This window comes from Triturus cristatus, chromosome 5_2 (genome assembly GCF_964204655.1).
Source record: "Triturus cristatus chromosome 5_2, aTriCri1.1, whole genome shotgun sequence".
NCBI classification, from domain to species: Eukaryota; Metazoa; Chordata; class Amphibia; order Caudata; family Salamandridae; genus Triturus; species Triturus cristatus.
In genome coordinates, this window is record NC_140588.1 from 320135758 (window position 1) to 320207846 (window position 72089).

Here is a 72089-nt window from a genome sequence, read left to right on the forward strand (position 1 = left end):
GTGAGTGGGTTTGTCAGTACCTGTATCAGTGTTAGGCTGGTTGTGTGAGTGGCTGTATTGGTGTGTGAGTATGTGTGTGATTAGCTGTATGGGTCTGTGAGTGGCTGTTTGAGTGGTTGTATGAGTGTGTTAGAGGGTATGTCAGTGGCTGTATCAGTGTGTGAGTGGATGTGTCAGTGGCTGTATCAATGTGTGCCAGCTGTGCTATTGGCTGTATCGGTGTGTGAGTGGCTTTCTGAGTGCCTGTATCAGTATGTGGCTGGGTGTGTGAATGGCTTCAACAATGTGTGAGTGGGTGTGTTAGTAGCTGTATGGGTGTGTGAGTGCATATGTGAGTGTGTGTATGGGTTGGCAAGTGGCTGTTTGAGTGGCTCTATCAGTGTACGAGTGGCTGAATAGGTGCTTGATTGGATGTCTGAGTGGATGTATTTGTGTGTGCCTGGGTGGGGTCAGTGAGTGGCTGTATGGGTGTTAGGGGGTATGTCAGCAGCTGTAGCAGTATTTGAGTAGATGTATGAGTGGCTGTATGGGTATGTGAGTGACTGTGTGGGTGTATGAGTGGCTTTATCTGTGTGTGAGTGGGTTTGTAAGTGGCTTTATGGGTTCATGAGTGGGACTCTGAGTTGAAGTATTAGTGTGTCTCTGGACGTGTGAGTAGCTGTATCTGTGTGTGGCTGAGAGTGTGCATGGGTTAAATTGATGTATGAGTGGTTATGTCAGTGCCTGTATCGGTGTGTGGCTGGGTGTGTGAGTGGCTATATCGGTATGTGAGCCGTGTATGAGTGGCTGCATAGGTCTGGGAGTGGCTGTTTGAATGGCTTTATGGGTGTGTTAGTGAGTGTGTCAGTGGTCATATCAGTGTATGAGTAGATGAGTGAGTGACTGTATCAGTGTGTGCCTGGGTGTGTGAGTGCTGGGTGTGTGAGTGGGTATATGGATGTATGAGTGCATGTGAGTAGATATGTCAGTATGTGCGTGACTGTATGAGTGGCTATATTAGTGTTTGGTTGGATGTGACAGGGGCTGTATAGGTGTTTGATTGTTGTCTTAGTGGATGTATTTGTTTGTACCTGGGTGAGTGAGTAGCTATATCTGTGTGTGGCTGAGAGTGGGTATATTGATGCGTGAGTGGGTGTGTCAGTGCCTGTATCAGTGTGTGGCTGGGTGTGTGAGTGGTTATATCGGTGTGTGAGTCAGTGTGTGAGTGGTTTTACTAGTGTGTGGATGGGTGAGTGAGTGGCAGTATTAGTACTTGGTTGGGTGTGACAGTGCCTGTATGGGTGCATTAGTGGACGTGTGAGTAGATGTAGCAGTATGTGAGTGGGAATAGAAGTGGCTGTATCAGTGTATGGCTGGGTGTGTGAGTGGCTCTATTGCTATATGAGTAGGTGTGTGAGTAACCGGTTTGGTGTGCGGCTGGGTGTGTGAGTGGCTGTGCTCATGTGTGACTGGGTGAGTGAATGGTGGTATGGGTGTATGAGTGGGTACATGAGTGGCTGTATTGGTGTGTGGCTAGGTATGCTAGTGGCCATATTTGTAAACAAGTGGATGTGTGAGTGGCTATAGCAGTATGTGGTTGGATGTCTTAGTAGATGTATTACTGTTTGGTTGGGTGTGACAAAATTGGTATTTGAGTGGATGTGTGAGGGGCTGTACCAGTGTGTGAGTGGGAGTAGCTGCATAAGAATGTGAGAAGGTGTGTAAGTGACTGTATGGGTGCATGAGTGGGTGTGCAACTACTTATTAAACCACATTACTCCAAAAGATGGTACAATTCATCTGCCTAAAAATAAAAAATAAAATTATAAATTAATATAACAATTCATAAAATTATAAATACAACTTATACATTTGAACAATACATAACTTTATAATTGTAATACATCACTGCACATTTTTCATGCTGTACTGCTATGGTATAATAAAAATAAGCATTTCATTTTCCTCTTTTTCATGTACTCACCTATTATACTTATACACCATAAAAGATGAACTGTATAAAGAATCATCCTGGAATGTTGGCGAAAAACAACATATAGATTGTAGAAAAAACTGAATATCACACTATGTCACTCTAAATAAGCAACAGTTTCAATTGTCCTCGCTACAGTTTTTTAAAGTCTCACTTTAACTATACTAGCTCTACTAGTCTAAGGAAACATATCCTGAAAATGACAACTTCATCATTAGAACGAATACTAGATATATAAGGCACACTAGCATATGGAAAGCCTTATAAAGACATTATCCCTGGTAGGTCGCACAATGTCATACATTCTGATAATGCATCTCCTACAACTAGACTGTTCTAATTTTTATAACTGTAATCCTCCTTAGACCTTTGGTTCCAGGAATAACAGATAGGAATTATGTAACTTCCAAGGCAATCTTTGCTGGAATTTTAGGTTGCTATCATTACCTTCTGTCCATACAGTTTTCATTTTAAAGTACATAGTGTAATGACCAGATGTAATGCTAAGTACTTCATGAAAGATGATAATAATAGTAGTATATGTTTTTTCAGAAATTGATATTCGTCCTGCTTTAAAGTTTATATTCTCAAGGCCCGATTCACAAAAGTAATCTGAGACAAAATGCTAACTTTACGACTTTCGGTATTCACAAAGGGCATTCAGGAGTAGTAAAGTTAAGATTCCTAAATGCCCTCAGTTTCTAATTTACTTCCATTGGCTCTGCATCATTGTAGCTTTAAAATAACATATTTGGCTTTGCGGGACTCCCTTCTTCCTGAAACGGGCATTGGACTACAGCTCCCAGGCAGCCCAGGGGAAACGGCCGCAGCCGCGTGATCAATTCCGTGCAAGGAGGCGCTTATAGTCAGCACAGGAGCCCCACTGCGTGGGACGCGTGCAAGCCACCCTCAGGCTAGGCCTGGGCCAAGGGCGGGCCCGTCCTTGCCCATCACTGACCAGATAGGGCCGGGATGGGCCACCCCTCTGATATTTGGCACCATTTGTTGAAAGGTACTCTTTTCCTGTCCGCTCCCAAAGTACTGCATGTAGGTTTTATCTTTTTCACAGGTCTGTGGTAATATGGTGATTATGCCAATCTATCTGTGTTTCACTACTAGTATATGTGGGACATATTTACCTCTCTGCAATTAATTGCTGGTCATTCTATATGGACATTCTTGTCTATTATTTTCCAAAATCCGGACCGCTTTTTTTCTTTACAGATTAAAATAGGTGCTTGATATTTAGGTAGCCATGGGCAAACGCAAGGCAGTTAATGCCCTGATAGTAGCCAACAGTGGCCGGTCACCTTTTGATTCCTTTCTCGTGAGGGCAGTCAATGTGGTCTCCCAGGAGATAGATATCATTGAACGACACCTCTCTATAGGGGGGTGGGCCTCGGAGTGAGATTACTGAACCCTCCTACCCGAGACTTCCTGACACCTGCAACCACACCAGTGACGCACGGATAAGAGCAGTAAGTGGGGACAGTGGCAGGGGCAGCAAGAGGTGTGCACCGCAGGCCTCCCACCAGCAGTGGCAACCACTGCTGCATATCGGTCTACCCTCCACATGTTCACAGGTGACAGAGACGGCGTGCAAGGTAATTAATGTGCAGTAGGGAAGGAGCAACCACAAGTCTGGGGCCCTGAAGGGACAATAAGGGCAGATAAATCCTCCACCCAACGGGTAAACAGACGAAAGTTGTCCTCCTCTAGACTCTTAGGGTACTTGGGGGTAGTTCGGTCTGAGTCAGGAGTGAGATGCACTCCTTGCCCCATTTCTTCACAGCTGTGCAGCACTTAGTGCCAGCTGCAACATTTAGATTTGCGCAAGTACGCACCCTGGTTTTTCGCTGCATTGGCAGCAGCCCCGACATTCTGGACACAGGGCATTTGAGCCCCTATGAGATGGCCAGTTGACCAGGGGGACCGGGAGGTTTGTAGGGCGCCAGGCCCTAATGTGTTTTTGTGGTGCTAGGAAATGTTTTTCTTGTAGTTTGATTCTCGGACCCGGTTCTGGCTACCTCTAAATGTGTTTGTATGATTTTGTGGTTGTCTTGCATACTTTGGTTTATGCTAGTGAGATTATGTTCCACCCTGTGCTTTATGCTCCTAATGTTGGAGATACTTAGGAGGTAAGTGTCTAATATTAGACTGTTTAGATTTTGGGCGTACAATGCGTTTGGGGCCTATTGTGATTCTGTGTATTATGTGGTTTATGTCACAGGATGATGTTAAGTACAGTGACTTTCCTCTTACACCACTCCATCTTCTGTCTTACCTTGTTGAATCAGACCTGTTCTGAAGTAACAACCTGTTCCTAATCGCCTCACTTTCCTGACTCCACAATAGCTCAGATCCCTTCACCCGACGTCTGGATTATGTGCCCCCTTCTTGTCCTCATACTTCTCCTCACCACCGCTTTCCTAGTAACACCCTTCCCATATCCCCACCACCCTCCTCCTCCACAATTTCCCAACATGGCCGCCACTCGAATTAAGTCTGGAATTAATTGCTACAAAATCATTTACCCTTCTAACCTGACTAAAGCTGCAGCAAAACGTTTCAAGCATAACACCATTGAATATTTCCCTGATTCCCTTTTTGTTGATCAGTTTTACAATGGTCTTTATGGGAGGCTCAAAAACGATCTCATTTTTTTCACGCACGACATACCCTCTTGGTCTACCAGCTTTTACAACTCCCTTAACGTCACCTCCTCCTCCTCTATCGCTCATGGGAAACAGCAAAAAATGTCCCCCTCTGCGGGTTTTAACGGCTCCCTCACAATCTCACTCTATAACAACGGTACTGTCATGATCCAAGCCAAAGACACCTGTCTCTCTCTCCTTGACCACCTCTTCCCTTCCCTACTCCCCTCCCCTGCGACCGGGCTATCCCTTGACTCTTCATCTAGCTCCACCAATTACTCCCTTTCTCCTCCCCTGACCCCCCCACTCTCCAATAGGCTACACCCTTGGGAGGCACAGGTCGACCCTCTTCTCTCCCCCCTGCCCTCCCCTCCCATTCTTCCCCCCTCACAGTATGCTCCCCCTCTTCACTTCAGCCTTACCTCTAGCTAACACGCTCCTCATCCATTCTGCACCGTCCCGGCACTCCATTCTCATCTCCTCCTCCTATCCTTACTGGCCACCCCCCTCCTTAGACCACCTCTCCTCCAGCCCTCTCCCCTAGCTAACTTTCCTTACGTTCCCCTTATTCCCTCCTCCTCTCTGCTTTTCCTCCCACTCCTCCCCTCACTATGTACCCCAATTTCCCCACAAATACATTCCATCTCTCTCCTTCCCCACACGCCTCCAGCAATGCTGTGCTACCCCCTTGCCCCCCCTGGTAACCCTTTCCCTCCCTCGGACCGAGCAGAACCACTTCCTTTCTTCAACTTCCATATCTCCCAATCCCCCCCATTTTGCCTGATCCCCGCTCCCTCACAGCCACCTCACCTAGCTGCCAGGACCTCTCCAACCCCCTCCCCTCTCTTCCTCCCAAACCTCCTTCATCCCTATGACTCCACACATTCCTCCTCTCTCCTTCCACCCCACCACCCCACTCCTCTCCTTGCGCCCCCTAATTTTGTCCTTAATTCCTATCCTTCTTGCAATGCCAACAACGACAACTCTCCTCTCACCCCTGGTACACCAACTCCTGCTCTCATCCAAAACCTTTCCCCACCTCTGAACCCTATACCCCTACTCCCCCCCCGTTCCCCCACCTCTCCGTGCCTTTCATCGCCAAGTGCACCCCCTCCTGTTTCCATTGAGCCACTCAACATGCCGTGGAAAATAAGTTAGGCAATCTAATCACCTCCATCTCCCAACTTGAAGCTACCATTTTAGTCTTAAGCTCCAAGATCTCGACTTTTCCATACACCTCAATTCCTTTGGAAAACACTCACCCTCCCACGAGATGTACCTTGCCCCCACACCCCATAATAGCTAAGCATAGCCTGTCGTCTGCAAATTCACACAAGCACTCGAACGCCACCCTTCTTCCACTTTCACTTCCCAGTAACCCTGTTATCTACACTATTCCGACCATCTCATCTGTCAGAACCACTCATCCACCTAAACCCTCCCGAGCGCCCTCATATAAGTACAATATCCCCATCCTCCCTCATAGCCCAAGTGCCCCTGTTACCAAAACAGTTGCGACAGAGCTGCGCTGTATGCTCCACAACTGCAGATCTGCAATAAAACACAAACTTGAAATCTCCGATACCATCAACTTGCACAATATTGACATGCTCTTCCTCACAGGGACCTGGTTCAATGATACCTCTCACTCTATGTTTGATCTCCTTGTACCCACAGGCTATTCTATACTTAGAAATGACAGAATTGACAAAGTTGGGGGAGGTGTTGCAGTTATCTTTAGAAACTCCCTTCAACTTAAGGCTCTTCCTAACAGCTCCTTCCACACTTTTGAATGCCTATCTCTTGAGCTTCAATTGCACCACCGCTCACCTCTCAGATTCCATGTTATCTACCACCCGCCTGGTAGCAGCCCTTCGTTTATGGAGGAACTCACGGACTGCATCAGCGACCAATACTCGCAAAGTGACAATCAGATCTTCGTGGGTGACTTCAATGTCCACTGGGGCTCGCCTCAAGACACCTATGCAAATTTGTTGGCCACCTTCCTCTCTGCAAACGATCTTATCCAACACTGCACTGAAACAACACACTCTAAGGGCTCAACCCTGGACCTTGTTATTTCTAAAGCAGGCTTGCTGACCATCGCTACCCCTATTCATGTAGACTGGTCTGACCACCTCCTCATCCCATTCTCACTTCACTTATCACACTCTATAACTCTTGGCCAGCCTAAGAGGGCTACCTCCTGGTTCCGTGACACTAAAAATATTGACCTCAGTACTCTCTGTGATTCTGCTTTGCTATCACTTCCAAGGCTAGACCCGGACCTATATGTTAACAAACTCACCTCCCAATGCCTCACAGGCCTTGCAGTCGAAATCAATAATGTCGCTCCTCTCCAAAGCAAAAAGAAAAGGCCCACTCCCTCAGCACCTTGGTTCAACAAATCCCTCTATGAAGAAAGGAAGTACCTAAGAGTCCTTGAGAAACAATGGAGACAAGCGCCCTCCACCGAAAATTTGGCCACGCTTCGTTCAGCAAGATCCAAGTACCACAAGCACATCTTCCTTGGAAAAGCGTTGCACTTCAAATCCCTCCTTGACTCAGCCAAAAATAGACCAAAAAAACTATTCCACCTCATCAAGAACCCAAACAGCTCTCCCCCAACCTCCAAATTGGAGGATTCCACAAAGAAAGCAGCGGAATTCGCTATTTTCTTTGACGAAAAGGTGAAATCACTTGTAGATCAGGTCATCCATCCTACCCCCACAGAGGAGCGCAAATCCTTAACCATTTGGCAAAACATTGACCCCATCTCTGATGATGCCCTCCTTAAATGCATCCTCGATACAAAGCCCTCTAACCATTCTCTTGACCCCATACCTAGTGCCATTGCCATTGACTTCTATACATATTCTCTTTCCTATTGGACCACTCTGGTCAACCTCTCCCTCAGTCAAGGCTCCCTTCCTGTTTCCTTCAAAACTGGGCAGGTCACCCTTCTGCTTAAAAAACCCACCACTGATGCGAACGACCCCAACTACCGTCCCATCACTAACCTACCCTTTCTTTCGAAAATCACAGAAAAATGTGTAGCGAAACAACTCTCTCGCCATATCAAGGACAATGATCTTCTGGACAATTTCCAGTCCAACTTCATTCAAAACTGCAGCACTGATACAGCCCTGCTGCTAGTGATTGATGGCGCGCTGCAGATACTCGATTCAGGGGAGTCTTGTCTTCTAATTCTTCTTGACTTTTCCGCAGCCTTTGACACTGTCTGTCACAACACTCTCCTTAACACTCTTCAACAGAGAATGGGCATGGAGGGCACTGTGCTCAAATGGTTTGCCTCCTTCCTCTCTGATAGATCCCAAATGATCAAAATAGCGAACAGTCTTTCATCTCCTTTAGCGGTCGGTCAAGGTGTTCCTCAAGGCTCTATACTTGCACCCACACTGTTCAATCTCTATTTAGAACCGCTGGGAAATCTCCTGAGTAAATCCGGGATCTACTATCATTTATATGCGGACGACACTCAAATCTACCTTAAGGTGGCCTCCACTCACGATCTCTCCTTCCTAAGCTCTACTCTCGACTCCATTCAAAACTGGATGTTAACTCATCAACTGATCCTGAATCCCTCCAAACCCGAATTCCTCCTCCTCTCCTCCTCACTTTCTCCTCCCCTAGTGCAATCATGGATGGGTCAGATTAATCTACTGAACAATAAACCCATCATTGTCGAGAGCGCAAAATCCCTTGGTGTCATACTCGACAAAAAACTCAATCTACTCTCCCACATCGATTCCATTGCAAAGTCTGCTCGATACCAACTGCGCCTTCTTTGGGGGATTTGTCGCTTCTTCCCAGAGCACGACCTTAAAACCCTGGTCCAACCGTTTGATTTTGTAACATGCTCAGTTGTAATGTTTCTCCTTATGTATCATTACTGTTCCTATTGTGAAGCGCTCTGACACCTTCGGGTAAAGTCCGCACTACATAAAAACACATTAAATAAATAAATAAATAAAAATACTGTGTCATCTAGGGATGCCACAGCTATTCCCCCGTTAATAAGAGCCCAACCGCAGAGGTTTTTGACCCTAGAGTCACAGATAGTTTGGCTGCCTCCCTAACTAATGAGTCTACACAACCTCTTAGTACCAGCATTACTCTTTGTAATCCCCCTACCCCGAAAAGAAAAAGTAAATGCAAAAAAAAACTGCTATGTCTGGAGACCCTAGAAGACCAAACACCCCCAAGATTATGGCCCCTACTAGCACAGAGGCTGGAAGCATATCATGCGATTTGGGAAATTCACAATGGGCCTCATTACTGGCAGAGACTTCCACTAGATTAGAAGTCCTGATTACACCAATACTCGAAAAGTTAGAGACATTGTCTAACGTAGTTAAACAGATTACGACACGCTCGTCTACCATGCCCCTGGGACAAAATGAGGATGGACCCGATAGGGCCTAAAGGACATTAGCTCCATCGACAACACTAATAACTAACTCATTAAGGGATTATGTAATGACTATAAGTTCTAATACAATTAAGTCAGGGAATACAGGCACCTTACCTGAAGCTACTCCCAGGGATCACACAGGATTACCGGCACCTATATCTCAAACACAGACCCTATCCCGGTTAACTAATGCTGCTACCGTGCAACCAGTACATGGTGGAAGTGAACGAGCCATGCTATTAGCAGAGAATAGTACTGGTAATACAACAGAAATCAATGTTGTAGATGCTAAGATCACTATTAATTTACCCCCAAAATGTGTGCCCTATGTTGCAGTTATAGTTAACGCCCCCTCACTACGCCTGGGCCAAACAGAATCCTATGATTCTTTAAAGAACAAGGTCATCTATTGGCTTAACAGGAACTGCAACTTCCCGGCAAGGTATGCCCAACAAATTCTGTTCGTAAGAAGAGTACACTGGATTGGCTCCTTAAGGAAAATGTGATGATGGCCACCACGTTTTCATTCCATTAGATAGTCCTTTTTCTACCCAAATGATCGGTCGCGTTTAGTATGACGTGCCTGTAAGGGGAGGCCTTTATACATTGGGCGCCGATCAAGACATCTCAGTGTATGGCCGCACTCGGACACTCTTGGATATCGCCGGGGTCCTTTACTCGGGTTTCTCGTGCTTAAGCTAAGGCAGACTTCCTGGGTAGTAGATCATTTAAGCACCCTGTCTTGATATGCTATTGGTGACTATTTGATAATGAGGTCTTAGATTTTGACACTCGAAAGAGACAGATTCACGTGTTTTTTGTCTTAGCTTTCATGGTATTACAGAGTTTTTACGCAGCTCTTACGTTACTTTACTATTAATCCTTCACGTTGTTAGTTTATTTTATTGGATTCTTGCAGTACACTGCCTCCTGTCTCAATGTTTGGTGCCCTCCTTTGATATTGCCATGAATGATCGCAATTTGGTGTACCTCCGTTTCTAGTTACAATGTACGTTCTCCCCATTTGAGTAATGCTACATATTTCTTTGGGTTTGTGACCTTTGAGATGTTTGACTACCCTGTGCAATATGCCACATCTATCACCAGCTTAGTGTTGTCTGCATACGAGCCCCATACAGTAAGGGTGGGTTCCTTTTGCGTATGTCTCATTAGGGGCTCACTTATATCTGTCTCACGTTTGAAATAAAAGTTTGGTTTGACTTGGAATGATTATTTAGAATCTTGTATCCTTTGTCCTAGATTTCACATATTACCGTGACTGACAATTTTGACCTTCTGATCTTTGATCATTAATCTTGGAACATATAGAATCCCTCGTGGGACGGAATTAAAACCACGAATTATGTAGGTACTATATTGCTTTTCACTTTGGTTCTGAGCGTTGATTTGAGGACTTGTCTTCCGTTAACATTCATGACTGACTCGGTTGTCATATTTTCTTTGCAGTAATTATTTGCTAAAAGGACAGAGGTATTTATCATACACCCTTCTTATCAATCCGTGTTACTCTGGGTCACATAGGGTGTTCCTTCGTAGTTAGTACGTTCGGAATCGTGCATGCCGACACCATAGCACGATTTAGCTTACAGCTTTCCTAATTACACTCTTCTATTCTGATATTCCCAGACACACCTTGATTCCTTTTCTCTCACTCTTGTCGTTCATCCCAGCTACACAGACTGAAGAATTCTTTTCAGTCTTGATATGTTTCACTTTTTGCTATTCTTAACTTGTTCTCACAATTCTCCCTATCTGTTTTCACATAGTCTCCTTCTCTACTCATGTTTTATCTGTTCCCTTTGGGACAATCCTATCTAACTTGTTTTCCGCTAGTTTGACATCTTTTACATGCTGGCTTCTTTTATAATTACGTATTAAGCAAAAAGCTTTTCTTGAGTGTTTCTCCTGTGTTTGTAAGGAGATACATTGGTTTGTTTTGTATATTACAGCCTTGAAAAAGTCGCGGGATACTGTCCCCTTGGTGACGAAACACGTGTTGGCTATGTTTGTCCGAAGAGGTCTTTCAGTCTGAAGGAACACAAGGAAATTAAAAAGCAAAAAAAGAAAATTCACATGTGTTTGAAGATATTTTTGCTGAATGTTATGCATTTAATATATCTGTAATTTACTGCTTGACGTGTGCTGGGGATCTTTCAAATGTTAATGTATCTGTGATTTCTTGTCACAGAATTTTTAGAGGAGATTGGTGGTTCGCCCCTCCCTGCTAGCACCGTCCTAGATATAGTATACTTTGGAAACAAATTAGTGTAACCCTCCCGAGGCGCCCTTTTTTCCTACAAAAACCACAGCTGCTAATTTTGAAATTAACTTAAACGTAATGGCTGGTTTGACCATGCCTGTACCACCGTTAATAGGGACCCGAAATTGGCTCTCGGTAAAAGACCTAGGGACAAGCTATTGATTGAATCCCTGAGATTTAAACACAAAGAGGTACTATCAGGTCGGAAAAAAGAACTACAAAATGAGGCATGGTTGAAAGTGTCCCAAGCAGCAGACACAGGGGACAGTAAACTGTTTTGGAATACTTTTAATTCCCCTTTCTTAAAGGATGATTCCTTTCCGGAATTGCTGTCACATGTTGCTTGTGATGCATGGGTTACCCATTTTACTGGGATTTTTAGCCCAGACATGGCACAAACTGTAACCATTTAAAATAAGGAACAATTGTTATATTCACCTGCATCTTTAAAATTCATGTTACAAGAAGTGGTGTGGGCTTTGAAATAAAACAAATGTGTTAAAGCCCCAGTACCGGACGGGGTTCCCGTGGATGTTTTTGAATATAATGTTGAGTTAAGGGTGCCAATTTTAACGAGGTTTTTTAGTATGGCTGCAGAGACAAAGATCCCGCCGACATGGGTCACATCTGTTATAGTCCCCATTTTTAAGAAGGGCAACAAATAAGACCCTCCAAATTACAGGCCTATATCACTCTTAGATTCATTAGTGAAAGTGATGAGTAACGTCTTGCTAAAAAGACTGGAAGAATGGGCATGGGATTACTCTATACTTTCACCTGCTGAGTTTGGCTTCAGGAAAGGCCAGAGAACCATAGAGCAATGTGTGAATCTTGATCTACTAATAGGCAAGTACACCCATGCCAAAGACGGCAGATTATACCTCTGCTTTGCTGACTTGAGCAGCGCCTATGATTTAGTAGATCATACTATTCTCTGGTCCACTTTGCTTGCTATAGGGGCACCCAGGCCTATCGTCTATTTCCTGGCCAGACTTTATGAGGATTTAACAAGTAAAGTTCGTTATGGCCCCAGAGGGGAATGCACCAATACCTTTGCAGTTAAGAAAGGTATTCAGCAAGGTTGTGTATTAGCGCCTCTGTTGTTTTCTTTGTTTATTAATGAGGTAGATGAGACCCTACAAGCAGTGCATGCCGATGCCCCCCAAGTGACTGGACGCCCCATACCTATGCTTTTGTATGCGGATGACGCAGTTCTGCTAGCTAGGACCCCAGTGGGACTGCAACGCTGAATGGATGCTTTTAGCGATTTTATCACTGCAGGAAAATTAATTATCAACAAAAGCAAAACTAATACTATGGCCTGTGGGCCACGGGAAAAACAAAGCAGAATATTTTACATGGATAAATTGCCTGTGACCACAGTTGATACTTTTTGCTACCTGGACATTACCTTTTCAGGTAACGGGTCGTGGACCCGAGAAATTCCTTGTGTCATGAGCAAAATGGGCAGAAGCACCCATGGTATTTTTAGGTTTTCCACAAAGCTGGGAACCAGGCCTGTTAAGAAGATGACAACAATATATTAGGCAAGGGTTTTATCGATTGCAACACATAGGGCCGGAATTTGGGGTTATCATGATAGCTCTAGATTGCAGACCGAGGAAAATGGTTTCCTTAAAGGGCTCCTCAGTTTACCCACTTCGCCTTCTTCAGAGATCATACACAAGGAAGTGGGGCTACAGTATATCACAGACATAGTTGCATCTCGCCCATTAATGCTCTGGCACTCCATATGGTCCAAGGAGGAAACTAATTTTACTAAATAAATTATTTTAGATTGTTTTACTTTGGATAATGCCATGATGATCCCTTGGCTAAGTTATATTAGCTCACAGTACAGCAAGTTATTTAAAATCTCAGTATCTCAGTATGGATTAATCCCCCCCAGGTATCATTAATAAGGAAGTCATCCATTAAAGAAATTTTTATGAACCACAGGAGGGAAATTCGGCTTGTCTGTGAACGCAGTAAGCTAATTGCAAAATGTTATCTAACACTTACCCCTAATGTGGCTCTCAAGGTTACTTGATATATATTCCCAATCTTATGTATCGTTTTGTATTAGTTAGATTTAGATTGGGAATTGCCCACCACTTAGTGGCTATCCCTAACATGAAAATGTGCCCTTTAGCCACGATCCCTTGCCCATTTGATGTTCAGAGCAGACAGAGAACCATGCACTTTATGCTGTTTTGTGGGTTTTATTCAGGTTTTAGAAATTTTAAACCACTTTTGCTTGCTTATGGTAGTGGCTCACACCTTGCTGCAATAAAATATTTGTCTGAACTCTACAACGCTAGGGTTTGTCTTAACGTGGCACTTTTTATTGTAAATGCTTTTGATGTACGCAAAAGTATTAGTGTATCGATATAGTAATGACCCTCTAAAGTCTTTTATGAATTTGTGTTGCCTTGTTTATAAAATTTCCATATGTTTTAAATATGATTCATTTTGGCCCCATGATACAGACGATGCACCATTTGCTCCGTCTTACTTCATCCTTCTATACGTAATGCACTTAGTTTTATTGTATATGATCAATTTTGGACCCATGTTGCACATCAGATGTTATCTGCTTTTAGTCTTGAAGTGTGTATACTTATATGGTTGTTTTTATGCATAAAGAAAGTTTGCGATTCAAACATATTTGGCACTTCTTGCTACATGTAAAGTTGACACAAGATCTGTTCGACATTTTGGGCATATACTGGCACATGCATCAAGCAAAAATCTCCTCGCAAAAATACTGAATCGCAAAAATCGTCCGTTAGCGAGTGGCAAACACCAAATTCCAATGCATCAACCCCAATTGCGAAAAAAATAAAGAATCGCTAAAATAATCCCCGTTACATTAAAGAATCGCAAAATAAAGAATCGGTAATAGCGAAAAAACAAATAGCTCCAGGAATTAGCGAATAGCAAATAAAGAATCGCTAAAGAATGCATCAAAAATCACTAATACTGAAAACCTACAAAATCGCTATTTAGCATGAGCAGAATAAGGGGAATCAGAACCAGGAGGTAAAGTTGCAGACACACCAAAAAAAAAAAAATGTAGTCAAAGTGTACCAAAGGTGTAATCAATCAGAAAGCCTTCAACAATGTGCCTGGAGACCCCGTTTCCTTTCACAAAATGGCAGCCCTCTACGTGCTTGCAAGGAGGATGAGAATAAATGCAGCAGCACAGTGCAGGAGGAGGATCCAGGAGAGGGTATTCAGAGTGCGCATTACATTGCTGGGCCAAAATGAGGAGGAAGTATATGACAAGTACCGTCTCACTCGTGCCATGATAATGCGCCTAATTGCTGACCTGGAACCACTACTGCAGCACCAGACACGTAGGACCAATGCCATTCCTGCACACGTCCAGGTCCTATGTAACCCCGGGCGTAGCACTACGCTTCGCCCACGTAGTGTACGTAGCGCTGCCTGCTTCGCACTTTCCGAAGTAGGCGAAGCAGGGCAGCGCTACGCACACGCCGAGGGCGAAGCGTAGCTGCTTGCCACCCGCCACCCACCTCCCGCCCGCCCTTCTTTTAAATAATATGAGCAATGAAAAATAAAGTAAAGTAAGTCGACTTACCCGTAAGCGCGGCGTCTCCGGGGCTCCCTCTTTCTGTTTCTAATTTCTTCTGGCAAATGCGCATGCGCGGACACCCGCGCATGCGCATTTCTCGCGAGAAATGCGCATGCGCGGGCGTCCGCGCATGCGCATTTGCCAGAAGAAATTAGAAACTGAAAGAGGGAGCCCCGGAGACGCCGCGCTTACGGGTAAGTCGACTTACTTTACTTTATTTTTCATTGCTTATATTATTTAAAAGAATGGCGGGTGGGAGGTGGGTGGCACGTAGTGGGGCTACGCGAAGCGCGTAGTGTGCGTAGATTTGGGCACACTACGTGCTGCTTCACGTAGCCCCACTACGCCCACTACGCCCACCCTTAGTCCTATGCAGCCTGCACCTACTGGCATCTGGAAGTTTCCAGGGGGTCGTAGCGGTAGCAGGAGGCGTATCACAAAGCACACTTTCACGCTTCTTCCGTAAATTCATTGATGCCATGCTGACAATGATACATACCCACATCAGCTTGCCCACAACCCCACAGCAGATGGACCAGACCAAACAGGAATTCTACCAGGTGGCCCAATTCCCCCATGTCATAGGATGCATTGACTGCACGCATGTCCCCATCTGTCCCCCTCAGCCAATGAGTACATCTTCCGTAACAGGAAGTCCTATCACTCCATCAATGTGCAGGTCGTGTGCAATGCCAGGGCAAAAACCAAAGTAAATGATGGACGGAGTGTTGAACATTGCAAGCACTCACCCCCAGTCAACTGATCTGGGTTTAATCCATCACCGTGCAATGCCAAGCACATAATCACGGACATAGTGGCCCAATTTCCAGGCAGCACACACAACTCATATATATTCAGACACAGTGGCATCCACAGGCGTCTGCTCAATGGAGAATTCGGAGAGGGACTCCTGCTTGGTACATACTCATACCTATTCATTACATCAGTATCACACATGTATTAGCATTACTGCCGCTAAGCCTTTACTTCTCCCCTGTAGGTGACAGTGCATACGCCCTGCGGGAATATATACTCACCCCCTACATCAACCCTGCAACACCACAGGAGCAACGCTACAACGCGGCACATATTAGCACAAGAAATGTGATAGAGAGAACATTCGGGATCCTGAAGAGTCGCTTCCGGATCTTACATAAGACTGGTGGTGCTTTGCAATATAAACCGGAGACCTGCTGCAGGATCGTAGCAGTATGTGCCATGCTGCACAACATTGCAACCAGAAGGGGGATACCCATAGAGATGGACAGAAATGACAACAATCGGGATGACCAACCACCCGCACAACACCAACAGTCACACGTGCCAAACACAGCTGAAGGTCAAAGGAGGCGGACATACATCACATAACATAATTTCAGAGTCAGGTAAGAAAGAGCCATGACTAAATATTTTGGAGTGCTAATGTTTACTTCACATGAGCACTTGTCAAAGTGATGTAACATGAGTAGACTGAATTACAGTGCTTCTACACATTGTGGCGAAAACATTACTGTTGCCATCACGGGAGTGCAAAAGCAAAATGCAAGTGACCCATAGTTACACCACCATTGGACAGAGATGCGGGACTGAATGTCTAGTGCTGCTTCCCACGTACCCCCAGCCTCCTGTCGCGTGTCTCCTCTACCTCACCACGCTGTGTGTCTGTGGCTGTAGAGCTGCACGAACTGCGCCTCCTGTTGCAGGTCTCCAGCACAGACACGCTGCTCACACTTGATGCGGCCTCACTGCCTTCCTCCCCTCCCAAGTTGCTGCCACTAAATGTCCCTGACTGCAAGTGTTCCACTGCAGTGGTCACATGGCCTAAGGCCTTCGCTACATCCCCACAGTAATGGCCGAGGTCCACCTGCAGTGACACGGAGCGGCGGGACAAAACTGCAGTGCTGTTGCAGAGCTTTGTGATGGCCCTGGTAGATGCAGTAGTACGGAGCAAGTTCGGCCTATGCCTACTGCGCTCGCTGAGTTGTCCTGCTAGGATGGCATGGGTTAGAACCTGTAGGTTTTTATTGATGTCCCGATTGCCCTCAGCCACAACTGTGGTCATGTGCCGGAGAGCATCTGTCAGAGTGCACATGTGGTTTGCCAGTTTGGAGATGTTGAGATTCATTGTTCCCATGTGTCTCCCCTGCAGGCGCTGAACACACAGCATCTGGGCCTCTACACCACCATAGATGTTCCTTGGCTGTTCGGGACGCTCTGCAATACTGCGCATGGACCTGCGCCGCTGTGTGACTCGGCCACGTACTGGTGGTGGGGCTGGCGGTGCGACACGTGTCTGACTGGGGGCACTTGTGGGTGCTGCACTCGGCTCTGTATCCATCACCTGCAGGGAGGGGACATGTGCCCTGCGTCTTGGTGGTGTTGTCGGTGGTGGTGGTGGTGGTGGTATTGTTACTGGTGGTAGTGGTGGTGGTATTGTCGCTGGAGGTGGTGGTGCGGATTGACCTTCCTGCGGAGTCTCTCTATCGGTATCTGCCGGTGTCTCGGAGATGATGAGCGCTCACTGTCATCAGAGTTCACGGGAGATGCATCTGTGTGTGAAACAGTGCATTGTTAGTTTAGTTTGTGACAACATCTGTTTGTCATTCCGCATTTATTTCCTACAATAAATTAAATATTTAGACACACTGTTGGGCCTGTACTGCTGATCTCATTTATTGTGCATTGGTCATCATACATGCACACTTGGCTAACATGACTACAACTCTTATGATGCAATACTACTGTGAGGGTATATGTGTTATGCACTTCTCCCTTCACACTGTGATTTACCTGGGGGGATGGGCATGGCTATACAATACGCAGCATATAGGCGCAGGCATGCTTCTTACCTTGTTCTGTGGTTGCTGCGCCGGAGGTGTCCATCTGGGTTACTCCGACGACTGCCTCTGGCTCAATGGTCCCCTCAACGAGCTCCTCCAGGGCAGTGTTGGCAGGTACTCTGGATGGCCCCCCGCCTGTGCCAGCTGCTTCCTTGACCCTTTCGGCAATGCGCTCCTTTGCCCTCTTCCTGAGGTCATACCACCTCTTCTTAAGGTCATCGATGCTGCGGTGTGTCACTCTGACAGCATTCACCCTCTCCCTAATGCGAAGCCATATCTTCCGCTTCTCTGCTTCGGGCACCTTGAGTGACAGCTTCCCAAACAGCTTATCATGCTTGCTGCTCAGCCCCTCAATCAAATGCTCAAGTTCTCTGTCAGAGAACTTTCTCTTCCTCTTCCTGGGCGTGTCTGATGTGGAAGGTGCATTCTTGTCCATCCTGGATGAAGGTAGTCTGGATGGGTTTTGAGGGTGAAGTCTCTTGGCTCAGCTTGTATGCTCTGCCTCCTCCTGTGAGCTCCTCAGGGCAGTGAATGAGGGATGGGCTGGATGACTTCCTGGTTGTGATGTCATCAGCCCGCTTCTGGTGCGACCCGTTTTTAGCGAAATCGCTATTACCGAATTCGCAAATACCGAATTCGGTAATACCGAAATCGGAAATTGCTATTCTTTATTTTAAGGCATCGCTATTGTGTTTTCGGTTAGTTTTAGTGATTTTTAAGGAAACGCTAAATTTTAACGAATCTGTACATGCATCCCGGAAAGCGAGTCCTTATTTACGATTCCTTCTTTATCGCTAATAAGGACTCGCTTTTCGGAATTTTGATGCATGTGCACCATAGTGTTTTGTGTAGCTTCTCTGAGCAATTTGTTAAAAGATACACTTTTTGAAAAGTGGTAATGTTAAATAGATTAAATGCTCCGAATCTATTTTTGTAGTTGATGTGTATGAGTAATCTTCACCTTCATGGTTCCATGAGTAACTACGTCTAAATAAATCATCAACAGGTATTTCCTCTTCTTCTAAAACACCAAACAGCATCATTAGAAACTCCTGTGCAACCTATTGAGTATTTGGAGTAAACTGTACAGATCCACTATATATATCTACAATTTCTCGAATGCCTGACACATACTTGTTTTACCTCTGTCCCTACAGACACTTTAACAAAACAGACAGTGAAGAAAACAATACCTTCTGTTCTTTGTTTTCAATTGCAACTACAACTCGAGGTAATACAAACAACATATTAACTACAACATTAGCATAACAGTTCACACCAGAGGGGATTGAGAACCTGTACACATCAATATCATCATCATAATTTCCAATTTTTTGTTTCTAAACACCTTCCTTCTTGTCTTAGACTTCCTTCTTTGAAAGAACATCACTATACTGCTTAAAAAGTTGCCACTTTGCACAAATGGGCAGTTTCGCTTACTGTCCTATGTGAAAAGCATAAAGACTTCTCAATTGGTTGTATTCTTTTACACAACTTGTATCTGCATTTAATCTGGTGTTATCAAATGCAACCAGATACAAACCAGACAATGTCCTAACTCTAGACAAAGCTGAATATGACATGCCTTCCTTAAACACTGTGGTACAAAAGGGGGTGGTGATGGACGGAGCATCAGAACCAATCAAACACTCACACCCAGTCTACAGATCTGGGTTTGATCCATCACCGTTCTTTAGCCCACTCTGCCACCCCAGTTCAGACATGGTCATAAGCAAATCAGTCTGACCCTGTGCCTCATGGGAACAGTCCAGCCCGAACTGCCAAGCCATGCCTTCCCTGGACCGGAAACAAGCTTCCTAGGACCGGTTTCTGGCATTTCACCCGTTTTCAGCCAGGCCTGCTTGAATCCAGTGGCAAAGTGAGCAAGGGACTCACGTCTGAGCATACCCTGCCAACTTAAGTTGAATAAAGCGGTACAAAAGGGGGTGGTGAAGGACGGAGCATCAGAACCAATCAAACACTCACACCCAGTCAACGGATCTGGGTTTGATCCATCACCGTTCTTTAGCCCACTCTGCCACCCCAGTTCAGACATGGCCATATGCAAATCAGTCTGACCCTGTGCCTCATGGGAACAGTCCACCCCGAACTGCCAAGCCATGCCTTCCCTGGACCGGAAACAAGCTGCCTAGGACCGGTTTCTGGCATTTCAGCCGTCTTCAGCCAGGCTTGCTTGAATCTAGTGGCAAAGTGAGCAAGGGACTCACATCTGAGCATACCCTGCCAACGTAAGGCAAACAAAGTGGTACAAAAGGGGGTGGTGATGGACGGAGCATCAGAACCAATTAAACACTCACACCCAGTCAACAGATCTGGGTTTGATCCATCACCGTTCTTTAGCCCACTCTGCCACCCCAGTTCAGACATGGCCATATGCAAATCAGATCCTTAAACACTGTAGCACCAGTATTAATAAATGCTGCATCTACACTTTAACCTTGTGGCTAATTAATAGTAACTGCATATGCTAGAGAAACTGGAAACTCTTTCTGTCAAACATATACATCTTTCATAAGCAAAAAATGTGCAGCAGATCGTCCAATTTGCTTTGCTCTGTCAATCTGATCATATTTAATCACAAGGTGTTCTACCTCATTCCTATTTGGAAAATTGATAAAGTCTAGGGGCCCGATTCACAGAACAAACTTAAGACTAAATCCTAAACTTAGTACCATTCTGGTATTCACAGAATGCACCTAGTACTTCTGGTATTCACAGAATGAACTTACTACTTTTGCTATTCACAGAATGAACTTAGTACTTTTGCTATTCACAGAATGGATTTACGACTCCTAAACTTACGTCCGCACTCGGGCCGGAAATTCCGGCCCGGAGGCGGAGCTTCCGGCCCGGAGGCGGAGCTTCCGGCCCAGAGGTGGAGATTTCAGCCATAGCTAAATCGGCCGGAATCCCCATCTCCGGGCCGGAAGCTCCGCCTCCGGCCCGGAAGCCCCGCCTCCGGGCCGGAAGCTCCGCCTCCGGGCCGGAATTTCCGGCCCGAGTGCGGACGTAAGTTTAGGAGTCGTAAATCCATTCTGTGAATAGCAAAAGTAGTAAGTTCATTCTGTGAATAGCAAAAGTAGTAAGTTCATTCTGTGAATACCAGAAGTACTAGGTGCATTCTGTGAATACCAGAATGGTACTAAGTTTAGGATTTAGTCTTAAGTTTGTTCTGTGATTCGGGCCCACCTACTTTACCAATAGCACCATTAGCCAAATCTTTCGCAACATTAAATTTAAATTTTGGTGCAAAATCACTCTACAGTTTCTGCATACACAAACATTTCTCTGATTCTGCAGTTTGTGAAAAAGATTTCTCTAGTGAATCCAGTTTTGTTTGTAACTTGTCAGTTCAGTTCAGTTCATTTAGTCTTTATTCGATTAAAAATCATAAAAGACACAGCATCACAAATATATAAGCCACATCAATAAATTAAATAAAATGGTATTAAATACACCAAGACTAATGTAATAACAGTAGATCAATAATAACAGTATACTCTCATAAAACCCCAAAATAGCTTTTAAGTTTGCAGATGATTCCTCCTTATAACCCAGCACGTGGACCAGAACTTCGCCATAGCAACCACAATCACCTCCTTGGTATCACACTTAAAGATACGCAGAGCTGTTTGCGCTGAGCTTATGCCTAACTGTTTACACAGGGTCTTGATCCATTTCATGCGGGGAGCTCTATATGAGGGCAAACAAATAGCACATGCGGAATAGTCTCAGGAAACCCTGGGCAACAGTGACAGGAGGTATCCGTGTTTGAACCCTGATAATTGACCCATTTTTTTGTAAAAAATTTTAGGGGTAAACATCCAACTCTAAATTGATGGTACAACTTCCTGTCAACGGTTCCAATAATAATGTCCCATTAGGGTTCCAATGAATAATCAACCTTATGGTCCATAAAGAGATCAGATAGTGAATCCCTGGGAGTCTGGGCGTGGGACCTAAATTGGAGCATCTCAACGTACAGTCTCTTAAGATCACTCTTCGATGGAAAGGGAATTCCTTCTGGATCTAACCAAAGATGACCTAAATTCAAAGCCATAAGGACTGCTCTAATGTTATATAACCAAGAGATTTGACAGGACTTGTCCACCCCTATGAGATATTTAAGGGCCAAAGCATAAGGAGCTAACTCTGGGGTAGTCCACAAGCGTCTCCAGTACGCCAATGGTCTAAACCCTGCTATCTCTTCAAAGGACACACACCCCAAATCATGCAACAATGGTTTTAAAGGTGTAGATTGGGGTAAACCAGTAAGAGATCGCAAAAACTTGTTTTGGGCAAGTACCAGGGGACGCAAGTTTTCAAAGCCCCAGAGTTCCGCACCATAGAGTATTGACGCTCTAACCTTCCCATGATACAGCTTCATAACTGGAGCTATAGGTTTTGTTAGGGAGGATCTATGTTCTTTTAAAAGGGCTCCCGCCAATTGATTATGTTTGATTACTGAGAGATCCAACTGATGATTCCAATTAAGTCTCCGACCCAGAGTCACCCCTAAATATGCAAAAAAATCAGTTTGCTCGATAGGGGCATTATTCATTCTAAGTGTAGTACTGATTTTTTTCCTCTTATGAAGGACCATAAATTTTGTCTTACCAACGTTAACCTCCAACTCATTGTCACTACAAAAGAGTTGGAAGCGATCCAGAGCACGTTGGAGGCCGGGTTTAGTTTTGGACAATAAAAGGGTGTCGTTTGCAAACATTAAAATCGGAATTCTTAATCCATCAAGTGTGGGGGCATCGGTAGGAAAATCAGTAAAATAGGGGACGACATTATTAATAAAAAGGGAGAATAAAGTGGGGGCTAGCACGCACCCCTTTGGCAACTTTAAAACTATTAGTAGTCTCCCCTTGCCCTCCCCATCTCACACAAGCATGGTTATTTCCATGAAGCCTTACAATAAACGATAAAATCCCTAGTGGCATCCCAGCCCTTTCCAGGGATTCCCAGAGCTTATTACGTGGAACTAGGTCAAAGGCGGATTTGAGATCCACAAAAGCTGCATATAGGACACCACCGCCCAGCACTACTGTGTTCCAGTACAGCATCATAAATCTAAAAACCTGGTCAATAGTGCTGACATGGCTCCGGAAGCCCGCCTGAAAATTGGATAGTATACCATTTTCATCTATCCACTCCAATACCCGATTAAGTACGATTTTGGCCACCAGCTTCTGAGTTGTGTCAATCAGGCTGATGGGCCTGTAATTAGATGGCAGGGCCCGATCACCTTTTTTGTAAATTGGTATGATTTCGGCCCCAAGCCATGAGTCGGGTATTGGGGCACCTCCTGCGATACCATTAATCAATAATTGAATATATTTGACCCAGTTTACATGTTCAATTTTAAATATATCAGATGGGATCCCGTCCGGGCCTGGTGCTTTCCCAGCCGGCAGACCATTCAGTGCATGCTCCACCTCTGCATAGGAGAATGATAGAGTCCCCACACTGGGATCGGACGAGAAGGAGAACGGAATCGGAGTATTAGAACAGGCGAACTGGAGATACATGGTTTACCGGATTTGGATTATCAATACCACTACCCCATTTAATTTGGTGCCAAAATTTACTCCAGTTCCTATCCCTACAAGATAGTAACAATTCCCTCCATCGTGACTCATCAAACATCCGCTTAGCTAAATATTGGATCTGCTTGTATGCCACACGACATTTCCTTATTTCTGGAATTATCCCCGTTTTAATTGCACAAGAAAGAGCTCTGAAGGCCCTCCTACAATCGTCATTGTACCATTTGGCCGACTTGTATTTATTATTATTGGTACATTTGTGACTTTGACCCGATTTAAAAAGGATTAATCTCATATTCTTAACCATCTCTAAGTGATATGCTGTTAACCCATGAACATTACTTCCTGCAACATCTAAGTTTAACTGAGTGACAGCAGCTAGGGTGTCTAATAAAATGTGCCTAATCATAGAGCAACTTACTTGGGGGCATATCAACAAGGGCTTTATCTCTGCTTTTTTGGCTTTAAAAGCCAAAAAAGCAGAGATAAAACTAGCACCCTATCAACAACAGGGTGCTAACACGCAAATTTGCATGTTAGCACCCTTTTACTCTACGCTTCCCCTTGCATCTCTAATGAGATGCAAAGGGGGCGTTCCAGAGTAAAATAATAGGAGAAATGTCGCTAAGCGACATTTCTCCTATTATCAAGAATGTCGCTAACCCTGTTAGAGACAAAAAAAGCAGCGCTAACCGCGGTTAACGCTGCTTTTTTACGTCTGCTAATTTTCAGACTTAGCCATGATATCCTATGGAAGGAGGATATCATGGCTAAGTTTGCCTGTCCCTATCAACAAGGTAACGTGTGATTATCGCTGGGTTTCCAGCGATAATCTCACGTTAGCCTGTTAGCGTGTAGATTTTGATCGCTATTGAGATAAGCGTTGCTAATAGCACGCTATCTCAGCGATAAAAATTCACGCTAGCCGGCGATAATTATCCTCACGCTAAGAGCGCTGAGCGATAATTATCGCCGGTTGTTGTTGATATGCCCCTTCATTACTTATAATCTGGTCCCACTTAACTCTACGACTATTGTTAGTGAGTGAAATAGAGGACGGAACACCAACTCTCTCAGTGTCTACTCTGTAACTTGTCATTCAGCAATATCGTGACACCCTGGTGTTCCATTTTACCTATTACCACAAAATGTATAGTTTTTCCCATTCCAGAAGTTCATTGTTAAAAGATGAACACTCCTCCAGAGCAGGCAATAGACACAGATTATGTTTACATTTGTGTATAAAACTGAACATTATTTCTGCTGTAATCTTCCCTGTTGGATAAAGTTTTTTAAAAAGACAACTTTCTAGAACACACCTTCCATCTTTTGAAATAACACCTACTTTAATATCCTTCAGAATATTTCCATTCTAAATGTCAGGTGTTTGATGCATATTCCTGATGAATTCTTTGTATTCAAAATGTAACCACATATTCACATTTCCAATGCTTCCCAACAAATTCTCAGTTTCATCATGGAAAAGTGTTTTGAATACAGGCTGACCCTTGACCGGTGTAGGTTGCAGTAGATCTCCAAAACAATCAGATGTTTACCTCCAAATAGGACTTTGTAATCCATTCTTAAAACGTCCTGCATTCTCAAATGCACAAAGACAATCATTACGTTTGAGACCATGCTCACCTCATTGAAGATTAGAAGTGTAAACACTCTTCACACTTCATGACAAGCTTCACCAGATAACTTTTGGATTTTTTAGTTTGATGTCATGTTCAAAAGGCAGTATCAAAAGGTGATGTAAAGTAATGGCTTTGATATTATGTGCAGCTTATCCTGTAGATATTGTAACCACACATGATAAGTGTGTAGTCTTCTGTAAAAAAGCAGTAAGAACTTGTATGAGGAACGCTTTACTAGTGCCAGCATGGCCGCTGAGATACAACGGTAGAGGCATAAAAGTTGAACATGGACACTCTTTGTTGTCATGAAGCAGTCCATGCAAAACTGTAGCTTTCACTTCCAAATATATCTGCATTTGCTCATCATTTAGTTGTCCAACTAAATCTGCCAAATCAATTGTATCTTGTCTTGCTTTCTCCATTGCAGTCTCCACCTCCTTTATTGCAATAGAAGAATCATTTTGAATGATTGGTTGTCCAAGTGGGTCTTGACTTAGAGGACCCAAACTTTGGCTGCTTTGTGAACTCTCCTTAGCTACCTCAGCAGCAATTGTATCTTGCTGTTGAATTTCATCATTTAACATTTGCAAGTAGTTTGAAATTATCTTTTTTACAGCAGTTTGGCAACTCAGGGGTATATTCACAAGAACATGTGATAACTACCGCAAGAGTAGCCTAAGGCAACTTTCAACATCGCAGCCCAATGCGGGAAAATTACGCCGTGCCAACCAAGTGTTCACAACGTGGTGGTAGCATGCGATAGTCACCAGAAAATGTGTCAACTGGCCCCGCAAAATCCAACGCCACGCCGCAAAAATGCAAAACGCGAACACAAAAAAACATGCGACAAGGCCAACGCGGTACAAAAATCTACGAAAACCAGTGAGGGCCGCAAATACCACGCGTCAGGCGGGCACATGCACCACAAAAAAGACAGAAACAACGCACCAGAAAAAAGCCAAAGCACGTAGCAACATGGATGCAAACTGACCCAGCAAAGAGGCCAACGCGAACCCCACAACCCCCACAGACCACCAGCACAGAACAACAGGCTTGGGGAAGGCCAAGGAGAAGAGGGAGAGAAATACGGGGTGCAGACCGCAGGAAAACAAGACCAACGTCACGGAGGTGACAGAACACTACCAGCAACTGACACACAAGCAGATCACCTGGAATGCAGTTGGAGTGCCGAGGAGGTCAATCCAGGAGGCCAAGAGGTGCCGGAATGACATGACAACCGAAACCAGACACAACCCCACTGCCAACAGGAGCAACAGCGACAGGAGGTGGCAGTCCAGCAACACAGGAGGAGCTGGAGAAAACTGAGGCCACAGCCATCAGTGTGGAGACGGTGCAAGGAGAAGGGAGTACGGACACAGCTCGAGAGGACCTGACAACATCGACAGGGCGAGTAACAAACAGGGACTGGGGGGACGGGGGAGATGGCACAATGGCACACAGGCACAACGAGTGTGTAGCAAACTGCACACCCACAATTACCCAGGATCATGTCCCTCATCCCCTTGGCACACTGCAGCACACACACAGCAAGAACAGCACACCCACATTGATGACAACGTGGTACAATGCACATAGCCGACACTTCAGAACAGAGGACACAACTGACTCCGCAAGTGCACAGAAACATGCCTACTACATCTGACAAAGCTTGAAACTGTGAAATGGAAATGTACGCGTACGACCTCACATCTGTCATGTAGTCCAAATATACACTGTCCCGCAGAGGAATCCAGCACATCACAAACAGTCACAATGTACATTGCCATACAGTCTGCATGTAAACCAGAACAATGTGCCAACACATATGTCAACACAATGTCAACATGCCAATCCAATCCAATCCAAACAGGCTTTATTCGACAGATTATGTCATAAAAGCACATACAAAAGACAGATAAAATATAAATGGTAACAATAAAAACATCAACAGCAATATAAAATATAACCTAAACGGTACTATCACATCACCATAAAAAAAAGAAATCTGTTCGGTTTTAAAAATCCAATAAAATCACATATTAAAACTTGATTTAGACAAAAGTAAGAATTCATATTTTGGGATATACAATACATGTTAAAATAGGCTGGTACTCAGGATTGATTGGCTTCTTCTGTAGTAGCTAAATTATGTACAGTTAATCGCTACTTTGAATAGCCTTGGGGAGACTTAGGGAGTTTGATCTTATGGCCCACGACCACCCCAGGAGTTTTGCCATTTCTATGGCAATCATTGGTAATGTGTCTGTCCTAAGGATTCGCCCAGCTTCACTAGCCCTTCTTGTACCCAAGATCTTACAGCTTGGTGTCAACCAAACCTGACGAGGTGCAACGTAACCAGTAAAGACAAACAATAGATGTGCCAATGACTCATTACTAAGCTGACATACCGGACAAGTTTCATCCGTAGATTTGTCCCATTTGGAGGTGAATCTTTTCAGTGGCAGTGTACCTGCTCTAAACTGGAAATATAATTTCCAGTCGAGCGTCTTTGTAATTTGGTCCCAGTAGTGCTACAATCTTGGCGTTGGTTTGATTTCCAAGAAACGGCCAGTTAGCGAGGACGCCTCACTGTTTCTGAGTATGTTCAGCTGCACCCTTTCCCAATATTTCTCCTTCAATATCTTTTTTGTGGGAAAATTGGCATTTTTTGGGTCCTTCCCCAATGAAATCATACCAATGCTAGCTAAACTGTCTTTCACTGCCCATAGCCATTTTATTTGGTGAGAGGTATCTGCCCTGATTACTGAGAGAAACCCATGTGCATACACTTCTAATTTGGGGGTAGTCCATAGCCTCTGCCAGTACAAAAGAGGGCGCAGTTTAGCTATATCTGCAATCAGTTTCCTCCCAAGGTCAAACAGTAGCGGACAAGTTGGAGTGCTCTGTGGTAGCCTGGTAATTTTTCTCAGGAGTCAGTTTTCCACTGATGTCAGCACGGAAAGATTCTCACAGTCCCATAGCACTGAACCATAGAGGGCAGAGCTAATATCTTTCAAATTATAAATCTCAAGTACCGGGCTGATTAGCTTTGAATACGATGAGTTGTATTCCATATGCAATGCCCCAGACAATTGCCTGTGCTTAGGAGATGCCAAATCAATCAGGTGGTTCCATTTCAAATCGTCCTGAATATTTACCCTCAGATATGTGAACTCTTTAACTTGCTCTAGCAGCCGATCATTCATTAAAATATCTCCATTGTAGGCCCTATTCGAATGAATTAAAGGCCATTAGTTTTGTTTTTGACACATTGACCTCCAAGCCTCGCTTCCTGCAGAACTCATCAAAAATTGTTAGAGCTCTCTGGAGCCTGCTTGGGGTCTTTGAGATGATCAATGTGTCGTCCGCGAACATTAGTATGGGGATTTTTTCACCTGCTAGAGTTGGGGCATCCGTGAGGACAGATCTCAAACACAACACTATTCCATTAATGAATTGGGAAAATAGCGTATGGGCCATCACACATCCCTGACGCACTCCTCTTTCTACAGAGAAGGATCCAGTAACTTCACCCTGCATGCCCCATCTAATTTTGGCAGTGTTGTCCTTGTGCAATCTGATAATAAGTGTAAATAGTTCAGGAGGCATCCCCATTTCTTGTACAATACCCCACAATTTGGCACGAGGCACAAGATCGAACGCTGACTTAAGATCAACGAAAGCGGCATACAGACTACCCTTGCCCAAAGTCACTGTGTTCCAGTAAAGAAGGATGAACCTAAACACTTGATCGATAGTGCTTATAAAAGTCCTATACCCCGCTTGCAGTGGTGATAAGACATTAAATTCATCAATCCACTCTTGTATTTTATTAAGCACTAGACGACCTATTACCTTCTGAAGACAGTCAATTAAACTAATGGGCCTATAGTTACCTGGGCATGATTTATCTCCTTCTTTTTTGTAAACCGGGATAATTTCCGCTCCTTTCCAAGATGCTGGGACTGGGGCTCCCTGGGCAATAGCATTAGACAACAATAGGGTATAACGGCACCATCTATCCTTATCATAGAGGAATACCTCCCCTGGGATGCCGTCGGGCCTGGAGCCTTTCCTGGCATTATGGAGTTAAGTGCTGCTTCCAACTCTGCCCTACTAAATGCCCCATCCTGATAAAATGACCTGGTAATGTTACCCACAACTTCAACTGCACATGCGGCATATTGGGGTTTGAAGTGATTCAACCAGTCAGTCTGTGAAACATGATTTTGTGGCTGGCTCTCCTCTATCCCATTTGTATACGCTCCAAAACTGTTTGGTGTTTTACGTTCCCCAGGCCTCCCTAAGGTCCTGTCATCTTTTGATGTCCCAAATTCTCTTTGCCTTTATTTGGGTAGCCCTACAGACATACCTGGCTCTTCGCACAGCTAGCGGGTCACCTGCTTTAATGGCATTACCCAGATCTACTTGTGCATGACGACATTCTTTGTGAAACCAATGGCCATCTTTTCTATTTGTAGCCTTTTTATTCCTACCCTGCTTAAAGAAATAAGCACGCAAGTGGGCAAAAAGATTATTATGGATGCAAGTTGATTGCTCTGGGGCCAAAGAATTTACAGCACAGACCTCTAGCTCACATATAGCACTTTCCATGCCCTTTTCAATGCTTTCCAGCAGCTCAGGCATCTCTATAACTTTTACCCATTTAAGGCGTCTCATATCATTAGATAGAATGACTTTGCTTGAAGAGTTTTTGTTTCCAATTTGGGTAGGTGACTTATGCTTGATCAAATCCAAGGTCACACACAGGGGATTATGATCACTTTCCAACCTGTCTATGACCGACATGTCTCTCAGGATGTGCCAAAGTGCCAAACTCATCAGAACATAATCTATCCTGCTAGAGTTATATCCATTATTAAAAGTTTTAGCCCCCCATCTATCGGAGGGTATGCGGCCATTTGCAGCCCGCAAACCCTTCTCCAAACAAATAGAGTTAATTTGAAAAGCCACATGCGTCCACCTTGGAATATGGTCCAGCTCCAGCTTCGGTATACCCCACCTATCGTCTTCCTCATCAGTGAGATTGATCTGCTCCCTTGTGAGGGGCTCAAAAGTTGAATTAAGGTCCCACGCTACTACTATGTTTGAGGTTCTCAAGTGTGGATGAAGGAGCTCATCAAGGGCTGCCAAAACCCCGACTTCTTCCCTCTAGTACCTCTCACATACACGTTGTAGATGTCCATAGTCCACTGAGAACCCATGGTCAATATAACTGCCAGGATATTGTTGCACTGTTGGGAGAGAACCTATATGTCAAGCCCTAAATCTTGCCGCACCTATATTGTCAACCCCCTCGATGGTCTTCCTTTTGTACCTTTACTAGCTGGGATATAGTAATTCAAGTAACCTACACAAAATAGGGGAACCTCTGTCCAGGTTTCTTGGATCAAGCAGATATCATACCCCTCAATAAAAGTATGCCAATCTGGGGAGCCCATCTTCGAGCGCTAACCTGCGATATTGCAGGACAGCAGAGAATCCTTACTCAAACTTACAGGTGGAAACAATAACCCGCTACGAGTACACAAAACTGGACCACCCGCCGCCAGCTCAACGGCTACCTGGGATGTGACAACCGGTGTGATCTTTGACATTAGGCCCATCCCTACAGTAAAATTCTCCAGAAGCAAAAAACTATCCCTTAAGTTATGGCAGGCTTTTGTGTGTACTTCATCTTGCATTAAAATCTTTTCCTTCCACAGTCAATCGTTATACTCAAGGGTAGAGCCACCCCACATAGCAGAGGGCCTGTGACGACTTGTAGGATCGTTCCTACTACTTAGAAGGGATCTTCTAAACTGTATTGGTGAGTGTCCTGGTGCACTGGTACGAAATTCAAGTGCAAAAAGGTTCTTCACTAGGTCTACCCTGATCATGGCAAGCTCAATACAGTCATGATGATTATACGGAGAAGCTAGCCTATGTGCTTTAACTATATCTTCCCTAATCACAGAACGACATCCTCTTACATGCCGAATCCCGTGAATGGCTTTATTTATAAGGGAATCTTCATTCTCAATACCTCGACTTGCATTCATCTTGGGTACATTAACCATATATATTCTGTCTGTACTAGGCAGATTATGAGGGTACTGATCTCGTTTCCCATGCCGGAGACCTATCTCCGGCGGTAAACAACGTTTACCACAAACCTTTTTCCTCACAGGGAATCACAGCAGGGTCGTTACAACGACCACGTTGTGATTCCGTATACCATTACTCTGCAAGTCGGAACAACGACTTGCGGAAGGGAGGTGTTGGATTTAAAATCCAACACCTTCCCTATTGTCCACACAGACTGGAGTTGGAATAGTAAATTATACTATTCCAACATCCAGCGCCCCCCCTCCGTAAGTCGTTGTTCCGACTTGCGGAGTAATGGTATGCGGAATCACAACGCGCTCGTTGTAACGACTGCGTTGTGATTTCCTGCGGGGAAAAATAATGCGTCATAAGAACATACATTCATCTCCGGCTGGTCAACATGCAAGGGAGTAATTCTGCTAGGTGGGGTCTGGTCCCTCAATATATCAGTTTTTAGAGGGTTAGTCGAGATACTTACTACACATCGTGGTAAATACATGGTCGTCGTTGGTGTTAATGTTTTCGTTGCCTTTGCTGTTACCCTTCCTGAGGGGATTGGGACTCAGAGCCTAGTAGGTTTGTCCTTACTATCTTTTGTAGAGATAGCCAGTGCGGCCGGTGGAATAGCCCGGGAAGTACCTTGGGAACACCCGGGGAGACTACTTTCTATTATTTCAGCCCTCCCTTTTCGAGATGGATATAACGATAATAGTTTGACCATTTCTGTTAGCTCCACTAACATACCTCTCAGGGAGCCAACTGCTAACCATAGCTTAGTAACCAAATGAATCATATCCTGCCCAAACACAGTAGTGCCTGACTCTACTCCTACGCTTTGTGTTGGTGATATCAGTGGGGCCTGGGCCGGCGGGAGCCGAACGCCCCCCCCCCCTCATTGTAGTTAGCTAGATCTAACAGGGGCTGGAACCTATTAGTACAAATAATTATAGGGTCAATATGTTCATTGGTATGCTGGGTCGTAATCGGACTGGTATTTTGAGGAAATTCTCCACTATACTCGTTTACCTCGACTTTGCTATTAGGGACCAGTATTTTGTTTTTTGATTTCTGAAACATAGCGGAAATAGCATGATAAGTAGGTTTGCTCAACTGGGGATGAGGTTTATTGCAGATAGGCAGTGTCAGGGGAGGAGACTCTAGAATTCCTTCACATTCACTGACGGTCTATAACACGGTCTATACCACAGGGCCCGATTCACAGAATTAACTCCAAAACTTACTACTTTTGATATTCACAGAATGCACTTACTACTTTTGGTATTCACAGAATGCACTTACAACTTTTGGTATTCACAGAATAGATTTACGACTACTAACTTTACGTCCGCACTCGGGCCGGAAATTCTGGCATGGAGGCGGAGCTTCCAGCCCGGAGGCGGAGCCTCCGGCCCAGAGGCGGAGCTTCCGGCCCGGAGGTGGAGATTTTGGCCATGGCTAAATGGATTTGCTGCTTTAGGGATTTTTCCAGAGTTTCGTATGCTACAAGTAACATATTCCTCTATGAAAGAAAGTACAGACACATCCGTGTCTGTGCCAAATTTCGGTGCATCTTTTTCCCACAACAGCATGTGAAAATAAGGAGCACCTCTTGCTTCGTACTCTTTTTGACAAAAGTCAGTAACATCTCCAAGAGATTCCTGATGAAGGATAGCATGACTTAAATTCTGTGGTTAAAATACCACCAAATATTTGCAGGATCCAAACAGCAAAATTCTCCTGATGTCTTGAATTTGATTCCCTTAATGTTATAGAGTTTGCATCTCTTAAAAAGTGATGTAAGTCACCCCATGCATACTGCGGGTTAGAAACCAAGTTGATGCACCTACATTTTGCAAAACGCACTTCTGCTCACCATGACTGTAATACAATACTCATTGGTCTCACACTGGCATCAAATTGTACTCCAGCTTCTGATCTTCTCCATGAATTTTTTCAACAAAGTCTGTTGCAGACATATTTTGTAAATTAACTTCTGTCTTGCATTTGACAGTCCAGACAAATCACTTTCAAATAAGAGATGGAATATATTTGGAATATGCTGTCGACATCTAGGGTCCTTCTAATATAATCTTGTTGACCTATACTCAGCTGCATATATATGCACAGGGCAGTCATCGTACCGTGCGGCTATTCCAGTTGGAAGTAGTTGAGGAAAACATCAAGCCTCTAAACATTTTCTCCCACACACTCATTGGAGCTCCTTTGGCTTATTTCATCTGACAAAATGCAATAGCATCTCCCATAAGCTCTTTGAATGCAGGCGAAGGATACTGTAGTGATGGTATATTTCTTCAGATCTACTTCTATCCACTTTTTAAACTGACCACTTGAATGAAAAATGTCTTCCTCCATTCAACTTCCATTTGCAACAACATCTACATCTTTGTAGTATATTATTCTGTTTTAGGTAGAAAGTAGCTTTCTTTACCTTATTTACATCCTCTAGTTCCTGCCAGATTTCTTTGCTTTTTGTGGGCACACCATTCTCTAGAATTACAAGTGGTTATTCCAAATCTCTCTTTACACCCAGTTTCATCTAAAGGTAAGTACACAACTCTACCTTTAAGGATTTTCTGTAGCTCAGTGGGTGGTAGAGTCCCTGTCTTTGGTTCCATATGAACTATAGCTTGAAAAGTGTGTATTGATTGTGTCAGTATTGTTTCATAAACATTAAGATATTAAAGTTCCTCTGGAATTTCGAATCACCTCTAACTTATTGTGTATTGCTCTGGCAGCTGTCCTCTAACTTGTCATAGCAATACTTACAGATGATCAGGCATGTTGACAAATCAAATGTTACCCCACAAACAAATACACTGCAAATTCTAGCCACTTTTTTTCTTAGTTTTTAATTCAGTTTTCAAAGACACATCATCATATCAAAGTTGGAGTTTGTAAACGGTCCAATGCCAACAAATGCAGACATGCTTCAGTTTCTCCATAAAAACTGTGTTAAAGTTTGCTATTTCTCATCTACACCTATCAGTACTAAAATCTGTGTTCAGTTCATCTGTACTTTTTTTTAAAACTTTTTATTAATTACTGGACAATGTTGAGAACGTACGGTTACAAAGTGAATCTTAATGTACATTTCACATCTTACAGCACATTGATATGATCATGGCAGCATTGCATTCAATACATTGATTTGGCAGAGATCGATAAGCACCATTCCTCACTCATCCAGATCAGTCAGAGTTTGTGTCTGACTGGGTCAGAGGCGGATTACAGATGTTCCCTCTATAAACGTTCCAGGCACCCCATACTCGTACCCACTTTTTAGGGCACCCTTGAGGTATGTATGTCGCCTTTTCTGCCACCATAGCACCCTCCATATCACTGCACCAGTCATGGTGCGTCGGGTAGGATTGTGAACCCCAGTATTTAGCTATATTTCGCTTGGCAAACATCATTCCTAGCGTCGCCCAGTCATCTGTTGCATGGTTAGGGTCAGTTGGCTCCCAGATATTCAAGAGACATCTTCTGAGTTCTGGCAGGATAGTCACTCCACTAACTTGTGTAATGGTTCGCAAACTGTTACCCATTAAGACGCTTTCTGTGGGCGCTCCCACAGTGTGTGATAAAAAGTACCCGCTGCCCCGCACTGCCTCAGACAAAGCGCATTTTCAGCCCCTCCTATTCTGTGTAAGGTCACTCTGGTGTAATAAATACGATGAAGTATTTTCAATTGCACTAATCTTAATTTTGCAGATATCGCCACTTCGCGTGGAGATGAGAGCGCTTCCTGGCAGTCTGTGTCATCTAATTCTCTGATTTCACTTGAGTATTTTTCGCTAAGAGGTTTTGTGGGATATGGTTGATTAGTAATAATTTTGCGGTAAGTGAGGGAGATGGCGTTTTTGTCCATGTACTCTGTCAGCAGCCTATCTTCGAATGGGGAAGCCTCAGGAAGTGTAGTGCCAGCAGGTATAGTTGTCATGAGTGTGTGCCTGATCTGTGTGTATCTGAATACCTCAGAGGGTGCCATTTTGTACTGATCCTGGAGGTGGGCGAAGGTAGCCACTTCTCCCTTGATCCATAAATCACCAACGGTTGATATTCTGATGGAATCCCATCGTTTAAACCCTTTACTAGTACTAAGTCTGCCTAGTCATTGTGTTTCCCAAAGTGGGGTAAGTTGGGTTATGACTCCATCCCATCCTAGATTTTTGAGTAGTATTTGCCAAATTTGAACTGTGTGTGCTGTGGGTCCTATCAGTGGTGTAGTATGATTTTTAGTGTATAGTGCCCTCATTACTCCTCCTTCTCCCAGCCCATGTCTATATAAGCTAAACGCTGTTTGTGGGGCGTGAATCCACTGAATAATTACCATCAATTGGGAAGCTCAATAATATATTTGTATGTTTGGGAGTGCTATTCCACCATCATACCAGCTCTTTACCATTTTATTAATGGCGATACGGGCTGGTTTCCTTTCCCAAAGTCAATTGGACACTTCCGCCATAATTGCTTTGAAGTAGCGTGGGGGAACCAGGAATGGGGTATTTTGCAGGGTATAGAGAAACCTGGGAAATGCCATCATCTTGAAAAGTGCAGCCTTCCCAAACAGAGTTAATGGCAAGGACTGCCAATGCTTTGCGTCTCTTGAAGTCTTTTCAGAGGTGGCATGAGTTTTTTTTTCTATAAATTCCCCAGGGAGTGGTGTGATATGGATTCCTAAGTACTTAAAACTTCCGGTCACTATTTGTAAATTACACCCCTTCGGGAGTTGCGGTGGGGGGCCATGAAGGACATATAGGATTGACTTGGTCCAATTAATGGCATAACCAGAAAATTGGCCATATAGTTCACAGATGTCAAGAGCGTGTTGATTGATTGTTTGGGGGATGCCATATACAGCAGCATATCGTCAGCATATAGTGATGTGCGATCCTCCCATACCTCTGCCCAATGGAGCCCTCAAATAATCGGGTCCCTCCTGATCCATGCTGCCAATGGCTCCAGTACAAGGGCAAATAGGAGTGGTAATAGGGGGCACCCTTGATGTGTTCCGCGTCCCAAAGGGAAGTCGGCTGAGATATGACTGTTCACAGTTGCGTGGGCTAAGAGGTTTTGTTTACAGAAGCTGTATCCAGGCGCAAAACTTGGGTCCAAAGCCTAAATGCTTAATGACAGCGAAGAGGAAGGGCCATTCAACCATATAAAAAGGCCATACGCGCGTCTAAGGAGAGGATGACAGCTGCCTCCTGGATTGTGGGGATGCACGCCATGACACCATGTAGACGTCTCAGATTAAGGGCCTTATTTCTACCCGGCATGAACTCGGATTGGTCCGGATGTACTAGTGCAGTGAGATTGGGAGTTAATCTAGCTGCCAGAAGTTTAGCGTGTATTTTGGCCTCTGCATTAATTAGTGATATGGGCCGATAGGACCTGCATTCCCAGGCAGGCTTCCCGGGTTTGTGAATTGCCAATATTGTTGTTATACGTTGGTTCCGCGGGAGTTCCCCTGCTTTTAGGCTGGCTACATGCATACTTAAGAGGTGCGGAGTAATAGTAGTTGCTGTTCTTTTGTAGAGCTCAATAGGTATGCCATTAGGTCCCACCGTTCACTGATTGTATAGCTCCCATAGCTAATTGGAGTTCTTCTGTTGTGAGGTCAGTCCCAAGTGTCAGGGCTGCTTCTGGTGTTACTGTGGGCATTCTGATATCGTTAAGGAAAGCTTGTGCCTCCTCAATTATCATAGAGGATGTCGGTGTATAAACGTGTTTGTAGTGTTTTGCTAATGTGCTTACTATTTTCTGTGAGTCCGTTATGATATCATTATCTTCTATGTGTAGTTGTGCGATCCACCGACTAGCTCTCTCTCTCTTGTCTAACCAGGCCAGAGGCCTCCCCGCTTTATCCCCTACTTCATATATTTAATGCTGCGTAGCCTGAAGCATGGCATTTATGTCCTCCCATAGGGGCCGATTCACAGAACTAATCTGAGACAAATCCTAAACTTACTACTTTTGGTATTCACAGAAGGCATTTAGTAGTAGTAAAGTTAGGATTTTGTCTTAAGTTTGACTTAAGACAGACTTAAGACAGACTTAAGACAGACTTAAGAGAAACTTAAGACAAACTTAGGACCGACTTAAGACAAACTTAGGACAGACTTAAGACAGATTTAAGACAGACTTAAGACAAAATCCTAATTTCACTACTACTAAATGCCATCTGTGAATACCAAAAGTATCAGTTCCGAATGCCATTATAGGTGTAGAAGCATTCATTCCTCCCCACATGTTTGCGGCGGGTTTTCCTAGTCTCGTCAGATTGCGTTGATAACTCATCTTGCAAGCGTTGTCCGCGTCTTCTGCCAGATAGTCCGGGGCCCGGGGCCCTGCACCATCCCTCCAGCCAGTCTTGTGCCTCTTCGGGTGTTGTGAAGAACCATGTTTTTCCCTCGGCCTCAACTCTTAGTTTTGCCGGGAACAGCATTGAGTATTTGAGTTCCCGATTTCGGAGCTCCTTCTTCACCTCCAAAAATCCACGTTGTTGCTTTGTTACTAGTCCAGGAAGATTGTGATAGTGCTGTGCTCAAAGCATATCGGAGGAGCGGCACGGGCTGTCTGCAATATCACATCCCGATCACGAAAATTGAAGATTTGAGCTTGTATAGGCCTTGGGGGAGCTCCTGGGTTGTGTCTCCCTTCTGGGACACGATGAGCTTGTTCCAAGGAGAAATAGGTGGAGAGTCCTCGTGGCTGTAGTTGATTCTTAATAAGGTCTTCAACTAGTAGGTCGAGTGCTGTTCCTCCGGTTTTCCCTTCATGATCGTCAAGCTTGGCGGCCATCATCTTATTGCTGGCTTCGAGTTGGCATGTTTGTTTTTTTCAGAGCGGATGTGTCGCTGGTGAGGGTGGATGTAGTTGTTTCGACTTCCCCCCACTCTAGTGGTCAACTTGTGGAAATACACCCTGATTAATGAAAGCTCCACTGAGATTGAGCCTATATGTGAGTCTGAAGAGGTATGTACGTTATTTAGGGTGGTCATGATGTCTTGCAGCGTGAAGTCTGATTTTTCTGCTGTTGTAGGGCTTGCCGCTTGAGATGGAACCTGATCTGTGGATTCCGATTGGGCTTTGGTATAGTCATACTTTTCCAGTTTTGTGTGCTGCGTACCCCGCTGGCCCCTGCCTCCCCATCTTAGCGCGTCTCATACTATTTCACTCAGAGCAAATGGGACTTTGGCGGTACTCACCTCCACCTGCCTGTGTGTCGTATAGGCACTCATGGCCTGTCGGGTTTCTCACCCTAGGTCGATTGTGGCGCTTGAGCTTCGTCTATGGGGCGAGTCACCCAGGGAGGAGGGGGTTCCTTATGTGTCATGCAGCTACGTTTGAAGAGGCCGTGCTGCAGCAGTATCTAGCTGGTAATTTGTTGGATGCTGCCTGACTTTGCTGAATCTGACAATGCCTGGTTACTGTTGTATGAAGAGCCTTTGACCCCGTTGATTGCCACCTGTAGCTGAATAAATTGTTCTTGTATATGCGGTCTTCTTATGAGTGCTTTGTTTCAGGGTGTTTCTGTTGTGCAGCGTGTCTCTGCTCAACCCACCTACAGCGTGCATTAAGTCATCCCTATACGGGGGGCAGTTATCCTCAAGTCTCGGGGGCCGTGTGCTGGTACAGAGTATAGTGGCCTTGAGCCGGAGCAGTTCATGGGCAGGGTCTTTGTTGTTTCCCTTCAACAGGCATTTACCATTTTTTGTTTGGTGTCCCCCCGCCCGGCTCCCTTCATTCCGTCCCTGCTGCGTGGCACGTACCTGGGCGGCCGCAATTTATCCGTTTGTAATCTCAGCTGGCGGGGCTCTTGCCAGTCTGTTATCACTTTTCAGGTTTGCCGTGCAGGGAGGAGGTTCCGCAATCTTAACCTCAAGTTTGGTGCCGGGCCCCTTTTCCGACTACAGCCACTCCTCCATCTGTCTTCCCCGGGTCTTCGTTATCTCAGTGGCTCTAGCTCTAGAACCGTTCCTGGCAGCAATTAATTCTGTTTTGCTGCAGTGGGTCATGACAGTGCGTTAACCATCGGCAGCATCGCCCGTTTCGTTTCTCGCCACCGGATATCACCAGCCACGTCGCAGTCGGGCCGGAGGAAAATCTAGTCCCCAATCTCGTCGTGTAGCATAGGCTGCACCTCTTCACGTTGATGTTCCGACGCCGAAGGTCTGCGGACACGCTTTCCAATTAGCACATCAGATTCCCTGCTGATTGCGGTCTACAGCCCACTGCTGTAGGGAAATGTATGCCAGCGGATCAGTGTGCGGATCGTGAGGGAAGCTGTCTGGACGACGGAGCCTATTCAGGTAGCTGCCATTTCTTTCGGCTACTAGCCACGCCCCCTGTTCATCTATACTTGAACATACCAACTCCTCATTTTGGCCAGAGTGCTCTTCAGGACAGAAGAAATGGAATTAAATATCATCACAAACCTTTTCAACCTCTGATACTGAGCCATACAATAGTGCTATGCTCATTTCTCATAAACACAATGCAGGATGTTTTAAAAAGTAAAGTCTTCTAACTAAATTTCACATTTTTGAATGATGATAAGCCAACATGTAAAAATGATGAAAGGTACTTCTGCACCCTGTCTTGGATAGACATGCCAATGTCCTTGTAAATGTATGCATTTCCTCACTTTGCATGGATCTAATCCTTGCAACATTACAATTTTCGGCTTCACACTTTAATATGGAAATTTACATACAAACGTTCTTAATATATCAATTGATTACAGGCGAGCACTACAAATACTTCTACAGTTCCATTTATACAGAGAGGCATGTCTACTCCTGCCTTGTACCTCTTCAGCTATCTCTTCTTCTAAATTTCTAGGAACCATCTGCTCTTTTGCAATGGGAGTTCTATGTTTTACTTCATAACAATTGTCAGTTTTTTCAACTGCATGCACTGATGCGTTGTCTTGTAAGTAGCTTTCTTCATTAAAGAAAACCATAGTATTAGATGTATGCTTCCATTCTCCTTTGAAAATTTTGCAAAATTACATGTATTAATAAGCCTTTTTGTCACATTTCTTCTTCATAGGCAGCACTGTTTAATCCAGTGTTCTCTTTTCTGGCCAGTATAAAAAAAAATAGTTTGGCCTTCGGGGCAAATGCTTTAACAACCACACTCTCAATATTTTGTATTTACTTCAATGCTGTCCTTCTCTTACTCTCCCTCATCTTTTGAACCAAATTCTGTATTACCCTACTTCTACACAATCTCATGCGTATCTCTTTAAATTGTTTCTGTCTCCGTGTGGACAAGGTGTTTTTTCAAATGACTTATTCCTTCTCCATTGTATACCGTTCTTTTTATTAAACACTTTTCCTACATTTTGCATTCTCCTAAATACTTTTTTAACAAACTCATTGATTCTCTTACCAGCAGCGCCTAACTTTCTGAGTATATTTGCCACATTATCTGGTTTTTACTGTCACATTGAAGCAGAAAGTACTGTTTCTACACTTTTTTTCTCCTATGTATCTTTCTCAGCATTATGAATCCTCTTCTTTAAACACAAGTAACTATCTGAAAAAGGAATATAAAATAAATGTAACTTTATATTATATACTACTTTATTGCAAACTAGAAGCAAACCAGTATCCATATAAACATTTATCTCAGTTTGTAAGAGACTCTCTAGGGGGCATATCAACAAGGCGGCGATAAAAAATTATTATTTAAATTACCTGTACTATTTTTTATGCGGTAAAGTCTAGTAAGAATAACTCAGTCAAAATAAGAGGCAGAATCCGTGGTATTAGAGGTTCTGAAAAGGACTTTATTCCTTACAAAGGAATTATGGTTCGAACCAGGCAATCTTATTCCATCACCACGAAGGTTCTGGAAGGGATAGGCAATACATTATTGACAAGTAACAATATATATATGAAAAGCATTGCATTAAGACAGATGCAGGAGGCGTAACAGCTGATAATACAGATAAGAATACACATACGTAATGAAAATAGGCGTAAATACAGGCGTATACTAGAAACGTCATTTAAAATGATGTCACAAGTGGGTGGATCCATAAGAGAATCCTGCAGTGTCAGCAGAAATATTTGGCAGAGATGCGCGCGCAGCCGCATGACGTGTGATTGACGTGCAACTAGAGGGTGAAGGGGAATTGACATTTAGCTCTACATGTGGAGACAGAAGTCTGGGGGGTCAGGTCAACCTAATCTCAAATTGTATCTAATATCTTTGTTTAAGGAACTGGTTTATCCAAAAGGAAAGGTCTCTCGGACGGAATCTATTCTATACTGACTGTTAGTGCATGTACAAGCGTCTATGTGTCTACATGAGATGCGAGGGGGCAGGAATCTTCCATGGTGACAGGGGCTATGAATTACTTGCATAAAGACAGCAAGGCCGAGCCCTTTGCTCGGTAGCTGGAAGGATGTTTACCTAAACTACTAGACAGGAATGCATTGGATGAGGAGCGGAGCAGATAACTTGAAGGCTGAATACAGTTTTTGGCAGGCAACAGGCCGCGTCAGGCACCGTTAGCCGCGCAGGGAGTAGGACAAAATTCATGGATACGGATGCAGGTCCAAGCTGGAGCATTTCAGAGGCAGAAGCAGAAAAAGGCTTGATGGCAGAATTCAGGGCCTACTCGCCTGAACTGTAAAACTAGAAAACTGAACCATATAAAGTCGGTGGCCAATCATACTTAGGAATGGAATATTCGACCCATTCATGGCGGATCTGAAAGAGGGCATGTTGACGTTGGACGCACATGTATTTGCGTCTTCATAGCTGGAACTGGAGGGAACATACATGTACTTATAGCATGTACATGGAGCCGTTGGGGTCTAAGATAGGGGACACAATTGACCATGAAAATTCATATTTCCTCATTCCCTCCTTGTCCCCTACGGACCCTCATGAAATATCCATCTTCATCAATCCATCAATCTGTTCATATAGCATCATTTGTTCTTCTTTCTTCTTCCGGGATCTTGAATGAAAATTTGAAGGCGGGATACACGATGTGGCACACAGACCACAAATCGCTGGCCCACATTGTAGACACAAGTAGCAACTGAATAGTATGAGAAAGCCAATACCTAGGAAGGATAGGATCCTCCATCCCCAGGCTGACAACACGCTCCAGAACCAACCGGACCAAGTCCAGGTGCCTGGATTCTGGTGTATCTGGCTTACGATCGTATGAAGTCGAGTTATGGCTTTATATACTGACGGCGCGTTTTCTGGTATGAAAACACAGCAACTTGATCCGATGACCCTACAAGCTCCGCCCCTATCGGCCAGAATGACGTCAAGGACAAGACGATTTTGGAGAACAACAATCCGCATCGCAGACTGCTCCTCTGTTAAGTTGCCCAAGGCGGAAGTAGTTTCATTCACTACTGCTTCAAGGGTTCTAGTTAATCTACGTATCAGCTTACTATTAGTGACTGTACCTATGTAGGGAAAGAAACCTTTATTGAAATCTGTGTATTTCTCCCATGCTGTTTCAGTGTAGTCGACAATCGGGAGATCTCTCTGCTGTCTATTGTGTACTAAATGGGTGTTCCTATGATAATCAGGCGGGGCTAGGAAAACAGGTGGCAGAAGGAATGCAAGGTAACAGGTACCATCCCAATCTAGGGGTAGGCGTATGTATGCGGTGTGACCACAGATGAAGTAGGAGTGACGAGAAGCTCTAAATGTAGACTTGCCTTTATCAAGTCAACATTCAGGATCATGAGATTAAGTGTAAAGTTACCTAATCCATATACTTCATTTTCTAGATCAGTTCCTGTTCTTTTGGGAAGTCCCTCCTTGTTAGGGTAGCAGACTTTAAGTAAAACTAGGTTCAGGTTTCCCCATACCCAGTTGTCTTGATAAACTACTGTATTTGAATCTAGGGAATTAATCAAACTAAACCATGCTCCACAGGAGCCATTGTGTGTGAATGGATACGGAAAGAGGGGCAGAACTCCCTTGTATTTCTGATAGGGAGGGAGTCGGCCACATATCCAACAATTTGTAGCATTGCTGGTCTGATGAGAATGATGTAACATACTAATGAATGTGTTGTTGCGCAGCGCAAATCTATAGGACAACTCATGCGGAGGTAATTCGCTAAAAGAATGTTCGGCAGTAGCATTGAGAGCACGCTTGGAGATAGGGTAATACATGTGTAATAATATACTGGAAATAATAATCAGAAGACTTAGAAAAAACATAATTAACAATGTCACTATGCAGTGACTACGAAGTGATTTACAGTACGCATGTTTCTTGAGCTGTTTCTGTCTATTTCTCTCTCTATTTCGGTCTAGAGGATACATGTCAGAGACAAATTCAACCGATTCACCTTGGAGAGGACTTAAACAATCAAATTGTCTGACTTGCTAGACCTTAGTTTCAGTTTATAGTTTTCTTTTTCTGTCTTGTCAACCAGGGGGAGTTTTGAGTCAGTCTGTGAGGGAATGCAGGGCTGATAATTCAAGTCGGATGATAGTCCATGAAATTTTTTGATATGGCTCGAGTGCAACCACCCTTTACGTCCCTCAATCTTCACAGCTGTCCTTGTGGTCAATAAGACGAGTTTGGGCGACTGCCAGCGAGGCTCCAGTGGGTTCCTTCTGTCGAAGTTCCTTATAAGTACAAGATCTCCCGGAACCACGTCATGGGGCTTCACCTCAGTGTTATCGGGAAAAGCTGCAGCTACCTGTGAACGACAAGATTGTAGTGCAGACATCAAGGAAGCCAGGTAATCTGTCAGCATATTACAATCAACATCAGTGATTTTACGAGGTATAGGCGTCCCCCACATATTTGGTGGTCTACCGAAGATCACCTCATACGGGGATAGCCCTGTTCGAGAGTGTGCTACCATTCTCATGTAAAAGAGCGCAACTGGTAAAGCTACTATCCAGTCGACACCTTTTTCTCTACATACTTTGGACAGTCTAATTTTCAAAGTTTGATTATGCCGCTCCACGAGACCTGCTGCCTCGGGATGTCGGACACAGTGGAATTTCCATTGATAGCCTAACAGAAGTGAAACATGTTTCATTAGCTCGGATGAGAATGGCTGGCCATTATCTGAGTACACGACACGGGGCAAACCATATCGTGGGAAGAATTCTCGAACTAACTGTTTGGCAGTAGTCGGGGCAGTGTAATCTGAGACGGGATACGCCTCTGTCCACCGGGAAAGAGCGCATACAACTACAAGGACATATTTGAATCCTCGACATCGTTCCATCTGGATATAATCCATCTGGAGGACTTCAAAAGGGTGATCGGGGGGTTGGAATCCACCCTGTTCTACAGGTACGCCTTTTCCTGGATTGAACTGACAACAAATCATGCAGGTGCGTACTTTCTGTTTAGCTGCTGCTCGCAAGTGTTTATTGAACCAAATGTGTTGAATACTGTCTAGCATAGCTTTCTCTCCTAGGTGCGCTGGACTATGTATTGTGTTAATGATGACCTGAACCATTGAGTCGGGGAGAAACCATATAGATTTTCCCTTCGTCATCCATCCTTGATCTGTTTGGATCCCTCCTAATTCAGTCCATCTCTTTATTTCTTCTGGTGTAGCATGTGTCTGTATGTCAATTACATCAAGGGCGGGATCCTTAACTGTCATGCAGTGTGTTGGTGTCGGAACTATTGTTTTTGTCGTGTCAGTTGTATGAGTCTGATTCTGAGCAGTTTGTTTAGCTGTTCTGTCAGCTAGGTCGTTACCCTGAGAAATAATGTCAGTCACTTTTGTATGGGCTTTACACTTCATAATCGATATTGCAGTAGGCAGATGTATTGCATCTAACAGAGCTTGAATAAGGGGACCGTGCTGGATGTGGGCACCGTGAGAAGTTAAATAACCTCTCTCTCGCCAAAGTACGCCGAAGTCATGGACGACTCCGAATGCATAACGTGAATCTGTGTATATGTTGACTTTCTTCTTTTTGGCTTGGATACAGGCTTGTGTCAGAGCGATGAGCTCTGCTGCTTGAGCTGACAAGGTATCTATACAATTTGTTTCAATAACTTCAGTGTCTGTTGTGACTGCATAAGCGGCCACTAACTCTCCTGTACTTGTTCTCATGCATGAACCATCTACATATAATGTCAGGTCTGGATCTAATAGTGGAATATCTGTCAGGTCTTGTCTGGGTTTCGTCGTAATAGTAATAACTTCAATACAATCATGTGCCAATGGGTCTGTTCCATTTAATGGCAAAAGTGTGGCAGGATTTAATGTACTACAACGTCTGATTTCTATGTGTGGCTGGAACAATGTCAATTCATAACCCGTCAGTCTTGCTATAGTCAAGTGTTGTGTTTGGGTCCGGTTCAAGAGAACCTCTACTGCGTGTGGTACTTGTACTGTCAATTGATGTCCTAACACTATGGCATCGCTTTGTCTGATTGCTAAAGCTGTTGCTGCGACTGATTTCAGGCACGCAGGAAGAGCCTGAGCTACGGGATCTAATGTACTAGAAAAATAAGCACATGGCTTGTGTGATCCTGCTTGTTCCTGCGTGAGTACTGACAAAGCAGTACCTTCACGTTCTGTGACAAAGAGTGTAAAACGTTTGCTGTAACAAGGTGTTGCTAAAACAGGGGCTTGGCATAAAGCTTTCTTTAAGCTTTCAAAAGCTTGCGTATGTTCCTGAGTCCAAGGGAGGACAGTTGATGTCGCTGCCTCCTGTGTTGTCAACTGAATGAGTGGTTTTGCTAGAAATGCATATTGAGGGATCCACTGCCTACAGTACGACGTGAGGCCTATGAATGCCCGCACCTCCTTTTGCGTCTTGGGTGGCGGCATGTTAACAATTAACTGGATGCGGTCGGGTGTAAGCTGTCTTCCCCCCTTGGACAGCAAGTGCCCAAGGTACACAACTTGCTGGACACAGAATTGCAACTTCGAAGGGGACACTTTGTGCCCCTTGTCGGCTAAGAAATGTAAAACCGTCAGTGAAGCTTTTTCACATTCAGGTTCGCTTCGGGCGGTGATCAGCAGATCATCGACATATTGAAGCAGGGCAGTGTTAACTGGCATGTGGATACTGTCAAGTTCTCTTTTCAGTGCTTGGCTATAGATGCTGGGGCTTTCTGTGAATCCTTGAGGTGCGCGTGTGAATTTAAAGCTTCGTCCATTTAAACTGAATCCGAACAAATATTGACTTTCCGGATCTATCGGGACGCTGAAGAAGGCGTTCTTGAGGTCAATTACAGTAAAGAACGTTGCTTCTGAATCAATAGCTGTCAGTAATGAAGAGATATCTGGGACCACGGGGTATTGTGGTACAATGCATTTATTTAATTCGCGCAGATCAATAACTAATCGATATACTGGGGGTGCTTTTGGATCAGTTCGTTTAAGAATCGGAATAACCGGAGAATTACATACATTGGAGTCGGTTTCTACAACCACTCCTTGTGCAATGAGCTCGTCAATGATTTGTAGTAAAGCCACTACAGCATCTGGCGGTAACTTGTATTGTCGCATTCGTGGTAGTACCACTCCTGTTTTGAGTGTGACTCGATATGGTGTAATGTGCATACAACCTACATCAGTGGGGCCTTGTGCCCATAAATGTGCAGGTAGATTCTGTAACCGGTGATCCATGTCTCTAGACACGTAGTGACCTTTAAAGTCACGCAAAAACAATCGTACTCCTTCCGGAGAACAACATATTACAGCTCCTAGAGCCTTCAATGTTTTTATACCTAACAAGTTTTCTGGACATGATTTCGTAAGCAATAGATCTGTAGTCCGTGTCAATGGACCAACTGTGAATGCAAGTGGTTGCGATACTTCGTTAATAGTGGGTTTTCCTGAAAAACCAAGGGAAATATTTTGTGAGCCTGAGAGGGGTGCCCCTGGGACTTCGCTGTGACTGATAGTGGTTCTGCTTGCCCCTGTATCGAGTAGAAACTTTCTGTCTTTCCCTAATACTTGACTCTGTACGTAAGGACCCTCTTGATCTACGGGAACCTCGATAAGGGGTAGGCCAACTTCCCTCTCTAGGCTATTTCATGTGTAGCGCTGATACTCTGGGTAGTCATTTTGTGCATACTGGTACATCTGTTGTGTCGTGTTTTGTGTTGCAGCAATAGGCTGTGGCTGTTGTTGTGGTTGTTGTTGTTGTTGTGGTGCGGTCTGTTGTACAGCTGGCATAGGCTGTATATTCTGAGGTACTTGTTGTTGGATCTGATCCTGTCTAGGCGGACGTGGTCTCTCTTTCGTTATACCCGTAGAGATATTATGTTTCAGAACTGCGCAATCGTGTATATAATGACCTGGCTGTTTACAATAGTTGCATGTCCCTCTAACAGGACCCGCTGAATCATTGGACTGTGTCATACCCTTTTTATGACCGTCAGCTGGAACTGACTGGGCAACAAGCATTTTCATTTTCGTGTCTTTCATACGTCTTTGTTCATGTTCTTGTTCTTCCCTAATTCTCTTCCTGTCTGAGCGCTTTCTCTGTGCGCCTATGCGATTCTTTGCGCCATAGTTCAATGGCATCTCTCTGTGACTGTCTGGCTTTCTTTTTCCATAATTCTTCTTCTACTCTCATGATGCAATCTGCATCCCATGTCCCAGCTGCGGGCCACCTCTGACTTTCTACTAGATCCTTGGTGTAGTCCACCCATAAGTCAAGATATAATACGGCATCTAGGCCATGTTTATGATACATGAAATACCCTGGGGTGTCCCTAGGTGGAATGGGAACAGCTTCTTCGAGTACTCCTTTTCTAGTTTTGATCTGTCTTAATTTTGAAAAGAACGGCATCTTTAAACCTTGCTACTTGATTCCTACTCAAACTGGACTTGAACACAATTAATACGATAAACACAATAATGAACACTCATTCATACCACAATTTTTGAACACAGTAAAACATTTAACATTTAACGAACAATGATAATTAGAAGAAAACTAGTTACTGACATAATACTAATACTAGATAATACTGAATTATATACATGAACATACTGGATATACTGCTAAACAGTACAGATACACTGCTAAAACAGTGCAGACCGGATCTGTGTACCCAAACCCGTCAGGACCGGCACAAATTAATGTGCACGTCTAACTGCCTCCCCAGCAACGGTACTCACCTGGTAGCACGGAAAGGAAGGCCTCGGAACTGAACTGAACTGGACCGGACTGGACTCGACTGGACTCGACTCGACTCGGAACTTCGGAACCTGGTGGGCCTCTGTATACCTCGGATCTTGCTCTCTCAGCTAGGCTCTGGTCGGGATACTTCGCACTTCTCACCGCCTCATCTGGGTGTTGATCGCAGCCTCAGTCAGCCCCGCTTGGCCGGAGGGAGATACAGGAAATCCTGCGGGTACGCGTTTTTGTCCGTCCAGCTGTGGCAGGAGACCGGGCCTGCAACGCACCTCCGGCGCGTGAGATGAGAAAGTGTCCCTATTCGGGCGCCAATTTATCTGGTAAATATTTAAATTACCTGTACTATTTTTTTATGCGGTAAAGTCTAGTAAGAATAACTCAGTCAAAATAAGAGGCAGAATCCGTGGTATTAGAGGTTCTGAAAAGGACTTTATTTCTTACAAAGGAATTATGGTTCGAACCAGGCAATCTTATTCCATCACCACGAAGGTTCAGGAAGGGATAGGCAATACATTATTGACAAGTAACAATATATATATGAATAGCATTGCATTAAGACAGATGCAGGAGGCGTAACAGCTGATAATACAGATAAGAATACACATACGTAATGAAAATAGGCGTAAATACAGGCGTATACTAGAAACGTCATTTAAAATGATGTCACAAGTGGGTGGATCCATAGGAGAATCCTGCAGTGTCAGCAGAAATATTTGGCAGAGATGCGCGCGCAGCCGCATGACGTGTGATTGACGTGCAACTAGAGGGTGAAGGGGAATTGACATTTAGCTCTACATGTGGAGACAGAAGTCTGGGGGGTCAGGTCAACCTAATCCCAAATTGTATCTAATATCTTTGTTTAAGGAACTGGTTTATCCAAAAGGAAAGGTCTCTCGGACGGAATCTATTCTATACTGACTGTTAGTGCATGTACAAGCGTCTATGTGTCTACATGAGATGCGAGGGGGCAGGAATCTTCCATGGTGACAGGGGCTATGAATTACTTGCATAAAGACAGCGAGGCCGAGCCCTTTGCTCGGTAGCTGGAAGGATGTTTACCTAAACTACTAGACAGGAATGCATTGGATGAGGAGCGGAGCAGATAACTTGAAGGCTGAATACAGTTTTTGGCAGGCAACAGGCCGCGTCAGGCACCGTTAGCCGCGCAGGGAGTAGGACAAAGTTCATGGATACGGATGCAGGTCCAAGCTGGAGCATTTCAGAGGCAGAAGCAGAAAAAGGCTTGATGGCAGAATTCAGGGCCTACTCGCCTGAACTGTAAAACTAGAAAAGTGAACCATATAAAGTCGGTGGCCAATCATACTTAGGAATGGAATATTCGATCCATTCATGGCGGATCTGAAAGAGGGCATGTTGACGTTGGACGCACATGTATTTGCGTCTTCATAGCTGGAACTGGAGGGAACATACATGTACTTATAGCATGTACATGGAGCCGTTGGGGTCTAAGATAGGGGACACAATTGACCATGAAAATTCATATTTCCTCAGTAGCTTTCTTCATTAAAGAAAACCTCAGTATTAGATGTATGCATCCATTCTCCTTTGAAAATTTTGCAAAATTACATGTATTAATAAGCCTTTTTGTCACATTTCTTCTTCATAGGCAGCACTGTTTAATCCAGTGTTCTCTTTTCTGGCCAGTATAAAAAAAAATAGTTTGGCCTTCGGGGCAAATGCTTTAACAACCACACTCTCAATATTTTGTATTTACTTCAATGCTGTCCTTCTCTTACTCTCCCTCATCTTTTGAACCAAATTCTGTATTACCCTACTTCTACACAATCTCATGCGTATCTCTTTAAATTGTTTCTGTCTCCGTGTGGACAAGGTGTTTTTTCAAATGACTTATTCCTTCTCCATTGTATACCGTTCTTTTTATTAAAAACTTTTCCTACATTTTGCATTCTCCTAAATACTTTTTTAACAAACTCATTGATTCTCTTACCAGCAGCGCCTAACTTTCTGAGTATATTTGCCACATTATCTGGTTTTTACTGTCACATTGAAGCAGAAAGTACTGTTTCTACACTTTTTTTCTCCTATGTATCTTTCTCAGCATTATGAATCCTCTTCTTTAAACACAAGTAACTATCTGAAAAAGGAATATAAAATAAATGTAACTTTATATTATATACTACTTTATTGCAAACTAGAAGCAAACCAGTATCCATATAAACATTTATCTCAGTTTGTAAGAGACTCTCTAGGGGGCAAATCAACAAGGCGGCGATAAAAAATTATCGCGGCCTTAGCGCCAGTTTCCGGCGATACAGCGGCGATAATTTTATCGCCCTATCAACAAGGTGACGTTAACCCCTGTTAGCGTTACTTTTCCGGCGATAGTGACCGGAATTTTATCGCCTTTAAAGCCAGCGATAATTAACGCTAATGACATGCAAAGTAGGCGTTCCTGACTGAAATACCATGAAAAAAGTCGCTAACACAGCTGCTCACTATTAACAAGGATATCGCCAAACCGCTTAGCTACAAAAAAACGCATGCTAACTCCCGCTAACTCCAGTTTTTAACACCTGATAAAAACCTGACTTACACTGGAGATAAGGGGGAGTATATAAGGGGGAGTTGGCCCGAGCCTTCCCAGAACAGCCACAGAAGCCATGGAGGTAGTCATCATGCAGATTGGAGTCCCACCAAGGCAGCAACAACAACAACCATCGCCAATGCCACCACCACCAGGACCACCACCACCCATGCAGCGACGAAGAAGACAGTGGGCACTGCGCAGACGTGTCTACCTCACAGACTTAAGGCCAGAGGAAGTCATAGCCCACTACAAGCTCAAAAGAACATCCATCCAGCACATCCTGACCCTCATTGCTCACAGGCTGACACCAGCAACACAGCGGACAACCAACATCCCTCCGCAGACAAAAACTGCTCGCTGTGCTGCACTTCTTGGCCTCAGGGACATTCCAACCAACAACAGCCAGAGTCGGTGGAGTATCACAGGCATCCTTCTCAATCTTCCTCCCCACTGTCTTGGATGGCATACTCAGCCTGATTCCTCAGCACCTACACTTCCCCAACACTGTGCAGGAGCAGATTGCCATCAAGCAAGGATTCCATGCCATTGCTGGCTTACCACAGGTGATCGGTGCAATTGACTGCACACATTTACCATTTGTGCCCCCTGCGGACAGCGAACACATCTACCGTAACAGGAAGCACACCCATTCAATGAAAATGCAGGCAATAGTGGACCACCGCCGACTGTTCACAAATGACGTTGCCAAATTTCCAGGGAGTGTGCATGATGCATTCATCTTCCGACACTGCATCATAAACCAGTGCTTCCAGGATGGCACATATGGAAATGCATTGCTTGTCGGTAAGTACCAACTGAACACACCACATGCACAAAAAACACAATCATGTTGACCCATCAAGAGGGAGGATGTAAATACATTGCCTAGGTACTGATTGGGGGGAGCACAAAATGCATGGGCACATGCTGATGTATTATGTACGAGGATGAGGTATACAGGCTCCACTGTGTAGAGCACGGCTACTCATAGTATGGCCCACGTGCTGCCAGCAGCCTGGCAAACCTTTCTTGTTGGGCCGTGGACCTTGCAGACTTTGTACCTGTGTGCCATGTCTGCAGAGTTCATAAGAGTGCCATCAAACACTGCCGCACCAGCGCGGACTCTGAGAGACTCTGCACCATGGGGGCTGTGCGAGTTCAGCGATAGTCAGAGTGGAGATGCATGTGCGTCAAGAGGTGAAATATAACATAAACTTGTTAACAAGTAAATGGTCCATGAAAGACTTGTGAAGTACTGGGGTGTGGCTGTGTGTGTGTGCCCAGGAAGCTGTCCCAGCCCAGGCTGCCAGGGGGGGAGGTGACAGAGGGAGAGAGAGGGAGAGAGAGGCAAAGAGACAGAGGAAGGGAGACACAGGGATGGAGACAGAGGGATGAGGGCGATAGAGGGAGGGAGACCGAGGGCGACCGAGGGAGGGAGACAGAGGGAGGGAGAGATAGAGCAAGGGAGGGAGAGACAGAGAGAGGGAGCGAGACAGAGAAAGGGAGGCAGAGAGAGAGAGAGAGAGAGAGAGAGAGAGAGAGAGAGAGAAAGAGAGGGAGAGATGTGTGTATGCCAGGTCTGGTGGCTCAGTGAACGAGGGTGTCTGCACCAGAGGCCTGTGTCCAACCATAGGGTCAGTTCCCTTACTCACTAGCCATGCCCCCTTCCCCACTGACCCCACCCCCACCCATGCGGCACACTGCCACAAACCACACAGCAAATTTGGGACCAGAGAGAAAGTATGTGAGTACCCATGGTGTAGAGTAACCCCCAGTACCTGGCCATCCATTTACCTAATTAAAGTCATCTGGACTGGTATCCCAGTCCGGTGTGTGGTCGCTTTGTTGATGAAGATGATCATGTTGCAGTTCTTGTTGCCGGTGACCTATTAGGGTGAGCCAACGTTTCACAAGTACTCACACATGTACAATCATTGTGTCAATTCTGAGGTTTGTCGTGACCAAGGTTGTAACAATGCACTTTGATTGTAGGAAGTGAAGAGTGTGGCAAATGTGTATGCATATGCCGGAAAATGTGTCATGAAACCACCATACAGCGCCATTGGTGTTGACTGCAGTGTTGTTGGTGCTGCTGTTGATGGTGTCTAGTAGCATCTCCTCTCTCACTCTGCCACACATATTTCTCATTCTCAACCCTGTGATATGGTGTGTCATGTGGTTGCCCGATGAGTAAGTGGATGTGTATTCGATCACTACTTCTGTGTTGAAATTGATCTGTCAAATGCTTATCCATTACAAATGCTAAGAAGAGTGCAAAGGTGAGCCATGCCATGTGTGTCAGCGTGGTGAAGTGTGTGGACAGTCTGATAAATCACATAGTGAAAATGATTTTGAGAAGTTGTTTCATGTGAGTCTTATGCTCTGCTAGTGACAGATGACGCAGGCCAGTAAGTTTACGTTGTGTCATAAGTTATTGTTGATGGTGTGGGCCCTGCAGGTGAGGAGGCTGTGGTCTGTTCCTCCGTTTTAGCTCTGGACATACAATTGCATGGCTTGTGTGGTGTCGCAGGTCTGCCATCAGCATGAGATGCATGTCTGAATGTTAGCTGTGTGGCCTATGTCATTTGAACATTCACATGGTGGTGACTGCAAGGAGTGTGGATCAGTGCCATGGCTAGATGTTAGGAGAGCCAGGCTGCCTGTTGGTGTCTGTGGTTTATATGCAGGTATCATTCCCATTTTGTACACTTGTAGTGACAATTATGCAACCGTGCAGCCAACACCAGCAAAAAGGATGGTTGGAGGATCAACACTGAAGCAATGTACTCAGCATTGATGCCGCTAAATTGCCAGAAGCAACACATGTCTAACCTAAGTCTAAAAATAGCAAATATCACAAAAAATGGCAACACTGCCAACATAGTATGCCTAATGAATCATGTACACATCTCCATCTTACATCTCATAGGTGATCAAGGATATGCTCTCTGCCCATGGATGATGACACCAATACGAAACCCCACCACCCAGGCACAGAGGCAGTACAATGTTGCACATCGACACACACGTGGTATCGTGGAGCGTACATTTGGTGTGCTAAAGTCACGTTTCCGTTGCCTGGATATTACAGGTGGCAAACTGCTGTACAGTCCAGAAATGATCAACAAAATCATACTAGCATGTTGTGTATTGCACAACATTTGTGTCTGCACAAATGCCCCCTGGATCCAAGTGCCTGCAGCACCGGACGATGACCAGGATGATGACGAAGATCAACGAGGTGGCCACCACACCACAGCCACTGCTGCTAGAATTGCCCGAAGGGACAGGATAATAAACAATTACTTCACTTGAGCACATCACATTGTGACTTACAAAAACAAAGACATGTATATGGAAAATTACCTCAAGAACTGTTTGTGACAATAAACAAACTCAATACACATACCCTGTCTGCAAATTACTTTCCTGCATCAGTGTATCACCATGAAATGTTACCATTGTACAATAATTGCAAGTAAGAGTCCAAAACTAAAATCCTGGTGTGTATGTTTCATCATCACAGAGATTCAATAGTGTGTCAATCGTGCACAACTTGACTTTACAAGGAGTAAAATCTGGCACACAATTCATCAATCGTTGTGTCAAATAGCATGTAAATCATGATTCACAGGGTGTACTTATTATTAAAAATTGAAATGTATGGGTTTGTAAGTGCCAAATAATGAATTTTATGGTTCATTTGGTGTAAAATTTCACTGTTAAGGCTGTGAAAAGGGGGCCAAATCAGAAAATTGGGTGTGGAATGTTGCTCAAATCTGAGAAGTGGGTGTGGAATGGGGCTCAAATCTGAGAAGTGGGTGTGAACTGTGGGATATGAAGCAGAAAAATGGGTGTGAAATTGGGGCTCAAATTGGAAATATGGGTCCTAAATTGGGGGCAAATATGAAAAGTGGCTGTGAAATGGTGCCAATTCTGAAAATGTATCTGTGCATGCATCCAAGACATTGAATGAATCACCAGCAGAGCTCACATGCAAACCATCTATGGACACTTTCATGAAGTCCGTCAAGACCGGTCTCTACGTTGAAAAAATCGGCTCATTGTCAGTATGACCCAACAGACAAGATGAACTATCTGACCATCTCCCTGCAACCCGTGGTGGACAAAGTCACTGAGAGACACATAAATACCCAGCTGACTGGCTACATTAAAGAGAACTCCATCATGGACCACTCCCAGTCTTGTTTGGGTATCAAGCACAGCACCAAGAATGTACACCATGCTGACAATGCTTAAATATGCATGCCACTTGACATGTGTCACATTGTGGAAAACACATCCTACTACACCTTTATGCAGCCTCAAACACCCTCTCACACACCACACCCCAGATGCCAGACACCACCACAAGGGGATACGAGGAACAGCCCTCATCTGGATCCACTCCCTGCAATAAGCCAAAGGACCCTCACCCACCCCTATCTCCTAAACCACAGGCAACAACTGCGGAGTCTCCTCCACCTGCTTCTACACCCTTGTTATGCTCAACAAGATCTACAGATGGATCCCAACAGACACAAGGAAAACAGTCACCCAGGCCCTCGTCAGCAGCAGACTCGACTAAGGAAACGCACTAAATGCCGGAGCCACCACCAAGCTCATCAACAGACTTCAAAGAATCCAGAATGCCTCTGCACGCCTGATCCTCGACGTCCCGCGCCACCAACACATCACCCCCACCTGAGGAACCTGCACTGGCTCCCCGTCGATAAAAGAATCTCCTTCAAACTCCGGATCCACGCACACAAGGCACTCCACAAGACCGGACCAGACTATCTCAACAGTCGCCTCTCCTTCTACGTACCCAACAGGAAACTCCGCTCTGCAGACCTCTCCCTGGCTACCGTCCCACGCATCCATAGAACTACAGCCGGAGGCAGATTCTTCTCCCACCGTGCCGCCAAGACCTGGAAGACCCTCCCCCTCAACCAACGACAAACCGAAGACCTTCTAACCTTCAGGTGATGACTCAAGACCTGGCTGTGTGACCAGTAGTAACAGCATCCCCCCACTCCCCACCCTCAGCACCTTGAAACCATTGCAGGTATGTAGTGCGCTTGCAAAATTATTTGATTGATTGATTGCTTGCTTGAGTACCACATGGAGCGTCACTAAGACACACGTTTTGCTATATGCACAAGTCCCCACTCACTGCCATTGCTAGACAGCACGGGGTAAGCATATCATCCCACACAGACAACACACAGATCATCCTCCCCCTCACGAATAACGCAGAAGACACAAAAGCCAGCTCCCAGGAATGAATGTCGGAACTAGCAGATTGGATGACACACCTCTGCATAAAGATCAACTGTGAAAAGACTGACCTCCTCATCTCTGCTCCATCCACATCTGCATGGGACAACCTCTGGTGGTTGTCTGCCCTTGTGAGCCCGCCCTCACTGCCAGACCATGCACGCAAGTTTGGCATCATCCCAAATCCACCATCATCCTGCCCAGCCAGATCTACTCCATTGCATGCTACAGCTGTCTATAGATCTAACCAAATCCATCGCAATGGATAACCCCAGGATGCATTAAAATTGTCACAAACACACTCATCCCCAGCAGACTGGACTACTGCAACAAAATCTATGCAGGGAGATACAAAACGCCACTACACAAGTTCTACCACAGCCTGAAAGCTGCAGACACACCTGTCTTCAGAAACCCACGTCCCAAACACAAGAGGCAACACATACAGAACATCCAATGTAGCACCGACAAGGAGAAAGCCGCAAACTACTCACACACACCTACAATTCACTACACATCATCAGCCACAAAGACATCCACGAGAGAGTCAACCTCAACATCCCCAAGAGGAACTGCTGCTCTGACAACCTTGCCCTTGCAGACTCGACCGGGATCGGAAAATCACAAGGCAGAGGAAGAGCTGCCACCTACACCACCAGCAAAACCATGGACGAGATGAAAGTCAACTTCCAACAATCTCACACCCAGCATGCTTACATGCGGAACGACAAGACATGGCTATTTGGCTGAGGCGGAGCTACCACTCCCACTTCCCCACAGTGACAGGGGACCCTCACGTGTGAGTATGGCACATAATGCCCACCCTTATTGTCGGATTGATCTGCGCACATACTCATCACCTACAGAGCACCCCAGGGGAGTAGTACTCTTACAATTCACATCACTTTTTTGAATGAATGTCTGTGAAATTACCAAAAGATGTGGGGATGAGTAATGTCACATGCCATTTTGGGTGTAAACTGTCTTGGAACATAAAAGGTAGTCTGTGTATACCCCTGAGGAAGTGTTGGCTATGGAAAAACAATTCCCATTCTGTTGGGTGCAGGGGGATACACAGTACCTGGCCCTACAACGTGCTCCGACTCTTGCCTGTACAGCGAAGCTCAAATATTCAACACTGTTGGATGAGACGGCTAAGGCGCTGGACGCCTGCTCAAAACTGAGCCTCACATGGTGTCAATGCATAGCGAGAGGGAAAATGTAGAGTCTTCCACGCATTTCCTATGTATGTCAATTTGGACACATGGTGTCCCACCCCCGTGCACTCACACAATTTCAAGCCCTCACTAATAAGTCTGTCAGGGAGTGCAAGCGGACTTGCCTCTCACTTGTGCAGCTTACACGGCCGAAAATTCAAGGTTGCCTTGGATTGCCCCTCATTGGTGGCTACTAACAAGCCACATGCCTTTGATATATAGTTGAATGGAATAGGCTGCTATCGGAGAAGCAATGGAACATCATGGACCAGTCTGTGGTGGGCAAAAACATCTGGATCTAACTGTGGCTAGCCCATAAGCACTGGCCCTGGGGCTTGTACTCTTTGCCAGTTAGGGCGCCCACCCACAAGATCTTGGACAGGGTGGCAGTATGGAAGGGGTGGGCCTCTTTCCCCTCACCGACGAACTACAGCGTGGATAACCCGGACTTGCCCCCGGATCAGGAATCAGTGGTATTCCATTGCTGCCACATAAGCATAGGGTCTATCTTTGATCTAGAAGGGCTTGTGCCATATCTGCAGCCCATACAGGATTATGATTTTCCTGCTGCTGTTGTGTATTCATAATGCCAATTAACACACTGGGTCACGGGACTCGACGTTGGTTATGTCATATGTGAAGTGGTTAGCGCTTAAGGAGGACAAACATTCCCTCATATCTGAGCTGCACAAAATGCTTTTCACCAGTCTGAGTGGTCAGTGCACAAAAGTGCAGGTATTGTGGGAAATGTAGCTGGTGAGGCCAATTTCATCCAAGGAATGGGAACGTATCCTGTATTGCGCAAACCACACTGCGCACAGTGTAGCGGGGGATGGAACCCTCTTCAAGGTTTTCACACCTGTGCAACTACATTTCTGGGATAAAAGCAAGCTAGATCGCTGCTATCGGGGATGCTGGATGACTGGTACCCTCGTGCACTTACTCTGGCATTGTCCAAAATTATAGAGATATTGGGGTGAGTTTTTAGATAACATAGATACAGCGTGCGACATTGCAATACCCAGCGCACCGGAGTACACTCTCCTTGGCCTCTCACATCCGAAGGCCTTCCCACTAACATCCCTCAGGGGTAGGCAAATAGTCCCAGCGTTGCTGGTTGACAGGCCGGTTATCCTAGCACAGTGGGGTACAGTGGCAGTTCCAGGGCTCCTGTCCTGGTTACAATGTCTAAGGAACCTATTAGCTCGGGAGCGTCTGTCTCGGGGTGCAGAGGGAAGGGTGAGAGATTTTGCAACTCCGTGTTGCCCCTTTGTGATTTCATTGTCCAGAGATATGAGGGAAGTCACATGCCCAAAGTACTTGCAGGTCTGACACATTCCACCAATGGGGCAATCATCCTCCGCCGCTCACCCAGTGGAGTGACGAGGGGGCTCCCTTCCACACATATTGTGTATGCTTACTATCATCTAGGTAGGCTGCAACCAGTGCGGAAGGTGGGGTTGTGGGAGGGTTATTGGGGGAGGGGTGTCTTTTCTCCCTTGTTCTTGATTGTTTCACTTGTCTGTTTTACATGGTTATTCTTTTGAAAATGGAAGACTCTCTTAGTGGTTTGTTCGCTCTTCCGGTATGCGGCCGGCCTCCGGGTTGCAGCTTAAACGCTGTGTAAATGCTCACAATGCTTGCACGGCCGGCATCCGGATGTCGCCAGCAAGCTGGGTTTGCCACGTTAGCCTGCCTTCCTCTAAAAATATGTTACCCTAAAATGGAGTCTGCCTTCATTGTGCAAACCTATCTTCACATTGTATTATTGACCAGAGTTTTGGCCTGAATATCCATCATTGCTATAAAAATGCCGGGCCCTGAGATTCTTATCCCAACACGATGATATGTCCGCCGTGCATTTAAAAGGACACGGCTGGACACACTCCCCAATACTGTATCAGGATCAGGCCAGTAGCAGCCTCTTAGCGTGAAGAAACCCATTGCAAACTATGAAACATCCCGCATACACATTACAGTAAGCCTATGGACATTAGCGGGCCCTTAGCGTGCAGATTCTGATCGCATGTATTCAGCCTAATGACACTAGCTGCCCCTTAGCATGCAGATTCTGATCGTATTTCATAAAAATGGACGCATACACATTACAGTAGGCCTATGGACATTAGCGGGCCCTTAGCGTGCAGATTCAGATCGCATGTATTCAGCCTGATGACATTAGCTGCCCCTTAGCGTGCAGATTCTGATCGCATTTCAAAAAACTGGATGCATACACATTACAGTAGGCCTATGGACATTAGCGGGCCCTTAGCGTGCAGATTCTGATCGCATGTATTCAGCCTCATGACATTAGCCGCCCCTTAGCGTGCAGATTCTGATTGCATTTCATAAAACTGGATGCATACACATTACAGTAGGCCTATGGACATTAGCGGGCCCTTAGCGTGCAGATTCTGATCGCATGTATTCAGCCTCATTACATTAGCTGCCCCTTAGCGTGCAGATTCTGATCGCATTTCATAAAACTGGACGCATACACATTACAGTAGGCCTGTGGACATTAGCGGGCCCTTAGCGTGCAGATTCTGATCGCATGTATTCAGCCTCATTACTTTAGCTGCCTCTTAGCGTTCAGATTATGATTGCATTTCATAAAACGGGCCACATACACATTACAGTATCAGCCTGAGTACATTAGCGGCCCCTTAGCGTGCAGATTCTTGTCGCTTTGAACAAAAAATGCCTCTAACACACAGGAAGTGATGTATGCCTGATTCCTGTCTCCTTGTGATTGGCATTCACTTTCACTGAGTGAGGAGGTGTTTTGTGGATTGTGCTGGTGGAGAGTGGATTTTGGAGTGTTGCTGTGTTGCTGTGTCCTGTCTAACGTGTATTTTTGAATTATTTCACATTTTATTTACTTTTTCTGTCTACTGTCCTCTGTCTTGTTGTGTTTGTTGTGGGTTATTTTCCTTTATTGTCATTATTGGGTTTTCATTTGGTAGTCTGGGGTGAGAACTGGGGTGTTTGGAGATGCCGGCGGTGGGAAGGTCAGGGCAGATGTCAGAAGGGTCATTGGGGGGTGTCCTGTGGCTGGTGCGGTGCTACCTGCCTCTGATGCTGGAGAGGGGAGGACGTATCCTCCAGGGCTATGGTGTGGCTGTGCGGAAGTTGCGGTGGGAGCATGTGCAGGTGCAGATGCTCCGCTGCTTCAAGGTCAACAGGACCGTGCGCCAGTGGACGCACTGCTGGCAGGACATGCTGGCGCTGGAGGCAGACCTGCTTGACAACACCGGAGTCATGCCTGGCATCCAGGGTGGTATGTACCAATTCCCTTGTTGACCACAATGTTACGTTCCTATATGAGTGACGTGTGTGAGAAGAAGATATGATGACTTAATGCTGTCCCAAGTCCGTGACACTGTAACAACGTGGTTAATGCAATGTGACTTGCTAAAAATACTTGCGCATGATGGCCTTGACCTTGGATTTGCATAACTCACTCTTCCCACTACAGTGTGTGCAAGAGTACGGAAGGTGTTGGGATAGTCAATCAAAATACCCATTATTGATGTGTGCCATGCAGTGCAAGGTGGAGTGACGATTGGCGTTGCAATGACCGCGTAGATTACGTTTGCCTCAGGAAATACCACATAGGAATGGAGATCCCCGGTGTTAAACAACCCAAAATACACATGCTTAATGTGAGCGTATACTCAGCAGGAAGTGTTGCAGGGGCGTGGCGGTGTTTGCATGTTGAAGTATACTAAGGGGTGTGTCTGGTGAAGAGCAATGTTCAGAGTTAGTGCTTGGAGATGGGGAGCAACGTTGCCTGTCAGAGGTGTAGCGAAAGGTTGCCACGGGCCATATCTGCAAGGTAGGAAAAGGAGCAGACTCACAATCTGGTCTCTCTGGGGCGGGGGAACATGACATAGGCCAGCTGGTCGGATCGTCGGGTACTTTGATGTGCCATGGAAAGAGAGTTGTACGTTAAGGTATGTTCACCCAGTGTTGTGGATGGCTGTATGAGCCTGGGTGCACATCTTGAATGTGACTCTAGCTTTGATGTGGAGACAGTGGAGTGTGTGCAGGTGGTGGGAGGTGTGACAGGGTCCTGGCAGTGTGAGGATCAGTCCTGTGGTTGCTTTTGAGATGTCCTGCAGCTTGCGGATGTGGTTCATGTAAATTCTGTCATGGACTGTGGTGCCGTAGTAGGGTGAGCTATTGCACAGGGCATGAGTGAGTGTCTATGTGTGTTTGAGTAGGAGTCATTTGACTGTCTGACATAGGAGGCAGAGTGTGTGGAAGTATGATGATGAGACCGGATAGATCTTGCAATTATCTTGGACATCCGAGTCCATGATGGATTACATGTTGCGTGCCTTGGCCGTGTTGGGGTGTGGGTTCCCCATGCCATGTGAGGACCCTGTGTAATTCCATGCGTGGAGGTTTTGGAGCATGATGGGTACTTATCTTTTGTTGTTGCTCACTTGTATGCAGCTCTTTGACATTCATCTAGCAAGCTCTGTCATGGCTTCACAATACTTGTGTTTGCTGGAGTTGTGTTAGTTGGATGTGTTGAGGAGGAGTTGCCAGTCGTATGCCTATGATAAAATGTTGAGTCCATAGTTAATCCCGATTGTGGCGTGCGGAGACATGTAGATGTGAAAGATTATAGGGCTGAATAAGGATCTCTGGGGGACTCCACGGCTGGTTGTTGTAGGCTCCAAGACAACAGAGGGGTGTCTGACCCACACTGTATGTATGTTGAGGAAGGAGCAGGAAGGAGCAGATCCAGTTGAAGGCCTTGTCTTGGATCCCTTTGTTGTGGAGTCTGCATATTGGTGGGCTTTGTGAGACAGTGCTGAATGCCACAGCGATCGGTCAAGGATGATGAGTAAAACGGTTTTGTTTTGCGCTCCGGGTGGATGAGGTGCCTTGATATTGCGTGACACAACTCATATGTGCAGCTCGGCCAGCAGTGATGTTTTGGCTGTGCAGCCTCTGCTTCCACATATTCGCGTGTGTATGCCATTCAAAGTAGGCTCAGTCATGTGGCCAACATGAAGTCAACACCACAGGGATGTAGCATTGTCTGTCACTGTAACAATTCACATTGTGAATATGCCACGTTTGCTGGGGTTTGCTAACAACACCTATTTGCGTTTCTCCTCTTACAGATGGACGCCAACCAATCACCCAGGGGGACATTGACCGTCTCCGGGACCCACACCCCACTGGTAAGTAGTGACAAGAAATATTGGCATGTTGCGTGGTCATGAGTGTCTGTGCCAAATGCAACACGTTGTTGATTAGCAGTATGGGTGTGTATCGCATGTCAATTGCTTATCATGTGCAGAGTTATTCAGTCTTTCCGATCTGTGTCAAATATGGTAGTTTAAAAGAGTACAATGCATCTCATTCAGAGTTGTGACTTTGTCCATCAACAGTCATTGATACACATGTCAATGTATGTGCCTATTTCCGAGAAACTAATGCTGCCAACTAGGCATTTACACTGCAGTTGTGTTGTCAATAGGCCACTAGCATTTACTCCCATGTTCATTTGTGCAGCCTAGCCAAGATGGCACACTTACATGTGGTAGACATCGTCAAAGGGGCGTGCAGTGGGTGTAGCATTGTGCACAATGAGGCAGTGCTATTATGTCCGTACAAGGTTAGACATCTTGGCACAGTGATACCTAACGTATGCTGAATAGCACGGAAGCAGAAGTGGCAGGGTCTAGCTCAGATCCAATTTTTTCAATGGCGTGTTACACGAACACATTCCATAGATGTGTACGTCAATTGAAATTTGATATTTGTGCACTGCAATGGTGTTGACAGGCTATGTCCATGTGGACATTCCATGCTGGAATCAGGATCATGTGTACCAACTCATCTGACACAATTGGTGACATCACTCAACACACATTTCATACCCATGCATTAGCTATGCATAATTTGATGTCACATAGATTGGCAAATCAAGCCTGCGGCAACAATATCTGTGTGTACGCATTAGCCATAACAATTACACAACTCTCATGACCCCAGGGTGCCATTACAATGTGTAATCCATTGTAACAGTTGGCGTAGTTGATGCATGCGTGTTCATCTCTGCTATGGAGTGAGATTGGGGGTTACAACACATGCATGACTGGCAGTTGTGGGTCAATGATGTATCCCCCTTGCAGTGGATGACTATCACCAATTGCATAGTAATGGTGGAGTGAGTAAGTGCCTAAGTCAGCATTCATACCCCAAACATGTTTCCATGTGTGCGGCATGATGCAGCATGATTACAAGTGTGAGTAGAGCAGTCCTAGGCCTGTTATTGTGCATGTAGTGTGAGACTACAATAGGTAGATATTCACACCTGCACACATACACCCTTGCCTGTCTTGGCACTGACTTGATGTACTGCACACAGTTCCTGGGGGACACACATGGCTGCACATGTGCATTGTACTTTTGATGCAGCTGTCTGTCACAGGATGGGAGAGGGTTGTGCTGTGCACGTAGGGCTTATGCCTCCCGAATTAAGTCAATTGTACATGTCACCCACAGCCCGGTTGTCCAATGGTGCCATGTTTGTAGCGTGTCCTTAGTTGTGTCAGTGCATGTACCATGCCATGCACTGTCATGTCATTCTCAACAGCATGTAGGGCCCGATTCACAGAATTAACTTAAGACAAAATCCTAAACTTACTACTTTTGGTATTCACAGAATGCACTTACTAATTTTGGTATTCACAGAATGGATTTACGACTACTAACTTTATGTTCGCACTCGGGCCGGAAATTCCGGCCCGGAGGCGGAGCTTCTGGCCCGGAGGTGGGGCTTCCAGGCTGGAGGCGGGGCTTCCGGCCCGGAGGTGGGGATTCCAGCCAGTGGCGGAGATTTAGCCATGGCCAAAATCTCCACCTCTGGGCCGGAAGCTCCGCCTCCGGCCCGGAAGCCCCACCTCCGGGCCGGAAGCTCCGACTCCGGGCCGGAAGCTCCACCTCCGGGCCGGAATTTCCGGCCCGAGTGCGGACGTAAAGTTAGTAGTCGTAAATCCATTCTGTGAATACCAAAAGTAGTAAGTGCATTGTGTGAATACCAAAAGTAGTAAGTGCATTCTGTGAATACCAAAAGTAGTACGTTTAGGATTTTGTCTTAAGTTAATTCTGTGAATCGGGCTCGTAGTTATTGAATCATTGGGTTTACAAGGTCAGTCCTTGACTTAACAGGGTGAAGCGGTTGTGTTGCCTCCCATGTTGTTTTTAACTTGTGATACAGATCTCATATTGGACGGTTACATAGTGTAGGGGACAGAAAACTGACTTAGATTTTTTTCTCTCATACAACATGACACCTGAGGAACAGCACCGATTCCAGGTCGCCAAGGACCGGTACCTCCACGTGCGTAAGGTACATAAGGGATTTAGAATGATGGCAAGGAGGTACCGGGCCGAGAAGAAGGCAGGGACCTGGAAGTCACTGCCAGAATGCGTCATGACTGGCAGCGGTAACAGACCAGCAACCTCAGGTGTCAGTGTGGGATCCCAACCTGTCAATCCCCCTGCCACCACACCCGCACTGGTGCCAGGCCACCATGCGCCGCCACCTGCACCAGCACCGGCACCAGCACCAGCACCCGCACCAGCACCCGCACCTGCCCCCATGGATCCTGGACTGTCCCAACTGATACGGATGGTCCAGGACAATATCCTCCAAGATATTCGCCGTGAATTTCCCTACCTAAACCGGCAGATACATGAGATCCGGGCCCAACTTGGACTGCCACGAAGACTGCCCCTGTTCTCACCCCCCCCACCTCTTCTCCCTTCCCACACTGTCCCTCTTTTAGTATGATGTTGTGGAATGTCATAGTTGTGTGTGTTATTTAGAATAGTTTTAGTGTAGGCTTAGTTAGGATTAGCTTTAGACTTTTTTACTCATTGAAGGTTATAGGATTTGGGGATAGGTTTCACTTATCTTTGGGTGGGGGTTGACGTATTTATTTATTTTCTGTGTTTGTAAATAGTTAGGTAAGATAGCTTTAGTTAAAATAAATAATTGTAGTTAGTTTAGGGCTAGAGTTAGGGACATGGATTAGTGTAGGGTTGTTTTATATATAGAATTGTAGAATAAATCTTGTTAATTATAGATTTCTGCTTGCACTTACATCATGGCTGATGCGGGGGAGTGGGGCTTGCCCCATTGTGTGCAACTCATACCATCACTGGAGTAATCATTGTATGTGTAACTATGGTCCTGACCTGTCACTCTGCAGGATGGATTGAGGCCAGATATCTTAGATGTGAGCACAATTGCCTTGTATGTCTGATAGATTGGCAATTATGGTTTACGGCCTACTCTGGTGACAGTTCATTATGACCTCCAACATCTCACATGTTCCTGGGCATGGCCAATCGATCTCCATTCCATGCATGTTGTTGGTCATTTGTGGGTCCATTGTTAACGTCACATGGCACAACAGTGTTAGTGAGTCACATGAGTTATATGAGACTGAGTCATGAGTTTGGAATAGAGGTCACTCACAGGTGTCTTGGAGTATTAGCATTGTCCGGAATACAGCCTTAACTTCGAGTTTCTTGCTTTTGTGAGACACTTAATCATTACAGTTATGCTTTGGGACCTGATGATGTTTGTTTGCAGATACACAGTTCTGCAGGACACAAGTGGTGACATGCTGCATTGCTCCCTGTACCAACAGTGCCATAGCCACTCATCCCAGCTGTAACTTTCGCATTGTCTCATAGTGATGACACCCTTGTGATCTTGCCACTGATTCAGACTATATGCTAAGTGCAGTTCAACTGACATCCGTGGGCACATTGGCCAATATGTATGCACTTCATGGCAGTGCTCAGAAGTTGCTTTGGCATTGTTTGGGCATAGGTAGGGGCTGACTGACTCTATGCACTTTGGCTTCAGTAAGTATTGTGGACTCAACTTCAGTGTGGCTTACTTTGCAGTTCCAAGTATGTATATTAGACCTGTGCCCTTGGGTCTCCTCAGCAATGTGAATCTGTTGTGAACACCTAGAGATGTGATATGCAATGTGCTACATCACAACAATCTTTGACCAACACGTCTTGTGTTTGGCGATATGCCAGGAGATTATGCTTTGCTATCCTTCTTGGTGACACTACTTGTGTCCTGCAACAGACTTGTACATGTTGTCACACATGCATATTGTGAGAAAGTGGCTAGGTATATACTGTTCCCAAATAGGTACAGTGTGCACAGAATTCACAGTCACCAGAGTTTTAGCAGAGGTTAGTTAGATATAACCTTACTCTCCAAAGTGGTAGCTTGGTCAAGCAGTAAGGCAGTATCAGAGAACAGTGTAAAGCATTTGTTGTACACACTCAGTCAGCAAATGGTCTCACACACTCAATAACTGAACTCTAGGCCAATGGTTTTTATGTAAAAATATATGTTTGTTTTATTTTAGAACCAACAATAGGTATCAAAATATACTTCCTCAGATTGCGAGGCTTTAGTTACATACTTTTGCAATATGCAATTGACTTTGGTAGGTAATAGTTACAAGTTGTTGCAATAGGCAACACGATTTCAAACACAATAATACATTGAGCTCAATGTGAGTTTGAAGTTATTTGCAATAGATTACTTCCAGGATTACTTTTCTAAGTCAAGGACTGGATCCTATATTCAGTCCTGGGCAAGGTCTTGGAAACATTTGAGTAAATTCGTTGTAGTTGCTGTTCTGATTTTCAGGCAATATTTTGCTATTTCAAAACTTGATACTTAGAAGAAATTTAACAGAAAAACTGGCAATAATTTCCTATGGAAGAAAATGGTGTTATTGGTAAGTATGGTTGTGAGTGCTTTTCAGGGTCAGTGCTGGGCACCAAGATCCAGCAGTGGGATCTCTTCTAATAGCAGGTGAGTATTTCCGTTTTTGTTACTTGGTTGATTTTAGGCAAATATTTTAACTTTTAGAATCTCCACACTTAGAAGAAACTTCTGATGAAACCAATCAATGTTACCCTATGGAATAAAATTGGGTTATCGGCTTTTGGGTAAGTACTCGACTGGCAGAGTTAAGGGTCTGGCCACAGACTCAGGGGTCTCCCAGGGTCAGGTTTGTACAGTTGTTACACCCTCTGCGGCACTGTGGTGGACGGGGGAAGAGTGAGTTTGGCCCGATGTTATCCGATGGGAGGCGGGGGGGCCTTGGTTGGTGGCTGCTGACTAGCAGGCCACGCGGCTGTGGGAGCTGGGCTCCTGGTCACTTGCTCAGGGCAAATGGGGAAGTAGGTAGGAGTAGAAGTTATACTGCCAGGGCCACTCGGGCGGGTGGGTGCAGGGTGCCTTTGACCCTTCCTGCACTCAATGGATTGCAATGGGAAAGCTTCAGGACTAACAAAGGCTGCAAGCTCGGGGTCGAAGATTCTTCATGTGCCCCCACCACAAGGTAAATTGGGAAGTTGGAGGGTGGCTATGTGCCCAGGAGTCAGGCACAGGGGGGCACAGGGGGCCACAGGGCGCCAGGTGCCGGGGTGACTTTTGGTCTTGGGAAATCTTACCCTCTGTTGATTGGGGTTCGGGGAGTCCCTGGTGCTGAGGCTGCAGGCGTTGTCATGAGCGTCGAGGTGAGACCTTGGGGGCCAGATTCGGGGCCACAGTCGCCGAGGGGGACGTCATCAGGGTCTTTGTCCACTCTGGCACAGGCCAGGCTTGTCCAGTGCAGAGTGTACAGGGTTTGCGGTTCCGGGATGATGTCAGGGGTTAGAAACTTGCTTTGAGCAGAGCTACTGCTCATGGGACTCCCAGATGATCAGAGTCACAAGGTAGCCAGGTCCTCTGGGGTTTGTGAGGTTGCTGGCCACAAGTGGGTCTGGGCTTCGGCAGGAACAGGTTCAAGGGTCGACAGGCCGGTAGGGCTGGGGCCAAAGCAGTTGGTGTCTTCCTCTTCTTAGCAGCTGCACAGCAGTTTTTCTTTCATCTTGCTCTTCCTTGCTTTTTCGGAATCTGGAGAAGGAAGGTTCAGGGTGCCTCTAAATACTAGGTTTAGTTGTGTTACAGGTAGGTACAGGGCAGGGACCAATGGGTCCCTGCCCTGGGGTGGGTACACACTATCCTGCCACTCACCTGTGGGAGTGGGCCAGTAGCCTAGTCCTGATTGTGCAGGGCTTCAAATCTTCAAGATGGAGATCGCCCGGAGATGGGCTTCACCTCGCCTCCCCCACCTGAGGGTTGGGGTGGGCAGGCTGGCACATCCCCTGTCCTTATTTTGTGTTTCCGGCCAGGCTTCCCGCCAGAGTGGGGGTCAGAACCGGGGGGCTGGGGGCAGTTTTCTTGGTACAGCAAGTCGCCTGGAGAAGCTCAGAGTCAGCATGCCTTTGAAGCTTCCCCCGGCCATCCTGGGGGAGGAGACCTAGCACCTCGCCCAGCATGCGCATTGTTGCAGGCCCAGGAGAGTGGGGGATCTCCATCCTGGGGTCCAGCAACATGTCTGATGTGTGCCAGCATAGGCAGCCTCCAAACCAGACGTGGATTGTACGTTAATTGTCAGGGGGCATCTCTAAGATGCACTCAGTAGTGCTTTGTACATTGAATCACACACTGGCATCAGTGTGGGTTTGATGTGCTGAGAAGTTTGATACCAAACTTCTCATTCATCAGTGTTCCCATTATGGTGCTGTGGAGTTCGTGTTCGACAAGCTCTCTGCACCATATATTCTTAAATGGCAGCACTGCACTTACAGTGCCCAGGAGTGGACCTGAGTACTGTAGGTGCAGAGGGATAATGCTGCTGTGCCCACACCACTGGCATAGGGCACCCAGCTATAGGGGTGGATGATGTATGCCAGGGCAGTGTAGGTTGTGTGCATGCAACACAGGGATGTGTGCCATGTCGACTCTTTGTTTTGCCTTGTACCCAGACACTCTGCCTGCAAGGGCAGTGTGTTTGTGTTAGGGTACAGGGCCTCTAAGGGTGTCACAGTGCTGCAGCCCTTAGAGGCCTTCCCTTGTCAGAAGGCCCTGGGTACCTAGGGTACCATTTACCAGGGGCTTACATGTGGCCAGGGTTTGCCAATTTTGAATGTTAGTGTTTAGGGAAGGAACATAGGCCCTGGGCACCTGATTGGCAGGAGTCCAGGGCACACTCAGTCAAAGTCCATTCAGCAGTTCAGCAAAAAGTGGGGGAATACCATGCAGGAAAGATGGCACTTTCTCACACATATGTCATACATGTTGGGGGGTCAGAGTTGGGATATTGCTAGATTGTGCTATCTGATCAATGTTATCAGTGCAATTTGGCCCGTTTAATCTCGTGGGACCCCCTGTGCCCCTTCTTCACTGTCTGACTCTGGTTGTCTCATCTGTACCGTAATCGCAAGTGCTATTTAGTTTGGGCCACTGCGCCCCCTTCTGCCGGGTTTAGTTGTATTGCTCATTTACATTTCTTACCCTGTATTCGGACACTTGTTTTTCAAACCGCCTACGCTCTCCCTTCCCGCCACAGTATCCCCTGCTGAGCCACACAGCAACACGCACATTCGTACTGCCCACATGTCAGGCTGATCCTCCCACCTCCCCTTCCACTGGCATACATCCACGTCGGGTCCGCGCAAAGTGCAGGAACATCCTGGGCCCGCAAACGCAACTACACATATTGCCACTACGATGCTAGCACACTCAACACCCTCAACATAGGACGATCACACACCTGCTTCCTGCCCAGAACAGAACACACACAAGGACACCTCTCCAGCCGGAACTGCATTGTCACCAGCATCCAATCTGCAAATCCACCCACTTTGTTGGAAGCCAACTACTTCAGATGCATTGTCCCCAACACCCGCCACAGATGCCAACACACAAGTGAACTCTGGGACCTACTCAACTCAACCTCCCCAGACATGGTCTCCATGACAGTGACCTAATCATACCCCTCCTCGGAACACTACCTCGCCATAGCCATCCTGTTTAGCTACAAGATCAACCACAGGGACCGCAAGAACAGAGTAGGACTAGGAATTGCCATCCTCAACAGGAACACTCTCAGAGTCTCAACCAACGACGACAACATCCTCATCAACGCCGAACACCTGCACTTCCAGATCCACACCAATCCCAACACCACCCTCAGAGTAACCCGTGTCTACATAGCCTCCAGACCCCTAACACAGTTCTGCAACTCCATCACCAACTTTGTCAGTACGCACGCCCTCACATCCACAGACTACATCCTTCACGTTGAGCTGAACTTCCACCTCATGTACATTAACGGCACCGTATCCACCACCCTGATCGACACCCTGGCCAACCTCGGCCTCATACAACTTGTCACAACACCCACCCACCACAACAGCCACACGCTTGACCACATATTCTCCGCAAGCTCCCACGTCTACTCCAAGCACACAACCAAACTCCACTGGAACAACCATCGATGCATCAACTTCGCATTCCATAAAGACACCACGCGCCACCACACCCAACAGATCCACTGGCACTGATGGAGCAAAGTCACAGAAGCACAGCTAACCAGCAGCCCTGCCTGGAGCACAACCACCGACACTGACTCCACCGCCCAGAACCTCAGACAAGGGATCGGCAACTGCGCCAACACACTCGCCCAGATTAAGATACACTCCAACAGACACACCAGCAAGTAAGCCAGCTGGTTCAATGCAGAACACCGGGCCTCAATGCCGACCTGGCATGAGCTAGTGAAGAAATTGCACCATGAACAGACACTGGACAGCTACGCAACCCACAAAGACGCCACACGCAGACACCATCACCTCATCAGATACGCAATCGGGCCTCCTTCAAAGACCGTATTGCCAACAATGCACACACCAGCTAAGTGCTCTTCAACCTAGTGAAAGAACTCTCCAACACCAACTCCAACACCAACACCATCCCACCTTTGCAAGACCTGTGCAACTCCTTTGATACTTTCGTCCATCGCAAGGGTGCAGACATCCACGACAGCTACAACGCCATGGCTGCCACGAATAGCACCTCCATCCCCACGGATCCCATACGCACCAACCCCCTGCTCTCCTGGACCAACATAAACAACACAAACACAATGCATATCTGGTACAACATCCACTCTGGATCAAAATCAGACACATGCCCACACCACATCTGCTCCAAAGCCAGCCCCACCATTGCACCCCATTTCCAGATGAGCATCAACATCTCCCTCATAAATTCAACATTCACGTAGAGCTGGAAGGACGCCGATATCAACCCCTTACTCCACAAACAAAAGACTGACCCCAAGGACCGCCTGAACTTACATCCCATCTCCCTGCTACCATTCCTGTGAGGAGTCATTGCGAAGACCATCAACAGACAACTGACCCACTAACTCTATGGGAACAGCATCCTGGATCCATCCCATTCACACTTCAGCGGCAAATCCTGCAGCAAACTGGACACATCTCCGCCACCAATGACATAATGCCATGGATGGACACCAGTGAAACAGAAGCACTCATTGTCCAGGACCTGTGATCTGCCTTCAACACTGTCTTGCACCGCACACTATGCACACGCATACACGACACCGAGACAAGGCTCGTGACTGGACAAACTCCTTCCTCTACGGCAAAACCCAGTCCACCCACCTCCACCCTTCCTGCTCAAAGTCCACAGTAATATTCAGCAGATTACCCCAGGGCTCATCCCTCACACAACATTGTTCTACATGTACATGTCACCACTCGCACACGTTACCCGACTGCACAACCTCAACATCATCTCCTACGAGAACGACAGCCAGCTGATCTTCT

General features: G+C 45.6%; 1 long non-coding RNA gene across 1 annotated transcript; it reads left to right on the forward strand.

Moving 5' to 3' along the window:
* Window positions 1–9697: 9697 nt before the first annotated feature.
* On the forward strand, window positions 9698–13735 carry LOC146822921 (uncharacterized). Its single transcript, XR_014961855.1, has 4 exons — window positions 9698–9777; window positions 10322–10426; window positions 10529–10552; window positions 11032–13735. It is a non-coding gene; the product is annotated as an uncharacterized LOC146822921 (long non-coding RNA).
* Window positions 13736–72089: the final 58354 nt, after the last annotated feature.